This window comes from Electrophorus electricus, chromosome 2 (assembly GCF_041902795.1).
Source record: "Electrophorus electricus isolate QZ-2024a chromosome 2, ASM4190279v1, whole genome shotgun sequence".
Lineage (NCBI taxonomy): Eukaryota > Metazoa > Chordata > Actinopteri > Gymnotiformes > Gymnotidae > Electrophorus > Electrophorus electricus.
Genome location: NC_137498.1, coordinates 8,377,972 through 8,450,060, shown reverse-complemented (window position 1 = coordinate 8,450,060; position 72,089 = coordinate 8,377,972). Strand labels below are relative to the sequence as shown.

Here is a 72,089-nt window from a genome sequence, read left to right as displayed (position 1 = left end):
TGTTGAACACCTTTGGACCATCAGAATTAAGAATTTGTCATTTCCAGTGGCAAGACATTTTAATGCTAATGGAATTTGCAATAATTTAGGTAATTTGATGAAAAACATCCCACTTACACTTTCAGAGATTTAGAAACCCATGAAACAGTGTCATGTCTTATAGCCTAAACTAATTCTACAGTCATACCTATGGAGCAGGTGTACATATAGACTGGTAACTCAGTACACAGTCTAAACTCATTTTAGTGCCTCACCTCTATAAAGGTGTAATGTGTCATTTTGAGCAGGTAAAAATAGAAACCACACTCATCTGGCTTTTGCTCTTTATTTTTAAAACAGAAATAAATTCTCACAGTGAAGTAATGGCTACAGTCAACAATAAAGCACTTGACATAAAATGATATGCACATTTATGTAACGACGGAGGCTAGGCAGGACGCACGAATGAGCCGACAAAAGTTACGTTTATTAACACCAGACAACAGACAATGTAGCACATAGGCTAATACATGGTCAATCAATAACAACATACACTACTAAACATGAGAGTTATACTCACGCACAGAAATGACACAAATTACTCACGCACAGTGATGACACAAAATGAGGAGCAGGTGTGAAACACAGGGCGACACACACAGAAAAAGACGTCTGGGAGGAGGGGCCGTACCGTGAACATTTACACATCATTTTTTATTTCATTAAAGCCAAAAGCACTACTACTAATAAATTACATGCAAAAAAGCTAATAATTCACAGAAGTATTCAAATCATCTTTCAGCAGATTAACCCCTAATGAGGCATTTACAGTGAAGAAACAAATAAAATACTTGCTATTTACTGGCTACCATATATGTTTTTGTATGTTTATTTTTTGTCCATTTGCTTGATTGCATTTGTTTGTGTGTGTTTGTGTGTGTGTGTGTGTGTGTGTGTGTGTGTGAGAGAGAGTGTGTGCTTAATTTGAATTTAATTTGATGCTGGCATATTCTGTTTAATCTGCATTATCCATTGGAGTGGATGCTGGTTTGGTTTTCTGACTGTGTATTACAGTGGAGTAAGTGATATCATCCTGTAGGAATAACACATTAACAATTGTTACATAACACACATGTTTACAAAACACACATTCAGTATGATGCACACCTGTTCTTGTGCTGTTTTGCATTTCGCTTTTCGATTTACAGTTGCGTATAGGACACTCGAATCTTCCTGTAGAAACACAGAAATGGAAAATTAGCAAACTTGTGTGAACACTAAAGCACACTTTCACAAAAATACTGTATATAGGAGTCTATACATGCACACAAATGCACAATTCAAATGCACCAATAACCTTTATGCACCTATGACCATCATGCAAAGGGCAACAACAATATGCTATATGTGGTGTGAAATCACTGGTACATGTCCAGAAGATCCATTTTCATATGAATGCAGTGATAAGAGCTGTGCTCCATAAGGACACAGGTGAAGTGAAACACATGTAGAATTTAATGGTAAATAATCCTTGTCTAAAGAAGGACAATATAACCCGCCTTAATACCTACAGGTCAGAAGCTTTAACATCAGTAGTCAAGAAATGCTTTGAGAAGCTGGTTCTGTTTTACGTCAAGTCCATCACTCCCACCTCCTTGGACTGATATAGTTTTACAGAGCAATCTACACTATGCCCAGTCACAATCAACACTATGTCTGTACTCATCTGGACCTTCTAGGATCCTATGACAGAGTCATGTTTGTAGACTTCAGCTCAGCTTTCAACACAACTGAGAGTGGAACCCTACGTCTGTCAGGGCATTTTCAACTACCTGTGAGATAGAAGGTAGCTTGTGTGCCTGGAACCTTATCTGTCAGAGCCCCTATCCATCAGCACTGGGGTTCCTCAAGGCTGGACACTCTCAGTCCTCCTCTTCTCCTGCTACACCAACAAGTGCATCTCCAGCTATCATCAAGCAAATGACCCTAACAGGACTCGTTAGCAACACTGACTGCTAGTGGAGTCAAGTGGCTCGTCTGGCTTTGTGGTGCACTGAAAACAACTTGGAGGTCAACATGCAAAAAGCAGTAGAGATGAATGATACATTTCTGAAATAAGACATCTGTCCATCTCCCTTTGTAACTCAGTACAGTAAGTGATGTGGAGTCTGAGCTTCCTACACACCACCATCTCCACTGATTTCAAACTGGAGATCACAACAGCCATCATCAAAAACATTCATCAAGAGCTGCTTTGTATCAAAAACTCACCATGGACCCCACACACTATCTGTATAAAACCCTCTGCTCAGGTATTTGTTACTGCTTCAACAAAACCTGAACTTCACAACCTGTTTCCCAAAGATGGTTTTCCTTATAAAAAAAAAAAAAAAAATTTAAAAAGTGCTGTACGTGATGTATGTGATCCGTTATTTGAACGGTATTGTACTAATTGTGTTGTATCATCTGAACCACCCCCCCCCCCCCACTATTCAGATACAAAATAGCACTCACTTGAACAGGTGAACAAAGCACAGCAGAACAATCCTGTAAAAACACACACACACACACACACACACCATGGAAGATTTGACCTTGAAGGACGTGTGCCAGTAATGATGCGGAGGTTGTTTTTCTTATGTTACAGTGGATGGTATGTGAGCATTCACCTGTGTCTCCTGCTCTCTCTTCTCTTCTGTTTGCCCCTTTCTTAGCCTCGTTTGTCCATGTCTCTGGACTACATTAGAAAACCAGACAGTGTGACCCACAACTTGTATGCATGCATGTGAGTGAGTGAGTGTGTGTGTGTGTGTGTGTGTGTGTGTGTGTGTGTGTGTGTGTGTGTGTGTGTGTGTGTGTGTGTGTGTGTGTGTGTACCTTTGTATCTCCAGCACAAGACCCCCACGAGACCCAGCAGCAGGAGGAGGACAGCTCCCACAGCAGTAGTCATGAGAATATATAATAGATCACCAGCAGGGTTTTGGACATCTGAAGGCAAACGTTATGCAAATGTTATGTGTATTTGTGTGCGTATTAGTGTTTGTGTTTTTACACAGCATGCATTTTAATTGCTTTTTAAGATATTAGGAGACCATGTGGATATGCAGTAAATGCATGTTACCGTCAGTCAGAGTCTTTGCACTGTCAGTAGTGGAAGCGTCAGCTGGAGCCTTTGCACTTGTTTTGCCATCAAATCTTGATGTAAATTCTGTTGTTGAGATCCCTGGAGAGGAACATGTGTTTGTTAGCATAAGATGGTGTACTGCTTTAGTACTACTTGTGTTTGCAAGTTTGGCTACAGTACTGACCCATTATAAATGTGTATAGGAACATTCAGGATGGTTTACATTCGTGACACTAGTAGACATGTGATTGTACCTGAGGGGGGGGCAGGTGAACAAGCTCATCAGCGCATGTTTAAAAGTTTATTTAAAAACTAATTTTTATAATGAAGTGTTGACTTTCCAAGTAATGGTGTTATATTATAGAGTTAGCACTAATGCAATGGAATTATCCCTCTTGAGCATTGTGATACGGCCACAAAACAAATCAAATTATGTCAAAATAAAATTCCCAATGAAGTATTAGAAGTATTTAAAATATATATTTTAAATTTGTTTTGTATGTTGACCAAAAAGCTGTCAATGTGGTTGTATAGCCTGTAATTAGACTTCTGTGGTTGGGAAATACAGTTTTGCACTATCACTTTATTGACTGTCATAGTCAGGACACATGAAGAAAAATGCAATTTTCAGGTAAAACATGTCTTTGGACAATTGGAAATACATCTAATATTGGGTGAGATGAGTCAAAAACAGATCACTTCTGTCATTTTGTTATAAAGCCTTTAGTCAAACTAGTGTGACTGAGAAATAGTTTGATGCTGGTACTTCCTTAGGACACATGATTTTGGACTTGAAAGTTAATAAAAAATAACAATTTTGAGGTAAAACATATGTATTTGGACAACTGGGAGCACATCTAGTACAAGATGCTAAGTCAAAAACAGTGGATATCTGTCATTTTGTGAAGTAATACATTTTACATCAAATTTGTATTTTTCATAAATGTTGACATGTGCTGACTATGATATCAAAATGCCAGTGCAAAACAGTGTTTCCCCAACCACAGTAGTTTGAGGTTTCAGTTCACACAGTTCCTACTTACTGTTTGTGGATGGTCATAGTTAGGACGCATAACTCTTTAAGAAAAATGTCATTATGAGGTAAAATAGATAAAAAAGTTATTTGGACAACGGAACACATCTAGTACTAAGCAATGAATCAAAAACATGACATTTCTGTCACTTTGGGTGTATAAGATGTAGTGTGGCTGGGAAACAATTTTACACTGGCAGTTTATTGATACTGTCATAGTCCAACTATACACTTTAGAAATAACATGAAAGACAAAATGAGGGTCAGTGACATTATGGATTGTTTCCAGAAGATTAAGTCATAATATAAATCCCAGTCAAGTATTTTTAAAGTACAAGACCACTTTAACCACAAATACATCCCTATAAAAATGGATGAAATGTATATTTACCCTGGACTTGTTTTAGCTGTCCTTTTCCAAACAAACACCTACCAAGTGTAACGTCGACCGAACTCCAAGCACACTACAACACCCAACATGCCATTCGTCGCAAGGTCAAGGACTCATCCAATCATACACATTAATTCAGATCCTCATCACCAGAATATTGACAGCACCTGTTTTCTACTTCCCACCTCTTTAGACCTCACCAGCATTCTGAGGTATTGCCACTAGTTTCGACTGTGCATACTGAGCGTTATTTCCTTGATTGCTTTCCCGTGTTTCGACTGTGTTTTTTGCTCTCCAGACTACTGATTTTTTCCTACCCCGTTTGTATAGTTTGCTTGGTTTGTTATTGCTCTTTGGTTGTTGGACTCGGACTGTTTACCTGTATGATTTGGATTACCCCTGCCTTGCCTTTCCTTGTTTTGACCCTGGCCTGTTCACCCATCACAAAGTTGGAACAAAATAAATTTCTCTCTACATCCGCGAGCATCTGGCCTTACCTGTCCCATCACACCAAGCCACATCAGTGAGAAAACACTACCCAAGTGACCTGTAGCATTCATACTATGTCCAGTATATCAGCCTTTGATGGTCTAAGAGTGCTCTTTAGGTGTAACAGGTGCTACAGGTATAATGTAACACTAGTTTGCTAAAGTTCAGTTTATTTATGAGATTATCAATGCACTAAGAATATGGACCTAAGTTACTTACCTTTAAAAGTGAGTTTGATGTATAGTTGTTCATATTCCTTATGCATACAATCGTAATCTCCCTCATCTTCATCTGTCAGGTGTGATATGAGTAGAGAGAGATTTCCTGGAGCGTGAGCAGTACCTAGCTGAACTCTGTTTCTGTACTGTTCACTCTCACTGGAGATCACATCCCATGTTTTTCTTTTTGGGTGGTATTTCTTCCAGGTGAAACTCTCAGGTTTGGCAAGCAAATCTATGCAGCTGCAGGGTAGCAGTACTGAGTCTCCTGTGTGTGCAGTGATGTGTTTTGTCTCCCTGTTGTGTTCCAATATGCAACCTGTAGAAACACACCTTACTGTCAGACTCCACCACATTTGCTTGTTAGATTAATAAATATTTACATTAATATGATATGATTTTTAGCATTGTTCTAATGACATTCACTATCCTTATAACAATGATAGTTATAACTGAGTAATTTGGTTGCTCCATTTAGGCAACAATTTGAGCTTTGTTTGTTAATGCAGTTCACTTCATATAGGATACTGTAAGGGTTGGCACCAGGCCAAGGCCCCTCCGGCCACCAGAGGGAGGCCTCAAGTCAACCACACCACTAATCAGGTTTAACACCCAACAGTTGGGTTAGACCTAATAAAAGCCCGATGACCCAGTCATTCAGAGCTGGTTGTTTGAGCCAAGCTCTTAGCTGGTAACTTCAGGTATTGAGATCCGTGAGCCTTCCTGCTACACCTCACTTCTTATCTGTGAGGGTGTTTGTGTTTTTACACCTCCCCTCTCCAGTTTTCCCTCTCGAGTCTGTCTCTCTCCCAAGGCTTCCCTTACCCATTCAAGTTGTTCCCTGTTTTCTGGTCTTGTTTGGGAAATTTTAGTTTGGTTTTCCTCAGTGCATCGGGCTTGCCATATCTTCCCGTTACGTCCTTTGTTCTCCCTTTTTCCATGCTTGGCATGGTGTTTAGTTTTTTTCCTTTTGTTTTACCTGATCCAAGATCTAACTGTTTTGGACAGGGGCCATCTTTGTTAGAGCGTGGCTGCTCACCCAATAGGCTATTGGTGTTATCACTTAGCTGAGCTGGGTTCAAGCCTGCCTTACATATATGTTCTTGAACTGTTTTACAGATCATCTTTCCTACAAAGGGCCATACTGATAGATACTTTGTTTCCCAGCATTCATACGTGACTCTACACTGGATCCTACTTTTCAAAGCCCTATTAATATGATCAGTTAATTATTCATGTTGTGTTTATGACCTGATTATATATAATCTTGCATTCAGAATGTGATTGTGTTTATTTTTGAGGGGGTGTGATGTTTGGTTGTTAGATTGTAGATTGTGTTGTGGTATTTTTTCATGGTGCTTTTATTACCCAGTTTGATTTTTTTTTTTTTTTAAACTACCCTTCAGGAATTTCTACTCAAGCTTACTGTGGCCTGCACAGTGTTGTATTACCAAAGCTTGAAGAGCTGAAGACAGACCTGGTAGCTGTGAAAGAAACACACCACCTAAAGGAGGCAGGTTATGGTGCGACTCATGAAGACATTGAAGACCCATATGAGGATGTCACCACAGATGCTTCAACAGATGATGAATTCTAGACTAGATCCTGTCCACTGCATTTGCCACATTAATTTCAAATCTGTATGCCTATATAATACATGTAATGACGTTTTTATCCTTGTCTCTTTGTAGCTAGGTTGTTTGGTTGGGTGTTCTTTATAGGCTATAAGAAAATTAAAAAATGTATGCTAACCTTATTTCTTTTCAGCAGTAATTAACCTTTGTGAAGATGTGATCAAAACGTTGTGTTATAAAACACATATTGGAATAGCCCCTGTAAAACCATGTGCAGGTTATTTTGGGGCTACAATCCTGCACTTTTTAAAAATATATTTTTAAAAAATAATAAACCATTTGAATCAGTAATGAATGGAGCATTTAATTCTGTTTGTCTAGTTTCTCAATTTCATAATATAAGCATATATTATGCAAGAAAGTGTTTGCATAACTGCATAGCCTTAGTACTGAAACACCAGAGTAAAGATAAGCCGTTTTGTTGAACATTGTATTGTGATTAATAAGCCTAATTTTCAGTTAAAATTGTATAATTTCTTAAGAATTTATTATTATAGTTGTTGTTTAGGTTGCATTTTGATCCTTAATGAGTGTTCAAATGACTTTGGATTATAACGAATACAGAGTGAGTGAATTGTACCTATGTGGAATGATTACTAATTAATTAATATATAGTTTACATGTATAGGTTATATTTACTTTATTTATTTAGATTTTTTAATCTGAGCCTGATAACAAAATGATGGCATAAAGAGGGGGAAATTATTTTAAAATGTGATAGTGTGATTTCTGATATGAGACTATAATGTCATTTCAGCTGCACTTTTTTCATTGTTCTAAACAACCACTGAACAGAATTTAGCGCTCGATTATGTCAGAATTTGTGTCATTCTATTTCTGACCCCAGATCAGTTTACTGAGTGGATTTGCCGATGACGATCATTTTAGACAAAACATCAACGGAGACTACAAACAATTCTTCACGCATAAGAGGTACTGAGGAACGAAAACAAAACGTAAGTAGAATTTAGTTTTATCTACAAAGGCAGATACTAAATATTTGAAAAGGGAATCGTATTATAAACATGTAGCCAATATGCGAATTTAAAATGAGAACACATTTTAATGATAGAGAACTTTTGACTGAACGGAGAAATAATTAGCGAGCTGATAGTGAGCTCCCCGCCCCACTAGTCACGTGGTACGGCCCGCCGCCTGCAGTGGGAGTTCATGGTCTTGTGTGAAACCACGACTATGTAGTCACACACACCTGCAGCGGGTTATTCTCCTAATGTCTGTGTGTGTTTAAACCCCGGTTGGTGTGTGTATCCCTGTCGGTCTGTGTTCTCGCTAATGTTCACGTACGTGGTACACTTTATGTTTGTGTGTTCAACGTTGCTCATGTTCATCTTGCCTGTTTCGTGTGAGCGCCACTGTGTTCGTTATTCGTGTTCGTCTAATAAACGTCTGTCTACGTCAAGGGAGTTTGTGGGACCTGCGGCACTCGGGCCCTCACAGCTGTTTAATTGAACGGACCGCACAAATATTTTAAAATGCGAAATAAGTGAGTAGAGAATGAACTAACAAAAGGAAACCTTGATAAATAAAAGGGGACGTAGCTGAAAATATTCGGGTAACCGAACTCCATTAGATGAAATACGTTGACTGAGACAAGGGAAAGTGACTTATGGGCTTGTTTTAGAAAAACCTCTGTAAGACCACGAGTGTGGCCATTATGCACTGTCGCACAACAGACAACCTTTGTTTCACATTTATTAACATTTGTAGAAGAAATTGAGCTACGGGTGGCCATTTGTTCGGTTACATAATAACTGTATATAAATATATAAAGTCTACAGGCTTTGATTTCTCATTTCCATATAGAGATATGAAACTGGGGTACAAAGGTAATCCTGTGCACAAATGCATGTAAAATAAGCCTTGTTTTGTAGAAAACGGTGTTGTAATCAAAGCCTAATTTTCATTTCAAATTTAATTACTTCTTAGGACTAAATCTTTAATTCTTAAAAATTAAAGGTTTTTTTTAAATATCCAAAAACACATGCAAACTGTTTCAACTTTTTAAAAGAAACTAAACAGCTTTATTATCATTCAGTGCAGTAGAGCTTTCTTCTGCCCTTTCTAGATGCCAAGGGACAACTTCATTATTAATATTATTACCAGAAGCCAGAAGAGTCATAGAGACCCTGCTCCCATTGCTTGGTTTAAGCAACATTACTGTGCCAATCTGGGAGAAAGTGTAAGTGTCTACATCTTTTTTACTGCATCCACGGTTTTATTTATTTTGCCTTCACATTTTCCTGACTTGTACAGATGGCAATCCAAAATATGCTGTCCATTAGTGGAGTTTCCACTGCCCAGGTGGGGTCAATGGATGATTCATTTCCTTTACAATTCATCACTGATTATTTCTCATTTCTCACTCAAGAAACAGGAGGACTGTAAGGAGGTTCGTACCATCCGGAGCATAACTGCTGAACACATTATGATCATAGAGTCAACGGGAGAGATTTGCTCTTTGGACCACAGTGTACATGTAGAAGGTGCAGATGTACTTTCTTGCATAAATCTAGCTTTACATTAAGAACACACAGTAGGACATGATGTTTGCTCACTTTAAATATGTTCCTGTACTTTGTTATGTAATTGCATTTTTATTGATTTTTTGGGGAAAAAAACAACATCTGTAGATGTAAGAGAGGATCTGGATGGAGTAGGGGAATCTATTACAGAGGCAGTCAAAGTGGAGAACACCCCAGCTGGTGAGTAGCATCAAAGCACCACATCAATAATCAGAGTTTACATACATCCACTCCATGGACACCAGTTTAAAAATTCTACTTTTATTTCAAATATAAAGGCTCAGAATGCAAGAAGTTGAAGAGAGTACGCATCTTCTTCAGACGATATAAAAAGCTATAAAAAGCACCTTGTCCTGTGCCAGGCGCTCCAACAAAATTAGCCCTACTCTTTAACTTTTCCCAGCTCTTTTTACCAATTTATTTTGTATTTCTTTTTCCCTTCATTTTCCCTAACCTGTCTTTTCATTTTCTGAAATAACATCTTTTGACTTTTTGATTTATTTTTGGTTAATAAACTTTACTTCATGCAAAGATATAGTCTGTTTGCATTCTGGACCATTTAATCATATTTTTTCATTCTAAGACCAGCCAGGTTATGATTCTAATTTGGCCAAATAAATCTTGAATGATTCAACTCACTTTAATAACATTTTTAGATTATCACATATATGTACAGTTTCATGTCACTCAGCATTAAGAGAAAATTTCACACTCACCTTTAGTGAGAGGAAGTACAGTAAAGAGAAAACACAAACTGAGCATCCTTGTCTCTATGAAAACACCACTGACTTCCCAGCACACACTGACAACTCTACACCAAGATCTCCACTACCACTGTGGACACACACTGAATCCAGAACTCTCACAGCATTACTTCAGTACTCCAGACCCTAATGTCCACCCAGCAGAGAGGAACTGGGAACAAATGAACTTGGCCAGAGCTCTTATGTTTCTTTTCAAGTTCACATCACCAGCTTTACAGAGACATACAAAACCACACACAGTGCCATCATGTCCTTTGACTTGTGAGGACTCTGGTTGTTTCTTCCTTTGTGATGTATCCCACAACCCCACACTGACCATGATGCTGCATCTGTGAAACCATATAGGAGACACACATGCTCATTATAAAGCAAAGGGGGTGGAGTCTAATGTAGAGGAGAGAAACAAACAGATATATTATCCCCTCACTCTTATTCTCAAACTCCTCTTTCTAAGTTTATAGTTTTAAAATGCAGTTTATAGAGTTAATCACCTCAAAGCTTGCGCATATACACATTTTTGCATTACTTTTTCATTGCTTGATATATTTTATGTTTGCACTATCTTATGATGTCCTGTGTACTTAATATTTTATTCATTGCATCAAATTTGTTTTATTGGCAAATATATGTTGAACTATTATGCACTGTCACTACAGAATGCTGTCTGCTTTATGTCTCCAGAGACTATAAGCATGCAAACACACACACACACACACACACACACATACCCACACCCACACACACATATACACACATTCAAGAATTTCTAGATAGTGAGAGGACCTGCTTTTTGTTTGCTTTTTCAGCTTCCACATCACAATAATTTGTTGTGGACCATTGCTTATGCAGAAAATTTCTTTAAGATTTTTTGTGAGTAATATGCATTTCTGGATTTACTGAATGAGTCAAAAACAAACAACAAAAACCTGCATTACTCACAATAAGAAGCTATTTGAACTTTGATAAACTCTATCAATCAGCCTTTGAACATGGACATGGTTTGGGTAGTACATGAGCAGTCCCTTTTCTCAGTGAAGTACTGACATCTCTCCTCACAGTACACAATATTACCCAAATTATCAGTAACCATACCAGTCCTACTCATACTAAACCTGTTTTGTACTAAATTAAATTCAAACTGGACCTGCCATTGAGAACACACTGGAGCCTAGTCCTAGTTTTAGTTTGTGATTAAAACATCATGCTTTATCCCAATTTCACATTAAAATAGACCCAGCAGTCAGAGTTGTGCTGTTTTGATTAATAAACTACACTTTACCGAATAAATGTAGTATTTTGTACTATTTCTAGCTAGAAACCACTGATAAGCCTGTCATGGCATAAGGCAAGAAATAGACTAGAAGGAAACTGAGCTTGTGTGTGACCACAGCTCAGCTGCAGAGGTGTCGAAGCAGCACGGTTGTCACTTCTGGTCTAAAATGGGCTTTAGATTCTGATCTGGTATCCACTGCCCACTGGTTGGAACTGTGAGAAATGAAACCACAGTCAGACATCCTGAGCTCTCAGACCAGAACAGTCTCCTCCTTCTTCTGGGGGGTTCATAAGGTGTTTTGAGAGCAAAATGTTTACTGATTTTAAAAACTGCACATATTCACATTAAGATGCCATACACATATCAAATACTTTTCTACCACAATTTAGTCCACAAACCATATTTTTCTCACACCACTAATAGATTAAGAACACTGCTGTAAAAGTGGAGCCTGTATGTTATATCTGATGTATTCACTGAGCTGAGTTATTTCATGACACAAGTATTTACATGAAAGTAGGGTCATACACTGACCATGACTGCAAACATTAGCATTAGGGTATTTATACAGCAGGAGACAAACAGGGAATATCTGGGAACAATTACTGGGAGGGGTAAGAGACAAAACTCACATGAGACACGTCAGAGCAGAGCAGGGGAGGAGCTACAAACGAAAACATACAAAAGCACATGGAGACAAAGACGTACTAAAGCAATAACATGTAATTGTCTTCTACTCTTTACTACAGTGTAGCCTATAGAAACGTATACCAGAAAATATAGGACAATTATATTTTAACTATATTAAAAAGTACACAGACTTCATAAGATGGAATCATAAGATATGCAGAAATATTTAATAATTATTTGTTAAGCAAAACCTTTTTCCAATTCTACCCAAAAAAAGTCAGCTTGCTTAAATAACATTTTTATATTAACAAATAAATGTACAATTTAATGCAATTCAGCATTAAAAGAGAATTTGACACTTACCTTCAGTGAAGAGAAGACACAAACTCAGCAGCATTGTCACTATGGAAACACCACTGAGCTCCCAGCACACACTGACAACTCTACACCCAGAACTCCACTACCACTGTGGACACACACTGACTCCAGAGATCAGTCCAGAACTCTCTCTGCAGTACTTCACTGAAGTCCACAAGGATGTCACTACAGTAATGTGGGGTCTTGTGAGTCCTGAGTACACCTGAAGTCTGTTTTTTCATTGTGTAGTTTCACAGAGCCCACAGGGCCCCTGGTGCCTCTGTGAACTGGACATGCATGTTGTGGTTTCAGTGTGGGGGTGTCTGTGGGGGAAGAAAGAGGAGGCTTGAGAAACCACCAGAAAGCTAAAAAAGCCTCCTTGTTGACAACTTACCGTTAAAGCAGCCATGTAACACAACCAGTCTACTGATGGACAAAATCTGCATACGCTACTTATAGTGTAGCCATGACACTTTATAAACATAAAATACATAAATACAGCAAACATCACACAGCATAAATACATAAAATCAGCAACAGAGTGTAAATATAAAGTGTAATAAAGTGTAAATATTTGTATTATTCTATTTATTTATGTATTTGAAAGATATTTGACAAGCCAGTTAAACAGAGCCTGGGTGATCAGTTATAATTAGACTGTGCCTTTGCTATGAGCCGTTACACTTAATACTAAAAATTGCTGGTTAAAAGCACAAGGACCAAAACCACAACTAACAGCTCGCTCAGATCACTTGTTTCTTTTTAAAAAACAGCTCAGCTAGCACAAAGGTTCTAAATCCAGTCATTGTGGCTCCCAGAAACATCATTATTTCCCATGTTCCTGTGCCTCTAGCATTTTTTCCTGGAGAACATGATACTACTGACTGTATGTGAATCACCCAAGCATGTAGCATTTCCTTTACAGCCTCATACACCTTCACTTGGGCCCAATCACATTTCACCCCTTGACCCTACCACTTAGCCGTGGCCCTCCATATGCAGTGTTCATGAGTAGGGGTTGGGTCTCTGATAGAGGGCTAGGGTGAGGTCTTAGGGCTAAATGGCCCTCCAAACTGAGGGATTCAGAGTCTCACTCAAAATTGAGTGTTATGAGAAATTTCTCAGAATTCTTTGTGAATCATTGAAAAATGGATGCAGAAGCAAGGGGGAAGATTTCAACCACTACCCTTTGTAACTCAGTCCCAAGGGGCAAGATGACACTTGAAAACAAGGGGTAGGAGGAAAAATGAGAGGGGATTGGGCCTTGGCAAAAATCTAAGCACTAAATCTAAGAATAAAATGGATTAAAACATATTACTTTTAATACGCATGGTTTTACCTTATCCTAGAGATATATAATAAAGTTAAGTTATCTGTTACAGGACAAGGGGATTTTCAGATCCAGTACAGACATTAAGTCATATAAGATCAAATACATTTGAAAAAAGAACTAAAATTCTTACTCTGAAATGCACAAACATTAAAAAACATTAGATCCTCTCTAAAATCCTCAATGTCAGACCTAGCTACCATACATTGTACATTCTTTAAATGGAGTCACAGCACAGTCAGAGAGTTTGGAGGTTAATGTTCATTTGTCACATTGCCATGTCTGTTTTAGAATTACATAGTTCTCATGACTTAAGTAATATGTGAATGAAACAATGACAAATATCACTATAGCATTCTGAAGTCTGATTTCTGATTCAGTCACTGCTCAAACGGTCAAACCAGAACTGTATACGTATTTTTACAATTATGGCTCCTCTAGTTACTGCCTTAGAAGCAGTGTTACTGTAATTCTTATTACTTTATCTGACACCAAACCAGAGGTGATAAATCTGATTTTGAACCCTGACAGACTCAGAGGGGCCTGGATGTTGCACCAACTGCTGTGATCAGATCATCATAGTGAATCAACATACAAGACAACACATCGGGACAAGAACAGGACCTCTAGAAAGTTGGACTAGACATTAATTGCTTATTTTTTCACTTATTAAATTCTTTTTTTTTAAAATTGTTATTATTGTGGTGACCATTGTCAGCCAAAGGAGGATGGGCCCCCCTTTTGAGTCTTGGTTCCTCTCAAAGTTTCTTCCTCTTACTTCTTCCTCTTGGGAGATTTGTCTAGCAACTGTTGCCCTTCGCTTGCTCACTGGTAGCTTGGACTTGGACATTTGTAAAGCTGTTTTGTGACAACATCTGTTGTAAAAAAGCGTTATATAAATAAACTTTGATTTGAAAGAACTCCAAACTGATTTAGAAATGAGTCACAGGTCAGTCAGAGAGTTTGGAGGTTAATGTATATTTGTCACATTGCCACGTCTGTTTTAGAATTACATATTTTCCATGACTTAAGTAATATGTGTATGAAACAATGACAAATATCACCAACACCGCTGATATTATAACTCCCTCGCCCCTGATTGGTGTGTTAGAGACTGCTATGATTGTTTTGTCAAAACAAATGAAGACCCATTCAGGTCTCACTCAAAACCTTTATTTCTATTCAGATGCCTGAGTTTGTGCACAGTAAACACAGCACCACCCAGGGCCCAGGGCATGGTAAACATTGTGCCACCAGGGCAGAGGGGACGGTAAACACAGTGCCATGTAGGCCCAGGGCACAGTAAGTCCTCACAATGACATTGTTTCTTAATGGTGAGGCCAAGGTTTCTGTCAGATAGTTTAGTGGACAACATACATTCTACATAGTGCAGCTTTAGATATGATCTGAAAACGTATTGTAAAAGTTGATAAATTCGATAAAGATTTGGCAGTTCTTTTTATCAGGTGGATTTATATCCCACACGCAGAAGCTGAAAGCAACAGTACATTTGTGGTGTGTGTAGAGTTCACATCTCTAGTGATGGAGTGACATTCTTACAGAGTGAGGACCAGTTTTTTGGCCAACAAACATGTTACTTCTGCAAACAAATTCCACATCAAATTTGAAACTGAACCACACTACTCAAGATGAAAATGTGCAATTAAAATTCACCCTGACTTATGTTTCATGCACTGCATTGTGGGTAAAAATAATGCTCTGAAATTAAATGCTCCTTTAAATATCTGTTCAAACTTTTTGAAAGTCTCAGGTAGCCAGTTCTGTGGCTGCTGTAATTCCACATGCTGTTGTAACAGACACAGTTGTACTGCGCCTTTAAGAGGGAGCTTTATGGTTATGTAGATTGAGTAACAGACAGACAGAGAGAGCGCGCGAGAGAGCGCGCGAGAGAGCGCGCGAGAGAGCGCGCGAGAGAGCGCGCGAGAGAGCGCGCGAGAGAGCGCGCGAGAGAGCGCGCGAGAGAGCGCGCGAGAGAGCGCGCGAGAGAGCGCGCAGAATCGTCGCCTTTCTGCTCGCCCTCTCAACACTCCTTTTTCTTTGGTAACGCTGTACGGTGCTTTTTACTGTTTCTTTTACATATAAATACAGTGATGGTAGCCGTGTGATCTGGCTTGATGTGGTCCAGGAGAGAATAAAAGTCTTTCAGATTGCCCACACCAGTGTGTGTCACTCCATGTTAACTCCACGCATCGCGGTTACCCCGTAGCACCTGTTCCTCACTCCAGGTAGGAAGTGTTACACTATTTTCATTAATAAGCCTCTGAAGTACTTTGGGTGTCGTAGTGAAATGAACTGACCAAACAGCAGTGAGGGAGGTTATGTTGAGTCTCACCCCCTGAGCTTCTACATCGTGTCTCTATGACAAAGGACGGAGCCACTTAACTAAGAATGAGACCGTCCTCACTGACAATGTGAGAATATCTGATAGATCACTCAGGAAGGAAGAAAGAGGACGTACCACATGACAACTTACAAAACCTACCGCATCTCTATATTTGGTGTGTGTGTGTTGTGGTTAGTTTGTCAGAGTTTCATCTGAATACACTTCCTCTCCACTATAAGTGTAGCTGTGAAGTCATTCAGTAGACCGTATTGAAGAGTGTGTACGGTGTGTATCAGCAGTCCTGCTGTAGCTGTGTGTGTAGTGTGTGTGTAACTCAGTAAGAATGCAGGTGTGTGTTTATCTGCTCCTTGTGCTCCACGCTGCTGATGGTGAGTGTTACCTTTTCGTTACAGGTGTTCTCATCCTCATACATTCATTTACACAAAGGTATTTATATCTGAGATCAGCAGAGAGCAGCAGCTCACCACTTACCCCAGATTCTGTCTATCGACCAAGAAATGTTTGAAGTCCAAATTTTGCCTCTTTAGTTTAGAACAAAAGCTGTTAAATGCGAACGTTGCTAGCAAACACTGGAGGTCAACAGCAGCTCAAATATAGCCTTCGTAAATGCATGCCCACAAACTTCTCTCAAGCCAGTCAAACCGCATCCAAGTGTTAATAAATGTCTCCCAGACTAGTCGGTGTGTCGTATAACTCACTGTGAACTAGACAAGTGAAGAAACACGTCACCGGGAAGCGACCTGGATGAGGTTTGAGGACATGTAGCTCGATATCTGACTTATTTACAAATCCTATTAGCTATCGTTGCTGTTGGCTTCCAGTGTTTGTTAGCAATGTTAGCAGCTTTTTTTCTAAAGGAGCAAATTATGGACTCCAAACATGTCTTGGCCACCTGGGTTAAGCAAAAATAAAGTAAATTTGATTCTTCATCGACCTGACCCGTTAAGTGGCACTGAAATCTGCGCTGTGGTTCGGTCCGGTAGAGAGTAACTAATTACTTGCTAATTGCTAATTAGTTACTTAAGACCAGCATAAGGTAGGAATTGTAGGGACATTAGTAGGACTGACAAAATTGAGAAACAAGAAGAGTACAAGAGTATTGTGACTCTTACAAGGATAATTTTGCTCTATAAATCTGTACATTTATAAAAACAACTTGTTTTTTATTATGGTGTGGTATGTGAAATGTGCTCACTTGTATATATGTGGTACAGTCCTTTACATGTGGTGTGTGATGTATGTGTTTGGTGCCTCTGTGTGTTTTCCCGAGTGTGGGTGGGTTTGGGGGAGAGACTACAGAGGATTCTGATCTCGTGAATTTTGACATGCCCATCATATCCCTTATTGAGCTAGCAGTCAAACAAGACAGTACTACTCTATATTACCATGGAAACCAGAGGAGGGGCAGAGCTCACTACCTGCGGGTTCAAGAGCTGGACTGGTAATGAATAAATCCATTTCAATCAGGAGGTCTCAGCTATCAGGACTTCCCAGCGGGTTTCATCCAGACAGCTGTCTCCCACTTTTAGACAGTGTTTGTTTGTTTGTTTGTTTGTTTTAGCCTATTTATATGGTTTACCCCCATGTTGCTCAGCGACACTGACTATAGTACTTCCTGACACTCCGTACAGTGTAGTGACTCAGATTAGGCTGGACCCCTGCTCAGCTTTCCTGAAACACAGCACATGCTTAACCATATGGTCAACCAAAGTGGCCCAAAGCTCATCTGTGATAGTTGCTCTTCCTCGTCCTCATCCTCTCTTTCCAATATTGACCTCCATTGATATCCAACCAAGACATCGAGCCTGTGGCCTCTTTATAGTGCTCAGGCTTTACAAAAAGTATAGTGCTCCATGTACAAATTAGTCATAATTGTCTTCACCTATGAGTACTGGGTTTGGTTAATTGATAAATGGATGTATCATTTGCATTTGAGGGTTTTCTATAAGAAACACACAGATTTCTGTTGAATGATGTGTCCAATATAGAGAATTGTGTTTAGCGTATTGAAAAAAAATGTGTTTTAGAAATACAGAATGAGTGTAAATCAGAGAAGGTGCTTTTGGTTTAGTATAACAGGTCAGGAGATGGGCTACATGAGTTAGTGGTTTCAATTATTGTCACATGTCCCCGTTTTTCTGTCTTGCAAAAAACTGTAATATCACAAAAACAGTACAGTTTCCCAGCAAGCACCTCTTCCTCCTAGCAAACTTGTAGCACTGTTTAACAATTTAACAATACATAACTAACTCTCTCTCTCACGCACATACACACGCGCGCACACACACAAAAACATGCACAGCTGCTGCAGGATGGCCAGACCCACATCTGAAGGACTTGGAGAAAGACAATTTTACACACACAGTAAATGTACATTCAAAGTGATACTTGTAGATGCAAAAACACCCCCTGCCCTGCTCTCTCTCTCTCTCTCTCACACACACACACACACACACTCACTCACACTCTCTCTCTCTTCTTGTTGGGTGTTTGGGCTTCAAGTTCTCCTATGTTGTTCCTCTTATCTTATAGAGGCTTAGAAAAATTGACAAATAAAAAATGAACAAATAAGAAAAAAATAAAACCATAGAGACAGTACAGTTTCCTAGCATGCACTTCTTCCTCCTCACATATGTATTGCTAAACTTGGTGCACTTTAGCAATACATAAATAACACACACACACACACACACACACACACAGACATGCATATGCGAATGCTTCCTTTTTGGGTCCGTGTGCTTAAAATTCTGCTGTGCTGTTCCTCTTAGTGGTGTGTGAATGACATGTTTACTTCTTTCACTCACCCATGAAGACTGTCAAACAGTTTCCAAATCCTCATCAGTGACAGAGATTCAGCTCTGAACTTCATGGTTTAATCAGTCAATCATTAACTGACTCTGGCAGCATAAATTCCAGTGACTCCAGTTTAAAGACTGTTTTCTTATTTATTCCTAAGTTATTCTGATGTCACCATAGTCATGGCTACCAGTTTACAGATGTGAGAATTCCCAGCATGCACCGCTTCCTCCTCACATATGTATTGCTAATCTGGGTGCACTGGGTGCTATGGGTGAAATGTGCTCAATTGTTTATTTCTGTTTGTGTTATTTATTCCTCATTTGTCAATCAATTGAGCACATGCTGCTGCACACACACACACACACACACACACACACACACACACACACACACACACACTGTTTCTGTTAGTGGTATTTTTTCCTCATTTTTTCCTCATTCTGTATATGATGCAGCTCATGTTCACTACCCACTTATGTATCCAGCTGCCTGTGACAGAGGTCACACCTCATTGTGGTTGATTGTATATGTGGTACAGTCCTTTACATGTGGTGTATGATGTATTTGTTTGGTGGCTTTGTGTGTTTTACTAAGTGGGGCGTGGGGGTGGGTTCCAGGAAGAGGCTACAGTGAGTTCTGATCTCATGAATTCTGACATACTCATCATATCCAAGATGATACTACTCTGTCTTACCATGGAGACCTGAGGAGGGGCAGAACTCACTACCTACAGGATATAGAGTTGGACTAGTGTTGGATAAATACATTTGGCAAGACAAGTGAGGTATCCAGGTCCAGCTCTACGGTGGGTGTGAAGACCCATTGTGCAGAAAATGCAAAAATTTAAAAAAAGCAAATTCATTAGAATGGAAACGCGTTTGCTACAGATCCAAAATGCAGTGCAACTTCAGAAATGCTGCAAACTCAGTCACAACACAACGGAACTGTTTTCTGAAGTTGCCTCGCATTTCCAAAATATAGCACACGTCATTTTGAATAAAGTGTTTTCTGAATTTGTATAGCGTTCAGGAATTTGCATCAAGTTTGTAAACTGTAGCACATGTGTTTACCTTCTGTGTTCTTGAAAAGAAACAGTAACTCAAACATAATGTGGAATACAAGTGTAACAACAAGACTGAAGGGGAATAGGTGAGATGCTGATTCAGAGATGGAACTGCACCTTAACAACCACAGCACCACAAAAGGTACCAAATACAAACAGTGCAGACTGACTCTGCTTATTGGTTTTGCCAAAGTCATATCTGGGCCCATGTCCTTAAAGGGCCCCTACCATGGAAAACTGAATGTCACTCACTTTATTGAAATAAATAATTTTTAAGTAATATGTAAATATTGTTACATTTTCAAAACACATTGTTTACTCTCCAATTCCTTACAGTCTATATATAGAATATAATCTGTAAAAATAACCTGTTTTGAAATCACTGTTTCTCTGATGTCATGAGAACCAGCTCATTTACTTATCTCTGCCTCTTTGGCCTACAGCAGTTTAACCCCTAACACCTACATTGCAGTTTTCAGACATATTTCAGCTCTTAGTGCTTTTTAAATGAAGCACAATACAGGGCAGCCAATCAGAACAGAGCTCATTTATCTTACATCTTAAAGGCACAGCAACAGAAACTGCCTGTTTAATTCCAAGGGATAAAGAGAGGTTGGAAAATGGTTGTGTAAAACTGAATTATGACTCTTTTTGGAAGATAACGCCACAAAAACATTGTAAGAGGACACCAAAGAAAATTATAAAATAAAGGAAAAATATAAGACACTGTTTCACTGTTATATTTAGTCTGTATGTGAGGGAGAAAGATGGGGAGGAATAATTTAGTTTGCACTTGAACACACTTCCCCTCTACTGTGGACATTAGTGGGTGGAGAATTTCAGTGGAGTTCTACTGAGAGAGTTGTAGAGTTCCAGGTCATAGTTGTGTGGTGATTCCCACAGGCAGACTGTAGTCTGGGCTGCAGTTTTCAGAGCGTTCAGTACACTGTAGTTTTGTAGAGTGTATAAGATGTGTAGCAGCGTTACTGCTGGAGTTGTGTGTAGTGTGTTGTGGAATGCAGCTGTTTTTTTATCTGCAGATGTGTCTTTACTTCCTTTTTGGTAATGATGTGCAGATGAAGTCCTGTGAAGCCTTTGGGGTTCTTCCTTATTGTACTGCTGAAGGATTCGAAGCTTTGGAGCATTGAAAGCTGGTGACAAAACAGCGACACCTGGTGGTTCTCAGAAATTATAGCAGCCATAGATTCAAAACTGCGCAGAACTATGAACTATACAACACTCCATCATCAAAAAAATGATGATCAGTAATGATGTTTAGTAATTAAATTATGCAGTAATTTGTTTAAAATCATTGTTTCCCTTTTTATGTGAAAACATAGTACAAAACTATACTGGGAGACAACAGGTTGACGTTATGAAACATTTACCCTCCCTTTTGGGTTCTATAATTTGCACATTTCCAATTTTTTAATAAAAAGATAAAGCTTCCACGTTATAGGACAGTGCCAAACTTATGAAACAGTCTCAACTGCATCCTGTGATCTGTGATGTTTGAAGCTTCAAACAAGATTAATCACATGTTATTAGTAACTTTAGTGGTAATGTTAGTGGTAATAACTTTAGTGGGAAGGGAGAGGGAGAGAAGGAAGGAGGGAGAGCGAGAGAGAGAGAGAGAGAGAGGGAGGCAGAGACAATCTATAATCAATATAATCAGACATTTAAATCATATAACTTGATGGTCATGCATACATCATACCAACATCTATTGGGAAATCTCTTAGTGATTTCCAGTACCATCATCATTTGGCTGGTACCATCAGTACCATCAGGTGACTGGACCTGGAGCAATTAAGTATGTCATATATAATAGTTAAGTATGTCATATATAATAATAATGGAGTATGTCATATAATAATAATTAATTATGTCATATGTAATAATAACCATTTTACATGTACATGTGCAGCCATGTTTAATAGTGAAGGCCTTTATCTGGTGTGTTTCTGCAGGTTGCATGTTGGTAGGGAATTTGAGGACAGACGACATCACTGCATACGCAGGAGACTCAGTACTGCTGCCCTGCTCCTGTACTGACCCACACGCCAAACCTGAGAGTTTCACCTGGCAGAAATTCCAAGACTTAAGTCACACTGTGATCTCCACTGAGAGTAAACAGTACAGAAACAGAGTTCAGCTGGGTACTGTTCACTCTCCAGGAAATCTCTCTCTACTCATATCACACCTGACTGAAGAGGATAAGGGAGACTACAGGTGTTATCTTACAAACCAGAAATATAAAGACATCAGACTCACCGTTAAAGGTAAAACACTGTTTTTGATCCAAATCCAACTGCAAATGATAAATCCAGCTTTAAGGTTTTCTTAGGTATCCACACTAGCAAAGTCTTGGTTGTCTGAGTTACTTGTAGACTTTCTGCTGTCATATTTGTTGTTGTGCTGTCATCTGTGCGCATTACCAGTAACGTTTAGTTCAGTGATGGTCAAATACTCCTTTAATTGTACCAAATATCTTGTGCAGTTCAAGTAAGAATTTCTCAGGTTTTTAACACACATGCTTCTTTGTTTTGGTTTTTCTGTTCCGTTCCGACCCCTCGTTTGGTTTTCCTGTCACTGTTTTCATCTTTGTCTAGTTTGCATTCTTTAATCTTTGTATAAATATCCCTTGTTTTATCGTCTTGGCTGTGGGTTTTTGAACGTGCGCGGTCTCGTCCTCCCGTGAGTTTATTGTTGTTTGGTAACGTTATTAGCCTGCTCGTTATTCTAGTGTTTACTGTTTAACTTCCTTCTTGGTAATGATGTGCAGACGAAGTCCTGTGAGGCGTTTGATGTTCTTCCTTATTGTACTGCTGAAGGATTCGAAGCATTGGAGCATTGAAAGCTGGTGACAAAACAGCGACACCTGGTGGTTTTCAGAAATTATAGCAGCCATAGATTCAAAACTGCGCAGCATTATAAACAATACAACACTGCACCGCCTTCATATGTCATAAAAAAAAATGGATGATCAGTAATGATGTTTAGTAATTAAATTCTGAAATAATTTGTGTAAAATCATTGTTTACCTTTTATGTAAAAACAACAGGTTGGCGTTATGAAACATTTACTCTCACTTTTACCTTCTATAATTGGCGCATTTCCAATTTTTTTTAGTAAAAAGATAAAGCTTCCAAGTTATAGGACAGTGCCAAACTTATGAAACAGTCTCACCCTCATCCTGTGCTTCAGTGACGTCTGAAGCTTTGACCATCATTAGTCACGTGTTGTTAGTAACTTTAGTGGTAATATTAATGGTATTATTCACTTTAGTACTAATAGTAACTGATACAGGCTTCGGTACACAGTGTGATACGAGCTTTGATGTCTTAGTATTAAATGTTACATCACAATTTTATTGTTTCTGCACAGTTCCTGTATCGTTTTTCTCCCTTTTTGGTGTTCCATTTAATCAGTGTTTAGTTTGCATCATTTGGTTAATTTTGCCGTTGTGTCCACCTGTTTTGCAAATGAAGAACTTTCGTTTACACATGTGTGTAAAGTCCTGTCTGCCTCTGCGTTACATTATCATTCTGAAAACTGCACAGTGTGCAGATCATTAATGTAGGTGGACCAGCTGGATCAAAATCACTAATGTGTTCTTATTTTAGCTTTTTGATTTGAAACATCTAAAATAAGAAGCAAGGCTTTGCTATGGCAAGTTGCAAATGGGCGTAAACAAAGAGTCATAAAAGTTTATTTAGTCAATGTTGATGTCAGTTTGACATTACAAGTGACATATTTGGAGCTTGTTACTGTAATTATTTACCTCTGTCCCACTTACCTACAACCAAAGGCAGAGGTGCAGGCAAAGGTTTAATGCACATAAAACTACAAAATGTATCTGATTCCAAATTATGCCTGTAATTATAATTTATATTCTGAAGAGTATGCTCTACTGCATTGTCTAGCATGTGTTATGAGAATATGCATAACCACCTTTCTATAATTCCTCAGTCTTAATACATCCTGCTTTGTCAGCGGTTCAGCCAGCCTAACATAGGGTTTGATCTACTAAACTTACAGTGCAGAGATTGGATACTTTACAGGAAACTGGTGTCAGCAGTCTAAATATATAGAAAAATATAGCTGGCTCTTCACTCAGCCTCAATCCACCAGTGCAGAGAATTTTGACTACAGCTTTGGACTTCCTCTCTTAATAAATTATCAAGTGATTAACGTCATCTGCGAGTGTCTGGACTCCATCAGTCTCATTACAAATACTACACGGAGAGCCGAGCTTCATGAGTTCAATGTAGCAAAGAGTTAATTAGCATAACAGAAGAGAAGTAGATACACAATAGAATAGAATAGATATTATAATGAAACCAATTAGAATAAAATGGATATTATAATGAAACCAATTAGAATAAAATAGATATTATAATGAAACTCTGTAAATAAGTTACAGAAATGTGGCACAGAAAATACTTTCTAAATGTTACCTAACTGCTAGATGGATTGAGAGAAAGACAACATGAACATTAAAGAAGGTGAAGTGGGTGACCAGGAACAGTAGAGCATGTCTGCTGGGGCTTCCAGGCAGAAAAAAGAGAGAGAGAAGGAGAGACAGAAAGAGAATGTGACTGAGAGAGAGTATGACAGAGAGAGAGAGAGAGAGCACAAGCCCAAGGGAGAGAGTTCTCCAAATGTACGTCTTCAGTCCACCAACTCTGCTCCAGCTCCACTCTCAGCTCTGCTCCAGCATTAACTCCATATGGTTCAGAATTTCTTTAGTCTTATCTTGATTGATCAACAGCAGAGTTTGTCCAACACTGACCAATCAAAGAGTGACCACATACGAGCAGCATCCCTGTCATAGCACATCCGAGAGGAACCCACAGCTGGTAGAGTGATTTACTGTCCTGAATAACAATTGATGAAGAACAATATCTCTGTAAGAGACCACAGATGACCACAACAGTTGGGGCAAACAAGAACAAGACTTCATAGTCGAGAGTTTGGCCTACACATATGAATATGTTATGATTTTCTTGGTTGAAATGACATAGTATGCCATGACAAATGACGTTGTAGCTCAGTCTCTCTCAGTGTACACATATCTCAGCTACCTGTATGAGGGCATTATGGAATTTGTAGTTCATGAAGCATTTATGTACAAAGTCTTGTAATTTTGCTCTTTTTTTTTATCTTAATTTTGTAGCTGGTTGGGTTGAGGCTTTAAATTAGAATTTTCTGGAATGTCTATGGAAATACTGAGCAATATGCTTCCAGATCACTCCCTATGACATATGCTGCCTGCTAAGGCATCTTATTTAGGTTAAATTTAAAGGCAGCATCAGACACTAAATCTGCAGTATAAATAATCTTTCACACCGAACACGAGAAAAATCTGCCTGGTGAAAAACCTCATTCACTTGAAGGGGCAAGAGCTTTACTTGCTTCTTTCTGAAAGAAAAGCAGCTGCTATTCTTATACTAATTATTAGAACAATGTCACAAGTAGTGTTAGCTGTTTTCTGAAGGACTACGTTCCCCAAAATTACACAATACCAAGACCGCCTATAATCTCCTCATTTTGCTCCACCCATGTGAAAACATGAGCGAGGTGGCAGTTAGATGTGACCGATGCTTAAGTCTTCATACATGATGGGAATAGAAATCTAATTAGAATGGGAATCTAACTGGATCATTTCTGTTACTCAGACCTTTGCCTGTACAGACAACACCAGACCCCTCACTAGACACACAGACAAACTCAGTGAGATCAGGTGGAAAACTGAACAAACATCAGCACTTCAAGAATCTGTAGCATTTGTTGTATGTGCCACTTGATTGCTGTAACAGCTGGAGTGCCGCAGGGCGCAGAGCAGGACGCACAGACTCCCTCGACTATGACAGACATTTATTGATACTTAACGCTTACGACGACGGCACTCACACAACATAAACGGATAACACGAATACACGTAACACTGCAGGAACACTAACGACGGCAACACAAACATATACGTTTAACATGAATACACGTAGGATTAGCAACACAAACAATGACCAACACTAATGCACACACCAACAGGGGTTTAACTACACACACACACACACACACAACATTAAACCAGGAACAGGTGTGTGCCATCATGGGGGCGTGGTTACAAAACAAAAAGTGACTTCAACTGCAGGCGGTGGGCCGTACCACGTGACCAGTGGCGAGGGGAGCGTTCCGTGACGATTGCTGACTTAATATAAAGAATTCTAGTGAAGGCTTCCACACTGATGCTCTATCAGAGTTACATATATTGTCTCTGACCTTTATTTAACTGTTAGTTTTGTGGCATTACTTAAGACATTCACAATCATATAAACATCAAAATGGAACACTTTATTTCAGGACCAGGGCAAACGCATCACTTTCAGTACAAAGTAATTTACAACAGAGTCATATGGGAGTTTCATTTCAGCTTCATCACCCAGTTTCAAGAACAGGAAGGTACTACATGTTTTGAGGTGCTCACATCTGTTCAGATTTACTAGTTGCCTCACTTGGTAAGCGACATCTGATCATTATTATCACATACTGAATGTCATCTATTGGTGTGTTTCTGTAGGCTGTATACTAGAACATCACAGGAACTCCGAAATCACTGCATACACAGGAGACTCAGTACTGCTGCCTTGTTCCTGCACTGACCTACACACCAAACCTGAGAGTTTCACCTGGAGGAAATGCAACACAAACAGAAACTCATGGAATGTGATCTCCAGTAAGAGTGAACAGTATAGAAACAGAGTTCTGCTGGGTACTGTTCATTCTCCAGGAAATCTCTCTCTACTTATATCACAGCTGACTGAAGAGGATGAGGGAGACTACAGGTGTTATATTAAAGACAATGAATACACATACCTAAGACTTTATATTTCAGGTAAAACATTATTAGCAACCACATTCCTAATACCAATGAAAACCTCGTAAGTCGATTTAGCCTGGCTCTCCACCATGAACTTACTTTTTAAACATACAAATAAATGTAATATAAATACGTTCACCACACACTTTATTAGACACACATAACTCACATTTTACTAAAATTCAAAAACAGCACATTTAAAAATAGAGAAACACCATTACATATTTATGTATCTATCATGTGGACCACATTATCCTCAGATATTAGTCACCAGACACCCTCTGTCACCAGTCTAGAAGAGTTAAACACAACTAACATACATTTCACCTGCCCTCACTGAACACTTTCAGTACCTCTAATAAGTGAATGTGTAGGTATAATTACAGACTGTGTCCACCTGGTGTCTTACACAGTTTGTGTGTCACCCGGCACCCAGGACATCACTGGTCAGTTTCTGACCACAGATATCCCAGTATATGTGGATACTGAACCATTCTGCACACGTCAGTCCTCTGCACACGTACAGTGCTGGAGGCTTGGTAGTGGGTGTTGTACTGGTATGACTGGTTCAGGTACAGCAGTGTTACTGGATTCAGTGCTACTGGTAGGTTGAGAGTGTTCTGACAGTGAAAGATATCCAGCCAGCAGTGGTTCAGTGGTCAGACACTGACCATGACTGGAGTTGGAGGATGGTTAACACTAACTGTGTATTACACCAGATGGGCTAGAACCACTGACTCTACAAGATTCTTCTAATCCATTTATATTTTAATGCATGTGACAGAGAGCATAAACTTGCATAAATTCTGTAACAAAAGGATGTTAAACATTTCCCAAATGTATTTGTTTTGTCTTCATATGATGGTTCACAGAAGAATGTCACTGGTTGTACAGGTTACTTCATAAAAGTAGTGTAACATGTCAGTGTTTCTGCTCTCTCTAGTCTGCAAGGATGTTGTGAATCCTCCCATAGTGCTGAGTGGATACGTGGGAGGGTCTGTCCTGCTGCCGTGTTACTGCACTGGACTGCTGGCCAAGCCAAAAACCGTCAGATGGAGTTTTATAGAAGAATCTAATGTCATCTACCCAACTGACCAGACAAACCGTTACACTGATAGAATTAAGATGGTTGCTGCTCCAGGAAATTTCTCTCTATTCATATCTGGTCTGACTAAAGAGGACGGGGGACGGTACAGGTGTCGCATCAGCAGTCATCATCTTATAGAGGTCAAACTCCAAGTAACAGGTAAACCAACCTCTTGTGTATTTAATGTATGAAATGTTGTTGCCTGCATATAGTGACTGATCTGTACCAATAACTACTGTACTACATAAAACAAAAAATCTATCCAGCGGCAGGATCTGCAGTTCTACTTCTGTCTGTTTCTAGTTACATCTTCTGTTTGTATTTGTATTTCATGCCTGTAGTTAATGACTCTTGTCTTCTGTCCTGTTTAGGTTCTAGTCAGTTGTATACCCATATTACACACGACTTGTTTAGTTTCCTTATTTAGTTACTACTGTTCTCATTTGCTCTAGAGAGAGGGGGAGAAAGAGAAAGAGGGAGAGAGAGAGGGGAGGAGAGAAAGAGGGAGGGAGGGAAGGAGGGAGAGAGGAAGAGACTTGACCCAGGAGCCCCTAATTCATTCACTCCCAGAAAGAGAGAGAGAGAGAGAGAGAAAGGGATAAATGGAGAGTGAAGGAGGGATGGAGAGAGAGAAAAGGAGGGAGGGGGAGAGGGAGAGATAGAAAGAAAAAGAAAAAAAGAAAAATAAGAGCAGAGAAGAGTCTCCTCTCACAGCTGGTGCTGTTCATTAACACACACTAACACTAACACATCAGGACCAGTCCGAAGTACAATCAGACCAAACCAAATTATTACACTTCACAAACTAAACTACATCACCCACTGGAACACAAACACAAGCACAAAGCAAAATGCAGCGTTATCTGGCCCTAAAACGTCAGTACACTGTAGCAGACGACCTGTACACAGTGACTGACATTAAACACAGAACCACGTTGACAAAGTCCAGACTCAGAGAACACAGCCTGGCCGTCCAGACCAGCTGATATAAATGTCATGGCTGCCCAGAGAACAGAGACTCTGTCAGCAATGTAAATATGACACTGTAGAGACAGAGCTGCACTTCCTCACTGAATGTGAAAAATTCATCCAAATATGGCAAATTTACTTTACAAAATCTGAGACAATCCACCCCAACTTTAAGTGTCTGTCTAACACTGACAAACTGCCCATCCTACTGGGCGAAAAGAAGGAAAGCAGCGCTTTAGCTGGGTGATACATATCTGCCTGCCATAAGATGAGGGTCAGTGATTAACCCACCCAAACACACACACACACACACACACACACACACACACAGTTTATAAAAGTTACCTAACTATTTATTTTTAATAAGTATTTATTATTTTCCATCCTTATTATTTATTTCTTTCTTTTCACTTCTTCCCTTTTACTTCTTCCAATTATTATTATTTCAGAACAATTACAGTTCTTCAAGTTCTTTATCGTAACAGAATTCTTAATTTCCATAATTGCAAAGGTTGTAATGTTGTGTAATGTTCATGTTATAATACTGCTTTGGCAATACTACAATACTATAGTTGTATATGGTCATGCCAATAAAGCTTACTGAACTGAAATGCACTGAGAGAGAGAGAGAGAGAGACTCGACCCAGGAGCCCCTAATTCGTTCACTCTCAGAAAATGACTGAAGGACACACTGCACCTACAGAGCCCTGCAGCTTCAGACTTAGTCAACGTATCACCATCACTGACACACAGAGAACTGAACACGTCTGCTTGGCCAAACTGTACATACATCAGTTCTGTAGTACAAAATCTAAACATGTTAAATACATAACAGCCCTGAACCCTCATTACTTATAATTGATCACACTTTTCTATTCTTGCAGAGGCTCCATATAAACCTGTAAATCCTCCTCCAGTGGACACTGACACATCAAGTCCAACAGCTTCAACTAAACCTACTACTACAATGACGTCTCCAACAGGTTAGAAGACATTCAGTCCATCCACTTCCAATGGAGGTAACACGCATTGGTTTAACGAGTGTGGGGCAGGATGCAAGCGTGACTTAGCCTGGTTTGATGCGTTTTTGTTTTTAATGAAAATGAAAGCGCACATGAACGTACTGTGCTAATGTTGCATACACAATGTCATACAAGCGATTAAGGCAAAATAACACATTAGGGGTTGTACTGGATTGGGCTTTATAGGGTAAATAATGAGGGTGAGACTAGACCCAGGTGACGGGGGTAAGTGAAAGGGGAAACACAGGACCCCTGTGTGAGGGCATGAACAACACAAAGCATGTGGAGGAACAAAAACAAACAAAGGAGCACATGGGGAGGAGGATGGTGGTGAGGGGTGTTACAGTAGCACCCACACCCCCCTTAACACGGGGCTCCTGTGTGATGGTGGTGAGGGGTGTTACAGTAGCACCCACACCCTCCTTAACACGGGGCTCCTGTGTGATGGTGGTGAGGGGTGTTACAGTAGCACCCACACCCCCCTTAACACGGGGCTCCTGTGTGATGGTGGTGAGAGGTGTTACAGTAGCACCCACACCCCCCTTAACACGGGGCTCCTGTGTGATGGTGGTGAGGGGTGTTACAGTAGCACCCACACCCCCCTTAACACGGGGCTCCTGTGTGATGGTGGTGAGGGGTGTTACAGTAGCACCCACACCCCCCTTAACACGGGGCTCCTGTGTGATGGTGGTGAGGGGTGTTACAGTAGCACCCACACCCCCCTTAACACGGGGCTCCTGTGTGATGGTGGTGAGGGGTGTTACAGTAGCACCCACACCCCCCTTAACACGGGGCTCCTGTGTGATGGTGGTGAGGGGTGTTACAGTAGCACCCACACCCCCCTTAACACGGGGCTCCTGTGTGATGGTGGTGAGGGGTGTTACAGTAGCACCCACACCCCCCTTAACACGGGGCTCCTGTGTGATGGTGGTGAAGGGGTGTTACAGTAGCACCCACACCCCCCTTAACACGGGGCTCCTGTGTGATGGTGGTGAGGGGTGTTACAGTAGCATCCACACCCCCCTTAACACGGGGCTCCTGTGTGATGGTGGTGAGGGGTGTTACAGTAGCACCCACACCCTCCTTAACACGGGGCTCCTGTGTGATGGTGGTGAGGGGTGTTACAGTAGCACCCACACCCTCCTTAACACGGGGTTCCTGACGTGCATAACAGTTGACAAGGGAGCCCGAGCCCGGCATCACACAGCAGGGTCTGGAGAACCTGGACAAGGACAGGTGGGAAAGGAGAAAAAAAAGGGGAAAGTCCATCGGGTGAGGGGTGGAAACAGGACTTTGTACCACAACCAGAGACCTGACAGCAGGCTGGACAGGAGACGAGTGGGTTCCAGCTTGGGCAGCGGGATGGATGGGAGCCCGGCTGAGAGTAGGAGCACGGGATACGGGATAACAGGAACCCAAACCACAGCTGGGATTGGGACAGTTACAAAGACAGGAATGGGGACAGACAAAGGCAGACACTGGGATTGGTAGAATAACAAAGGTTGTCAGTTCCAGTACAACAGAGATGTTACAGGAGGTGAAGTGGGCGGCTAGGCAGAGAGAGAGAGAGAGAGAGAGAGAGAGAGAGAGACACTAACAAATGTCTGGAACTCCAGCGCACACTGACAAAACAAGTCCAACAGCTTCATTCTAAACCTACTACAACAATAACATCTGAAAATGGTTAAAGGTTTTTCATCTGTGATGTTTCCGACAACATAATGTAGTCTTAAGGACATTGACAATGTCAACTTTAATTAATTACTAATATTATCAATAATAATCAATATCAATATTGTCAACTCTCAATGAAGTATAATGCCAAAATTTGTAATTTCAGATTGTAGAGACACAGAGACTCATTCATGCTCTATCCTCTTTGTTTTTGTGCCAAAAAAAACATTTATATTGAATGCTTGTTATGAAATTCATACACTATAATATTAAAAGTGACAAATAATACATCATATTTTAATTCTGCTTCCCACATTCCCACATGCAGGAATTGCAGAGAATTCTTCACTGTACACACGTCATACCATCTTAGCTGGTGTGGGGGGTTTACTGCTGTTGATGGGATTAGGAGGAGTCATCTGCTGGAGATACAGAGGTACACACACACACACACACACACACGCACACACACAAACACACACACGCCTATTCAAGTTCACAGACAATTATAACAGGTCTCAGTGTGAAGTTCTCTGTACAATATTATCCAGTAATACAGACCTCTGCTCACCTGGTAGACAGGTAGTGCACAGTGCTGATAACACACTGTCATGGATTTGCTTCCCAGAGAGCACACATACTGATAAACATGTGAGATGCTCTTGATAATAAAATCTGTATATAAATAAATTCATACATATCTGTTAATTTTGTAGTTCAGAGACGTGAACAGAAAGTAAACAGAGAGGGACAAACAGGACAGAGGAGAGATCAGCAGACACGGGTGAGTGTCACACATCCATGTTATAATATCAGTGAACTCTGATTCAGTGCACAGATCTGTTCTACAGTGTCAGAGCTTGGATTAGTGATTAGTTTCTGCATGTTGAGACCCAGTGAAAGTTATGCAGGTACTCGTGAGAGGTCATGTGTTTCTGAAAGTATGGAAAAACTTTAAGGGCCTTATTCTTGTGTGCACAGAGAACTTCACTACAGTCTTTACTGCAGTGCACACAGTCGATTCTGATTGCTAAATTATGACAGACAGTATGACATCATCTAATATGCTGTAGTTTAGCAGAGCAGTTAATTGTTTAATATTCTGTAGTTTCACAGAGTAGTTTTATTTGCCTAATGTGCTGTAGTTTACCAGTGACTTTTCAGCAGTCATTCACTTATGACTGTTGCAGCTAGAGATGTTAAGCATTGTGTGTGTGTGTGTGTGTGTGTGTGTGTGTGTGTGTGTGTGTGTACGCTATATGCTTGATGATGACTTTATTATGATCACCTGCTCTATAGCAGTACCTTTATGCTACTGGGCCTTTTTAGACACCTCACTGCACTCAGAAGTAACTTATGAATCAACCAAAGTAGTAGAAAAGTGCCAGAAAGGTTAGAGGGATGAGAGGGACAGGAGATAAACATGCTAACAGGTCATATCAGCGTCATGCAAAATGGTTTATCAAAAAGGTGTCATTTTATTAGAATCCATGAACAACATGCACAGAAGAAACAGCCATGCAGATACACGTCTCCGTGACATGCCATATAAAAAGGTGTGAACAAACAGTCTGGAAAATGAATCTGATGACTGATAAACGGCATATGTCACGTTTCGTACTTTCTGCAAGTAGGATTGTGTATCATTTGGGTTTTTTTCTGATGTCATTACTAAAACAATACTTTTAAAATTGAGCAAGTACCTAAATTGTGCCTGAATCAGTGCTAAAAAACTAAAGTCGACTAAAGTTTTTTAATTGTATTTCTTTTTTATTTGACTATTCACTACCTACTAGCTAACAGTAGTTGTCTGCTGGCCTTTAACTAGTGATGACCACGTGACATGCAGTAACGCTTCTGTTACCTGTAGTGTCTGTTTCAGAGCACCAGAGGGGAAATATTTTAATAGACAGCTCAGGCATTTAAAGGAGTATTTAGGTGAAAAGTCTAATTTACATTATTTTTCCCCTTAGACAAAATTATTTTGAGTGCAATTCTGTTTGTTTGCTAACAAACATTGGAGGTCATCAGCAACCCAAATCTAACCTTCATAAATACATGCCCACAGATGACTCTCAACCAGCTCAAACTGCATCCAGGTCTTAATAAAGGTCTCACAAACTAGTCATTGTGCAGTATGACTCACTGTGAACTAGAAAAGAGAATAAACTCGTCACTACAATCTGGATGAGGTTTGAGCAGGTTAAGAAAGCTTTGTGGACATGTAGTGATCTAACTTATGTATGAAGACCATTATGTACTAAGGTTAGACTTGGGTTGCTGTTGACCTCCAGTGTCCAACTTAATTACAACGACTGTTACCTGCTGTTGCTGTTGGCTTCCAGAGTTTGTTAGTAACATTAGCAGCTTTTGTTTTAAACTAAAGGAGCAAAACATGTCTCGGCCATCCGGGGAAAAGGAAAATAATGTAATTGCTGGCCAATCCCTTCATGTAACACCGACATGAGGCAAGAAACCTTTGGGCTATATACAAAATAGCTTACTACATACTGTATGCTGCATACTGGACTCATTATATACTGTATACTGTTTACTGTTCCCTTTAGTAGTATGATGCATAATATCCAGTGTGTAAAAAACACAAACCATACTAAGAGGTCATGCGAACGTATGAAGTTCTACCCACTTGTGATTTACCACCACCGTTGCATGATGAGATACAGTACACCACGGAGACAGGCCTGGTCACGTACTGGATTATTTGGCCATAGCAGTACGTCATCTGGGTATATTTTGCGTACTGGAAAAATTCATTTTGGTCTGACTAGTTTTCAAGATCTCTTCAGTAAACACTCATTAACTAAAGAAAAATTGATCAACACACATTTATCATTTGTATTAAAAAGGGCAGGTGATGTATGTATGTGGTTACTCTCCTCAGCCACTTTATTAGGATCACCTTTACACTACATCGTTATCTGCTAGCTGCATTATATACCTGTGTGCAGTTCCACAGGCTTGTGTATAAACTTCAGACACACTGCTTTTCTTGTTACACACTCATACGTGCCCTAAAGACACTACCACTGCAGAGACACTTGTTTGTTGAGAGTGGTCTACCATCCAGGTAGAATCCATTCAGCAGTGCTCCTGTGGTCACACACTAAACAGTGGTGCACACCTGTAAGACATGTGCACATATTAAATTACAGACTGCAGGTCTTTAATAAAGTGGCTGGTGAGTGTTTAAATGTTTGTGAAATGTATAAAACAGATTACACACATGCTTGCATAAATTATATTTACATGTGCATTTATGGATTAAATGTATTACAGTTAACACCTCTGCAATACAATACATTTATTATATTAACACTTGTATTAATCCACTCAACAGGGTGTGCATTATTCTATATGTATGTGTGCTAATATTTTGTAATTGTGATATTTTCTGCAGGATGATGTGATGTATTCTACTGTAGCCCATATAAACACCACCAGACCAGCACCCAGAGCAATGGATAATGGAGATAATACAGAATATGTCAATATCAAACTAAATTAACAAACCTGAACACACACACACAGACTTTTGTATTGTATCGTATCTAGCCAGTGAAGTGTAGTTATGTTCTTCTGTCTTGGTTTCAGTGCTGTCTTTGTATAATTTTCTGTATCTATTGGTAATTACTAATTAACTGCTAATTAGTTACTTCAGGTGTGGTTTCAGACTGGCATAAGTTAGGAATTGTAGGGGGAGGACTAACAGTGACAGGGGCAGGACTAAGACTGATAACATTACAGTGTAGCCACTCCAAGAACCAGAGTACTTGGGTTTTATTCCTCTTGATTTCATCATCTGCTTGGGAAAGAAGGCTAACTGCTAAATCTAAATGTTAAACGTTGTAAACGTCAATTAAAATTTTCTCAGTCTGCAACTATAATTGTGACTCCTACAAGTATCATTTCCTACAAGTATCATATGTCTGTACAATAATAAAAACAATTTATTATGTTTTATTACATTATGGATTTTTTCAGCAGAATGGTTTTTCTTCATTTTATTTGTGAATCTCTGTTGAAGCATTTTTGGATATTTAATCTTTAAATTGTAGCACATTTTTATGTTAAGCAGGTCATTTTATAGTCAAATGCCGTCCCTTGTCTGTACGCATCACTTCCACTGTGAGAGTCTATTGCTGTTTCATAAATAAAGAGCCAAAGCAGGACAGAGAGTTGTGGTTTCTGTTTATACCCACTGATAACCACATACATCATGAAGGTGTGTGTGGTGCAGTTCACTGACAGCAGTTGGATGTCACTGTCTGTTACTTTCTCTTTAGGACTGAGGTTGAACTCCAAAGTAGAGCAGATGGTTCTGCAGAATTGTACACAGTGTGAAACCAGATCAGTGACATGGAAACAGTCTCACTCAGACTCGAGCAAAAACACCAAATGTGAAAATCACCTTTTTTTCCCAAACAGGCGACTCTGGTCCAATTCTTGGTGTGAAAGGGTTCATATATAGGCTGGTCATAGGAGGTGGTTGCTTAGGGCAGTAGAGCTGCGTTGAAAAGGTTCTGCAAAGTGAATTTATTTTGCTGTTGTAGCTGAGGCAGTTGGCTTGCTACAGCTTTATATGACATTATTACCTATATAGTTATACTAAAATATAAATATTAGGAGTGTAATGGTATGTGTTTTCATCCCAAATCACTCCATACACATTACACTTCACTGTATGCAGTCATACGGAGAGTACACGGTAGCCTAAGTGTGAAGGCTGATGAACATAATGTGGAATCAAACTTCACATCTGCGATTTCCACTCCAAACCTTAAGCTGTAATCTATTAGCAAGTTAGCAACATGCGAGGGTAAATGTAGCTCAAACTCGTTAGCGACATTTACTGAATTGTTAACACTATGACCTGTTTCTTTCAAATCACCTGTGTGGGAAAGTTTCCCAGCGACCTGAGTGGTGGACGAGGACAGTGTGTTGGTGTTGTAGGGTGTGTGTGCTAAAACACATGAACATGCACATTCAACAGCATCACCCAGATGTGCCAGTTGTGTTTGTTGCTTTTGTCCTGTTGTACCAACAGTGATGCCTAAATGGAGTGTGAAGAAGATCTCTTACAAGTAAGGTGCTTTTCAGGATGTGGAATTTGGAATCTTCTTCGTATATGTATATATAATATCTGAAGAAGTTATATTTATTTCCCAGGTGGTTATTAGTAATGAGTGGAAATGTGCTCACTTGTTTATTTCTGTTTATTTATTCCTCACTTGGTTATTCTGTGTATGATTCAGCTCTTGGTCACTACACACTTGATCAGGAAGGCTGGACAGCCCACACACACACACACACACACACACACACACACACACACACACACACACACACACACGACCATGCTACTTGTTGAGATTCATGGGCTTTAAGTTCTGCTGTGATCCAGCTCTGAACTTCATGGTTTAATCAATCACTGATTGACTCAGCAGGGATTCTGAGGAACAATGTCACATTCACTCCAGTGACACTGATGTTTCAGAGAAAGCCAGATGCTCAAGGATAAAATGAAATGTGATTTTAATCAGAAAAGGATAATCCAACACAGTCAAACTCAGGCAAGGATCAGAACCAGTACTATAGGATAAACAGAGCCAGGGAGCATCACAGAGAGGAACTAAAGTCCAGGTTGAAATCCAGAGAGACAAAATATCCAGGCAGACAAATCCAGGAGGGGCACAAAACAGAAGTAAGCAATCAGAAATAGTTCAGAAATACAGAAAGCCAATATATAACATTTACAACATTTAACTCACACTTTTATCCAAAGCAACTTACAGTTATAATTGAATACAATTTAAGCGATTGAGGATTAAGGGCCTTGCACAGAGGCCCAACAGTGGCAACTGACAGCTTTCTAATTACTAGCTGAGTACCTTAACCACTGAGCTAACACTGCAAAACACTCCATATGCACAGACATTACTTCCACTCTAATGACCTCAGCAGCTTTCTTCATTTAACCAAACATTTGGGTTTCCGCAGGATTATCAAGAAATGAGATACTCCGATGCAATCTGTAATGGCACTGGGAACTCAGCACACACTCAGGTGTGTCATACTCTGAACAGACTGATATTAAATGTTCAATTCATTTATTTATTCTTTTGTTGACATATTAATGACTTACTAGCTGCATTAAAGCCATATAACTGTAACTTCCTAAACAGAGTGTCACATGAATATGACATTTTTGAATGGTGTATCATAATAAATCAAATCAAATTTATTTGTGTAGCGCTTTTTAAAACAGAAATTGTCACAAAGCAGTGTTACAAATGTCCGAGTCCAAGCCCCCAGTGGCAAGGAAAAACTCCCTAGAGCATGAAGAAGAAACCTTGAGAGGAACCAAGACTCAAAGGTGGGGCCCATCCTCCTCTGACCGACAACAGTCACCACAATAATAACAATTTTAAGACAAAAGTAAAAAACTAATAATACAATTTAAAAAATAAGCAATTAATGTCTAGTCCAGTTTTCTAGATGTCCTAGTCTTGTCCCGATGGAGTGCATGTGTCCGAAACCCATCCCGCAAGAGAACGTCCATCAACGTCCATCAAGTAGTTGGCTGGGGTGGAGGTGTGGTGGGCTACAGCAAGGGACATCAGTGGGTGGAGGGAGTAGCCATGGCAGCTGAGATGGGTGTAGGCTCAATAACATCATGACATCAGGGGTAGGTGAGCCTCGGCAGAAAGAGAGACTAAATTATTAGGCATGTCCAGGTACGAGAGTGTGTAAATTAGGGACTGTTTCTTAGTGAGAATGCTTGTGAGATTTAATTTTCTCTCCACTTTGTTTTATTCACAAAAGGTGACTTTGCAAAAAATGTTTTTGGTCACACACTTAGAAACACACACACACACACACCCACACACCCACACACATGTTCATATATAATTAATGAGGTTCTGACTGGGTCATCACCTCTTGTTTAATCTAATTTAATGAGCAATGAGAGACTGGTGGAGAGCAAACCAACACACATAAAAGCTGTGGTTGAAAAATCAGGGTTATTCCACTAAATATTGATTTTGGAATTATTATTTTTATTATTGTTGTTTAAAAATTAATGTAAACTTGTTTTATTTGCATTTTTGAGGTCTGTAAACATTGCATCCTTTTTGTATTTTGACAATATTGACAATATTTGTATTTGGAAATTTGGGGAAAATGTGTGAACCCATAGCAAATCATGTTTATGAACTACCAGCGAAAGCCTGTGTGTGCTTTCTAGTCTGTCAGTCTAAACAGAGAAAACACAGTGTGAGTAGGAAACAGGTTTGTGCAGGAAACAGCTCCACCCTGTGGCCACACCATGCATGTGCATTTCACAGGGACAGCAGCTGGGTCAGAGTGGGTGTGTGCGCTGTGAAGTGAAGTTATAACCGAGTAACAGCAAGTCTTCTCAGGACCCACGTAGCAAGTTCAAGAGGTTTTATTGTCATTTCAGCTATATACAAGTACACAACAAAAATGAGACAATGTTCCTCCAGGACCATAGTGCAACATAAAAACAACAGTGCAACAGACAACATGCTACACAAGTGCAAACAGTCCAATATAGTGCAAAATGTCATTAAATAAACATTAAATAAACAATAATGTGTTTGGTTTTGTGAAATTGCTGATGAGAACATTAAAGAACAGAAGAGGTCTGGCCAAGCTCATTTGATCCCAGTTCCTCTCTGCTGGGTGGACATTAGGGTCTGTTGGACTGAAGTACTGCTGAGAGAGTTCTGGAGTCAGTGTGTGTCCACAGTGGTGGTGGAGTTCTGGGTGTAGAGTTGTCAGTGTGTGCTGGGAGGTCAGTGGTGTTTTCAGTTTGTGTTTTCTCTTCACTGTGCTTCATCTCACTGAAGGTGAGTGTGAAATTCTCTCTTAATGCTGAGTGATATGAAACTACATTTTATATGAAACTGTACATTTATGTGTGAGTCGGTGAGTCTTTCTCATCTTTCCTCTCATCAAAATTTGATTCAATGTTTGCTTCACAAATAATCATTGATCACTCCTGCATTTTGTGACTTAATTCTAAATACACAATAAAGCTTCAAAAGGATTATCCTGATTACCTTAATTTACTGTTTAATTTATATGTTTCTGCAGGCTGCCCTCTGGTAAAGAGTAGAAGAACATTACATATCCGAGCACATGTAGGAGACTCAGTACAGCTGCCCTTTTCCTGCATTGAACCACACAGCAGACCTGAGAGTTTTACCTGATATAAACACCAAAACTCCAGTTATACATCCACAGCTGGACAGAATCTACAAGGTCATGTGGGAGGGTCTGTTCTACTGCCCTGCTCCTGGACTGGACTACACACCAAACCACACACTCTTAAATGGACCTTCAGAGACAAAGAAATCTACCCCACTGACCAGACTCAGCGTTACACAGGCAGAGTTCAGCAGCTCAGTTATTCTCCAGGAAATGTCTTTCTACTCATATCACAGCTGACTGAGGAGGATAAAGGAGTGTATGTGTGTTCCCTGAACAGTAAGGTTGTCAAAAGAGTGCTACTTGATATTACAGGTAAATGAACCTGCTGCTGTTTTCATTTAGTCCATATGCAATGTTCTATCTCTCTCTCTCTCTCTCTCTCTCTCTCTCCCTCTCCCCCCACTTTCACTACAAACTCTACTCCAATGACCAAAGTCCAGACTAGACCAATACCTTCAACTACAACATCATATCAAAGACCTACTGGAACACACAATACAGAGACCCCAGATAAAGGTAAGAGGTCATAGTTCTGATGCGTTTTGATAAGATGTGAAGATACAATGTGAAACCTCGGCTGTGTCTTTAGTGAAATAGTAACATTTATTCCCATTTTATTTGTTACATTGCACACATTCTCTCTCTCTCTCTCTCTCTCTCTCTCTCTCTCTCTCTCTCTCTTTCTCTCTCTCACACACACACACACACACACACACACTTTCCATCCTTATTTATATTTTCCCACTTACAGATTCAGATTCTGCCAGCATGTATCACTTCATCCTTTATCCTGTTCTGCTGCTGCTGTTAGGAATTGGAGTTATCTACTGGAGATACAGAGGTACACACACACACACACACACACACACACACACACACACACACACACACACATGTTGTGCTTACTGTGCCTCATTCTGTCTGGTTTCATTCTGTAGTTCAGAGATGTGGGCAGAGGGAGAGCAGAGACGTGAGGACACAGGTGAGTACACACTCCCCCTTAAGACTGACAGCACGCTGCGTTCGCTCTATTCTACCTGAACCCATATGGTTCATTAACATGCTTGCACACAAAAGCCACCTCAAAATGCAGGACACAGGCAGGGTAGCATGCTTTTCTCAGCTGTTACATCACTGAACACTGCCCCATTTTAAAGGGTCTTTTCAGCTTTCTTCCTTCATTCTGAAGGCACAAATGGTCTATTCTGTCAGACATTCAATTTATCACACCCACAGTCCATGTTTACATGTACAGTATAAGGCAGATGTTGTTATCAATATCATCTCACATGTTTATCAGTATGACAGTATGTGTGTTCTCAATCAAACCCGTGACTCTCGTGTTACCAGCACCGTGCACTACCTGTCTACCAGGTGAGCAGATAAGCAGGAGATGGATTACTGGATATCGTACAGAGAACTTCACACTGAGACCTGTTCTAATTGTGAACTTGTATAGAAATATATGTGTGTGTGTGTGTGTGTGGGTGTAGAGTTGTCAGTGTGTGCTGGGAGGTCAGTGGTGTTTTCAGTTTGTGTTTTCTCTTAACTGTGCTTCATCTCACTGAAGGTGAGTGTGAAATTCTCTCTTAATGCTGAGTGATACGAAACTACATTTTATATGAAACTGTACATTTATGTGTGAGTCGGTGAGTCTTTCTCATCTTTCCTCTCATCAGAATTTGATTCAATGTTTGCTTCACAAATAATCATTGGTCACTCCTGCATTTTGTGACTTAATTTTAAATACACAATAAAGCTTCAAAAGGATTATCCTGATTACCTTAATTTACTGTTTAATTTATATGTTTCTGCAGGCTGCACTCTGGTAAAGAGTAGAAGAACATTACATATCCGAGCACATGTAGGAGACTCAGTACAGCTGCCCTTTTCCTGCACTGAACCACACAGCAGACCTGAGAGTTGTTTTGTGAAATTCATAGAATGGTGAATGATTAGTTTTCTTTGAGCTGTTAGTCACAGTTTCAGTTCACACTGCTTCAACAAGTGATGGCTGCAGAGCTCCATTTTTTAAGGCCTGCTTTTGTGATGCGAGGAGGTAAAGCAGGATGTGAGGAAGAGTCACGTTACACACAACAAACATTTATTGTGATACACAAAAGACATCTAAGTGGTTAGCAGGCTAAGCGGGTTTAAACATCGACAACACTTATACTCAGACACAAGACTTATATACATGCATACTAATGACACACAATAAGGAGCAGGTGTGAAACACAGGGAGGGCATAGCCATACGGATAAACACACACACACACACACACACACACACACACACACACACACACACACACACACACACACACACACACACACACACGCGCGCGCGCGCGTTTGGGGGGAGGGGCCGAACAAAGGTTCACCAACCCCAGGAAGGAGGCAGGACGCAGGAAGTGTTTATCTGGGCAAACCAAGAATTAGAGTTATAACATTAGTGTAGTTCAAATCACTTGCAGATTTACAATGAACCCACTTACACAAATATGGTAGTCAGAAAATGTAAACTGTGCACAAAAACTGTAAACTGTAAACTTGTACAGCACTTTCTTAAACCCAGTTTATAAAGAGCTTTACAGGGTATAGAATGAATAATAAAGCTTATTACATCCTGAGATCTCTCATCTTATTTGCAAAAATTAAAAAGAAAAATAAATGAACGTTGAACAATTTAAATAATACAATGCAAAATTAAAAGAAACATTAAAGGAATTAATAATTTAAAGTAAAAGGCAATTTACATGATTAAGTGATTATAAATAGACATAGCACATTATAAATAAGAAAAGGGAAGACCTTTCATACAAAGCACTTAACGCATTATGAATGTTCAGAACATTTTGCATCCATCAAGTCTTTATGGGCACTTGTAATACCTTATAGCATTATTTTAAAAAGATTTTGTAGTCTACTTTGAGTACATGATTTAAAGGATTAAAGGGTTAAAGGTTCTGATTTGAAGCTTCAGTGTCTCACAATGTCTGGGTCAGAGCTGCTCTTTAAGGATAAATCCTGCATGAGTTCACATGCCAGCGTTTCTCCAGGATCGCTCTGATGTGCTGCACTCGTCTGTAATATTAAAACAAAGTGAGAGAGCAGTGCAAGAACAGGTGACTCGAGCACTAGATAATGCTTCATATCAAAAAGTCAAAGATGAATGCTCATTGGTAGTGTGATTTTGTGCAGTAATACATTTAATGTTTTTTGAAAATAAGATAAGGCATTAAAAAACAAAAGTAATAAATCAGCGAAGGTTTAACAAGGATACACATTGTCACTGATGCAAAATGCCTCCGTCACAGTATCCCTACTGTATTTCTTTCTCAGTAGCACCACCTAGTGGAGGATTTAGTGCTGGGTAACCTTGAATGAGTATGTGCAAATACAAATACAAGATTTTTATAATCCATTCATATTTTAATAAAACTGATGAAGATCTTAAACTGAACTGCTGGCCGAGCCAAAGACTGTCAAATGGAGTTTTTTTATTTATTTTTTTTATAAAGAATCTAAAGTCATCTAGTCAACTGACCAGACAAACCGTTACACTGATAGAATTCAGCTGGTTACTGCTCCAGGAAATTTCTCTCTATTCATATCTGGTCTGACTAAAGAGGATGGGGGACAGTACAGGTGTTGCATCAGCAGTCATCATCTTATAGACGTCAAACTCCAAGTAACAGGTAAACCAACCTCTTGTGTATTTATAGTATGCATGAAATGTTGACTACCCTTAGTGACTGGTCTGTACCAATAACTATTGTACTATGAATAAAAATACAATCAACTAGACAAATATGGAATGCTATTCTCATCTAAAATATGAATCTGAACCCACTGATGCAACACTAATAGATCACAGACCTGAAACACTCAGAAATAAAATATGACGTTCTGTTTGTGCTTTATTTTAATCTCCCCATATTTAGTCCAAGGTGCCTGGGTCATGTGGTCAGAAACTGACCAGTGATAAAATAGTGGATCTCTAACACAAAATATTCATGGCAACAGATAGGCTGTACTTTCTAACTGTACTAGGTGTTTCTATTAGAGTATAAACACCCTGGAATTGTGGCTGACATGAGGCATATAAAGACATTTAGATTTCAGCTCTGGTTGTTTGAGCACCAAGTTTCAAGAATCATTGAGAAAATACACTGCCTGACCAAAAAAAGGTCACACACTCTAATATTTCATTGGGCCGCCTTTAGCTTTGATTACGGCATGCGTTCGCTGTGACATCATTTCCACAAGCAAGTCACAACATTTATTTGTGTCCAGAGTTGCATCAATTTTTTCCCAAGATCTTATATTGATGATGGGAGATTTGGACCACTGTACAGAGTCTTCTCCAGCACATCCCAAAAATTCTCAATGGGGTTCAGGTCTGGACTCTGTGGTGGCCAATCCATGTGTGAAACTGATGTCTCATGCTGTTGAACCACTCTTTCACAATTTGAGCCTGATGAATCCTGGCATTGTCATCTTAGAATATGCCCATGCCATCAGGGAAGAAAAAAAATCCATTGATGGAATAACCTGGTCATTCAGTATATTCAGATAGTCAACTGACCTCATTCTTTGGGCACATAACGTTGTTGAACCTAGACCTGACCAACTGCAGCAACCCCAGATCATAGCACTGCCCCCACAGGCTTATACGGTAGGCACTAGGCACGATGGATGCATCATTTCAGCCACCTCTCTTCTTATCCTGATGCACCCATCACTCTGGAACAGGATAAATCTGGACTCATCAGACCAAATGACCTTCTTCCATTGCTCCAGAGTCCAATATTTATGCTCCCTAGCAAACTGAAGCCATTTTTGCCGGTTAGCCTCACTGACAAGTGGTTTTCTTAAGGCTACACAGCTGTTTAGTCCCAATCCCTTGAGTTCACTTCGCATTGTGCGTGTGTAAATGCTCCTACTTTCACTATTAAACATATCCATGAGTTCTACTGTTGTTTTTCTATGATTTGATTTCACTACACGTTTAAGTGATCGCCGAGCACGATCATTCAAGATTTCTTTCCGACCACATTCCTTCTTCGAAGATGATGTTTCCCCGCTGTCCTTCCACTTTTTAATAAGGCATTGGCCAGTTCTTAACCTGATTCTAGTAGTTTCAGCATCTCCTTAGATGTTTTCTCTGCTTGATGTATGCCAATAATTTGACACTTCTGAAACAGATTAACATCTTTTCCACGACCACAGGATGTGTCTTTCGATATGGTTGTTTAACAACTGAGAAGGTACTCACTGCATCAATTAGGGCTAAATAACTTGTTTCCAGCTGAAACATAATCACCTATGCAGTAATTATCCAATGGGAGGCTCTTACCTATTTGCTTAGTTAAATCCAGGTGGTGACCTTTTTTTTTTGGACATGTAGTGTATGATTCACAGTACTAAGTCCCACCTCTTTGATATCTGCAATTATTTGATTCTCTCACAGAAAATGATTGATTTGTATTTAAAAGAAAAGGCAATTTGCTTGCTTCAGAAAGGAAACACTGCACCTACAGAGCCCTGTAGCCTCAGACTAAGCTGTTGTATTACCACCACTGACACACAGCAAACTGACACACAGGAAACTGAACATTTCTGCTTGTACAAATTGTAAATCCATCAGTTCTGTAGTATAAAATCTAAAGCTAAATGTACAAAATACATAACAGCCCTGAACCCTCATTACTTATAACTGATCACACTTTACAATTCTTGCACAGCCTCCATATAAACCTAGAAAGCCTAAGAGAGAGTAATGGAATTTACAAACTGTCAAAAAAATGATTTATTGCTTGATTTGTTTTGACCCTCCATATATATATATATATATATATATATATATATATATATATATATATATATATATATATATATATATATAATTATTATTATTATATGATTTATGATGTGACAATATTATATGAAAATAAAATAAAACACACTGAGGGATCCTCAAAATAGTTTTATTGACTTAAAAAAATGTAATTGTGAAATATTCAAGTGATTAAAGTAAATAAAACTTCCGAGTCTTAAACGAATACGTACCACCCAGTCTTTAATGTCCGCTCCGCTCTGCTGCCAGTCATGTAGTCATACTCAAACTTGCGTATGGGTCTCGGGTGTGTGTGTGTGTGTGTGTGTGTGTGTGTGTGTGTGTGTGTGTGTGTGTGTGTGTGTCTCTCTCTCTCTCTCTCTCTCTCACTCACCCACTCATTCACCCCTCCCACTCCCTCCCATTGGTTGATTCTCTAGAGGTTACACCTCCTCACCACCCACCCCCCCCCCCCGCCCCCCAACATGCAGGAAAAACTTTCTGACAAAATATGATATAAGGTGAAAAAAAAAAAACTCCTCCCAGGGTCAGAAATACACTCCTCATTTGACTCCTCAATTTTGCCGCCTTTTCTTTCTACCCAACCACCCGGTCTGACCAATCCCGTGCAGCGTGCAACTCCTCCCACAAAACCAGACCCTCGTACCCGCTCATTTAAATTTAGTTGTACCCCAGATGTTTGAGTAGGAATCATTGAAATAATTCTTTAATAGTGAAATAATGTGATTAAAGAAAATAACATTTTTTAGTCTCATACTACACCAGTTTGTCTCCACTTTCTCTATCTGTTCAGTGTCCTCTCTGACACACACTCTGCAGTCAGAGGTCATTGACTCACTCACTCACTCTCTCTCTCACACACACACACACACACACACACACACACACACACACACACACACACACACACACACACAACTCTCCCACGACACCTCTTCACATCTTATTTGCCAGATGTACTCAAACAAGGCAATAAGCAAACTTTTCAGAAAACATCACAAAGTTTTAATTTATTTATTTTTTGTCTGATCTCTAACCATTGTGGTTACTCTATAAGTTTTATCACACAAGGTTTTTGTCCGTTATCACAAGTTGTACTCTTACCACTTTCAGTGCATTCCACAACTGAGAGCGGTGTTGGGGGAGGGACGTAATTTACAACTTCTATCCGAAAACCATTTCTATCCCCACCGACTTTTTCTTAAAGCCGTGTTTTCGGTATTTCACTCCTTTAGTTCACAACAGGTAAGCAATTCAGTAATGCTTAACTAATTCATGCTATACCTTATATTCGTATAAGTTACTAAAAAGGCTGACGTGTATTTAGCTATTTATTTAGCTAATGGATGAAATACTTGATCGTGCGTTGTATGATTTAACTCAGTGGGGCTTAGCGTCGTAATTAATTTCAGGTCTAGACAAAACATACATTTTAACAATCAATGCGTATTATCTACAAGCTATCGTAAGTATTCTTTTGCGAGCTATCTAGGAAAGGATATTGTCAATGTTTTTATTCTGATGATTAATGGTCAATATGTAATATGACCGCTATGCCATAGAGTACGTGAAACATTTTGATCGACTAAAACTCTTTTGATCGACGGCTATTCTTATTCTCAGGGCTAGCTAAATAGAAAAAACTTTAGCTTCGAAGTGGGTGAATCTATTTACTTAAATTAACCAGTACATGACCTGACATAAATGCGGTTTTGGTATAAAGGATATCATTATGGTGATCTTTTCTACTCATGGTGTATAATTCTGTTCTATGTATTTCCATAGTTTCCGACGTTCACGACTTCCTTGACTCTGTGGAGAGAAATGCCGCCCAAGGTAATTTCTTATTTGTGAACTTTTATAAATGTTAATTTTATGTATTTGTTTTGTTTACATTTTTGTTACTTTTATTTGCAGATATAAGGACACAAGCTGATGAAACAGTTCATATATTGAAAGAGTTGTTACAAGGTAATCTTTTCTAGAGTGCGTCTACCATATGTTAAAAGATCGCTTTATGTCTAAAAGTTTATGCAGTGCGTTAATTTGTCACACAGGCAGAGGGGGTGAATCCCTCTACTGTCATTCACTATTCATCGAGCCTTCTGGCGGAGCTCACAAATATTTCACCTCTTACAACCGGCAACGTCTACAGAAACGTATACAGAGGTCACTGTGGCTTATAACATACGTCTAAATAATTCTAGGCCTATTCACGCTGTTCAACCACACTAACCTGTAGGCCACAATCTCCACGTAAGTATATTTTTAAAAGCATGTTTATTAATCACATTTATACTAGAATAATTGGATCAACTTTCTTTTCTAAGATGATTCGGACGACGAGGATGATTGACAGCTGTCAAATCAACCAATCAAATCAAGCAATAAATCATTTTGACGGTTAGTAAATACCATTACTCTCTCTGTTCACAAATAGCTGCCATTTTATGCAAATTTCGTGGGTATGTTGGATGGCCTAAAATGCGTTTTACGAGCAGATGTACTTAAAATTTAAATGGTTTACAATTCTAATTTTTCAGAAATATCTGATTCAAAGTTGCAGAAAAAAATGCTGCTTTCCAGCATTTGCTCATTTTTGGGGCTTGAAAATCATAGTTTTAAATCTGGCTAAGCAGTATGACTTCTCAAGCATTAGGATGCAAAATTCAGACAACCCCACCAAAGTTCTCTTGTTTCTTACCCTTCGAGAAACAGACTGTTGCTAACTGGGCATAATATGAAGAGTTTTACTTTATCTCTGTAGTTCTCTCATTGGCATTTAGAGCATAACCTATTGCACAAATTCTGTATGCTTGACATTGCCTTGCAAGGATTTTTTCTTTGCCATAGATTTGATGAAAGTAACTTTTAAAATTGAGCTAATTAGCATAAACCTTTTTAGGAAACAAAATAAGGACACACTCACTAAAGTTTATACTTCCTGTACTAATGTTTGAAAGACTTGAATTAGCATAGACATTATGCTACGAGTTTTAATTCATCAGTTTGGCGATTAGTTAAGGAGCCTGACTTTGCTCTGTGAAGAACAGCCCTCCATTCAACTGTAAGGACAGCAGTTACACATTTACCAAGAAAAGAGTTTCAGCCTGGTATTGAACCAGGTACTTTCTGCCTGTAAAGCAAACATGATAACCACTACACTACAGAAACCATACAGCAAGGGGACTTCTGGATCCATCCAGCATTTCCTCCCTTTTGGTGCCTGAAAGGCATAGTTTAAAAACTGGCTTGAATTGTCTTCTCCCCATTAGGATGCAAAATTCAATCCCACCAACCAACGTTTTCTTGTTTCATTGCCTTTGAGGGACAGAATGTTACTCTCTAGGAATAATATGATGAGCTTTACGTGATCACTGTAGGCTGTTCCCTGCAGTGTTTACTCTGCTCAGTAAAGCCATACATTTCTAGCTGCATGCGACTCCCATCTTGCCTGCTTCTCAAAACTCACATTATGGTTTAATATATATTTGAAGTACAGTTGTTTTCTATTGATTTTGATTTCATTTCAAGAAACGTCAGTTGTACTGCGTTTATTTCACCATCATCTCAACAACATATCAGCAAGAATGTGTTCTGATTGTCATTAAGAACATAATATGATTAGATTTATAGATCAAAACAACAATTAATCAAATTATATTTATCAAATGGAGCAAAATGAAGCTTGTGAAGAAAATACTAATATTTTCTTAATACACTTTCAAGAAGTAGTGGGGACAATGTAACGCAGTTCAGAAATTGATGGGGACAGGGTAAATTGCATCTGGCAGTTGTCTCGGGTATTTCCAATGCTGTGCCTCATGAGCTGAAAACTAACTTTGTGGTGTACCATGTTACGCAGGTTTTAAACTAACATGGATTTTCGCTGAAACAGAATCCATCCTTATAACCAACGACATAGACATCGGCACCATTCCCCCACATCACAGTGTCACCCCTTTCCACATGGACACCACAAGGCGGCAGATGAGGAGATGATGGGAGAGAGGCTGAGGAAGATGAGGGAGGAGCAGCAGACACTGAAGGAGGAGAGAGACATGGCAGGTTCTCCTGCAGATGTGAGTAAATGTATCTATTTTCATCCAGCATTCATTTTATGCATCATCTATAGGTTTTCTGTTTATCTGTCTGGAGTTGGTATTCTCAAAGCATTCCATTCTTAATATCATGGTAACCAGAATGAAGTCATTTTAATGACTTAACACATCAGAATAATCTTGGCTCTGCAATGGGAAGCACAAATTTTTGTGTTAGATATGCAGGTAGCAGTCTATAGCAGACTATAAACTTAAGAGAACTCGAATGAATAGTGAATCTGAGAAGATATGGTAGTAGGAATAACACACTTTAATAGCAAAAGCAAATCCATTCACAGCCACTTATAAAAACATCTGTTTTCCTCAACACACAATCAGCTTTTTCATTCATGAAGCAAAGTGATGGGAATCAGGAACCAGTTCCAAATTGCCCGATCCATCAGAATTATACGACTCCGAGATGAAGACTTCTTTTTGTGCATTTTTCTGAATTTGGCATTGTGCAAAACTAACATTGAGTGTCATGATTTCAATCTCTTACAAACATGCAAGAAGGTGTCATGGAGGAGAGGCGTGGCTTCTTTTCATGAAAAAAAGATAACAGAGGTGCATGGATTGTCTGGAATATGACCATTTCAAGTAAGAGTGGAATCACAAGACGTATGTCGAAACATCTTTCGATGCAACTTGGTCCAACATTCCAGAAATACCATGTGCTGCTGCTTCCCAGTCGAGCAGGATGTCCCATCCCCCAGATAAATATGCTGCATTAGAATAAAGTTAACACTATGCTGCCAGGCTTAGCAGGTTATTTCTTTGATTAAATGAAAATGAACACTGTACAAACCTCCTCTACTTTCATGCATATTAGATGAGGATGGACACACTGTTGCTCCAGCCAGCTGGAAGACTCAACATCAGCCCCCAGCTGAAAGCTCCATCTCATGCTTGCTGCACAGTGATGGAGAGTGAGCATAGCAGGGGTGAATGCATCACTGTGCCAGACAGGCAGGCAGGGAGGCAGACAGGCAAGTAAACTGGGCAGGCAGGTGGGCAGGTGGCAGGGTAAGCAGAGAGGCTGGGGAGGCGGGGAGGCAGGGAGGGAGGGTGCACAGGCAGGCAGGCAGGGAGGGTGGTAGGCTAGGGAGGCAGGCAGGGAGGGTGGTAGGCTGGGGAGGCAGGGAGGGAGGGAGGGAGTCTGGGGAGACAAACAGGCTGGCAGACAAGCAGGGAGAGATGGAGGGAGGGAGGGGGCTGAGGAGTGAGGGAGACAGGCAAACAGGGAGGGAGGCAGACTGGCACATAAGCTGGGCAGGCAGGCAAGTGGGTGGGCAGGAGGGTAAGCAGAGAGGCTGGGGAGGCAGGGAGGGAGAGAGAGGCACTGGGGAGGCAGGGAGGGTGGGGAGGCAAGCAGGCAGGGAGAGAGCAAGAACACTGGGTACACTGGGGAGGAAAGGAGGGAGGCAGGAAGGGAGGGAGGGAGTCTGGGGTTACATGTGGCCAGATGAACAGAATGTATTCCAAACCTCCCCCAGGAGTCTGCGTCTCCATTCAGATCTACCGGCCATGGGTAGCCCCAGCCTCCCCTCGGTGTCTGGGTCTCGATTCTAATCATGTGGCCACATGTATTCCCAGCCTCCCCTGGAGTATGGGTCACATGCTGCTTGTCTGGCCTCATGTATCCCCAGCCTCCCTCCCTCCCACCCTGGCTGCCTACCTGCCTCACTGCCTCCTGAGCCTCCTTCACTCCCTCCCTCCCTGTCAGCCTCCCTGCCTCCTTCTCTCCCCAGCCTCCCTCCCTCCGTGCCTGCCTGCCTCCCCAGCCTTTTTCTCTCTGGCCTGCCTGCCTACGCTCCTCCCAGTGCCGTGCCTGCAAACCTCCCACGCCTTCCATCGCTGAGTGCAGCCGCACCTCCAGACCTCCTGAGCCTGCCATCGCTGAACGCAACCATGACTCGGCACCCACATCGGACATGCAGGTGGACGCTCAGGACACGTCAGACGTGCTCGTGAACGCTCAGCTCATGCTCCACTGGTGCCCACGCCCTACGACACTTCTGTAACTGCATCTACATAATGTATCTATACCTGTTTGTGTGAACTTGGTAAAAACCTGTTACCCTGCCTTGTGGCATCGGTGTTCCTTTACCTGTTCCAGTAGCTGCACTCATGCCTGTTGTTTATTTTGTTGCTGTGCCTGTCTCAGTTTTGTTTAACATAATTACGTCTGCCTTTGCTTCTGTGCCTGTCCCTGTTCCCGCAGCTATCCCAGTATTTCTCCTCTCCTGTCTCTGTGCTCGCCTCCTGTTCTAGCCATGTTGCCAGTCCCACTCCTTTTCCCTCAGTCTGTCCCAATTCCTGTGCCTGTCCATGGTTTACAGTCTCGTCTAGCATAAGTAACCTGGTTCTGTGCTTCATCGTTGTTCTCCTGTTAGCCATTCCTTAGTGTTAAGTTTCCTTAGTTGCCTTGTTATCAGCCTCGCCCTGTTAGCCTGCTTAGTCTTCTGATTCTTTCCCTCATTCTATTCTGTGTTGTTTTTCTTGTTCATTTTTTTATATTAAACTTGTTATTTATTTGTTAATCCTGTCTGTTCGTTTACTCATTCTCATTAGGGTTTGCCTAGTCATTGTTCCAGTTCACTCTCACATCCGAGGCATTGTTACTTTGTATATGTGTTCACCCTCAGCCTCCCAACCATTACACTCATGTGGTTCCTTATTTCCCAAAATCCAGATGTATTATTAAGTACATTTTAAATAGAAAAATAAAGATGCAGACTTGAGAATTAATTGAAGAGAATAGCAGGCCCTGTGTTTTTGCTGTTCGATATAACATACAAACAAGGCATATGGTAAATATGCTGCGTTAGAGTAATGTGAACGCCACACAGGCAGGTTTGGCAGGTTATTTCTTTGACTAAATTAAAATGAACGCTGTGCAAACATTCTCTGCTTTCATCCATTTTAGATGAGGATGGACAGACGGTTGTTCCAGCCAGCTGCAAGACTCACCGTCCCCCCCCAGCTGAAAGCTCCATCTCATGCTTGCTGTGAGTGTGGCAACGGTGAACACGTCACTGCGCCCATCACTGCATCACGGAAGAGACACTGAGACACTGTGATGAAGAGGAGGAAGAGGACTACACTCAGATAATTATTATGATCATGTGGCATGGTTTAAAACATGAAGCTTCAATAAAGCCATTAAACTAAACCATTTGGTGGTACTAATATAATAATAATAATAATAGTAAACTTTAGTTGTATACAACTTTTTAAAATTATAGCACAAAATAAGAGTACACACAATCAAGATAAAAAAAAACAGTTCAAACAACAATAAAACACTGGATAATAAAATCATAGAACATAAAATCTGTTCAATATAAACAGTGTATAATATAAACAGTGAAATAAATTTGGTAAGAGAGATAAAACTAGAGATTTACAATATAATTTTTTTTTTACGTTCCATGTAATTTTCATACGCCAAAACTGTGATGGAGTTTGCAGATCTGTGCCCTTCAAAACTAAATACATGCTCTTGAGAGAGCTCCCTGCTTTTACCCATCAGGAGATGTTTCTTGTGTGGCACCTTGCTAATGAGACACCTTTTTATAGGCCATCAGTTGAACTATCTAATTTAATTTGCACTAATTGGCAGGATTGCTTTCTAATTACTGATAGATTTCAGCTGGTGTCATGACTTTCCATGGCTTTTTGCACCTCTATTTCTTCATGTGTTCCATACTTTTTCCCTGTGTCACTTCTCATTATTACACATAATCTATGGACATCTATGGTTTGATTTCTTTGCATGTGTGGATTGGATGTGTTGTTACCAACATCTGGTGAGAATTTCATGTCAATAGCACCTTTAGAAATATATTTACTTAGAAAATTGGTGACGTGTTCAATACTTATTTCACCCGCTGTATGTCATATAATGCCGTAGCAAGCCAACTGCCTCAGCTACAACAGCAAAATAAATTAACTTTGCAGAACCTTTTCAACACAGCTCTACTGCCCTAAGCAACCACCTGCTATGTTCTACGTATGAACCCTTTCACACCAAGCACTGGACCAGAGTCACCTGTTTGGGATAAAAGATGATTTTCACATTTGGTGTTTTTTCTTGAGTCTGAGTGAGACTGTTTCTATGTCACTGATCTGGTTTCACATTGTGTACAATTCTGCAGAACCATCTGCTCTACTTTGGTGTTCAACCCTCCTGATCAAGCTTGTCTGTCCAATGCATTGGTGAATTTGTACACCAATAATGTGTACATGTGAACCATACCACAGCTCAGTTAGAATGGTTTCCAGTTTAAGGTCCTAAAGACAAAGAAACAGACAGTGGCATCCAACTGCTGTCAGTGAACTGCACTCTACACACATTCTGCTGTCAAACTGCACCACACACACACGATGTACTTGATGAACAGTAGGTGTAAACAGAAACCACAACTCTTTCCTGCTTTGGCTCTTTATTTCTGAAACAACAATAGACTCTCACAGTGCAAGTGACGCATACAGAAAACGGTTAGCATTTGACTCTAAAATGACTTGCTTAATAACAGAAAAATGTGCTACTATTTAAAGATTAAATATACAAAAATGCTTCGAGATACAGAAAATGCAGAAAAGACAATCTGCTGACAAAAATCCATAATGTAACAATAAAACAAATAGTTTTTGCAAATGTACAGAACAAAAACGGTACTTGCTTGTAGGAGTCACAATTTTAGTTGTAGATTTAGCGGTTAGCCTCCTTTCCCAAGCAGAAGATGAACCCAAAAGGAATAAAACCCACGTACTCTGGTTCTTGGAGTGGCTACACTGTAATGTTATCAGTCTTAGTCCTGCCCCTGTTACTGTTAGTCCTCCACCTACAATTCCTAACTTATGCCAGTCAGAAACCACACCTGAAGTAACTAATTAGCAGTTAATTAGTAAAATACAGCAAATTATACAAAGTCAGCACTGAAACCAAGACAGAAGAACATAACAGTTAATTGGCTAGATACCATACAATAAAAGTCCCTGTGTGTGTGTGTGTGTGTGTGTGTGTGTGTGTGTTCAGGTTTGTTAATTTAGTTTGATCCTGGCATATTCTGTATTATCTCCATTATCCATTGCTCTGGGTGCTGGTCTGGTGGTGTTAATTTGGGCTACAGTAGAATACATTACATCATCCTGCAGAAAATATCACAATTACAAAATATTAACACACATACAGACTAATGCACACCCTGTTGAGTGGATTAATACAAGTGTTAATATAATAAATGTATTGTATTGCAGAGGTGTTAATGGGTGTTAATTGTAATATACATTTAATCCATAACTGCGCATGTAAATCTAATTCATGGCAGCACGTGTGTAATCTGTTTATACATTCACAAACATTTAAACACTCACCGGCCACTTTTATAAAGACACAGAAATCACCTGCAGTCTGTAATTTAATATGTGCACATATCTTGCAGGTGTGCACCACTGTTTACTGGGTGACCACTGGAGCACTGCTGAATGGATCCTACCTGAATGGTGGACCACTCTAAACAAAGAAGTGTCTCTGCAGTGGTAGTGTCTTTAGAGCATGTATGAGTGTGTAACAAGAAAAGCAGTGTGTCTGAAGTTTATACACAAGCCTGTGGAACTGTACACAGGTATATAACGCAGCTAGAAGATAACTGGATGTAGTGTAAAGGTGATCCTATTAAAGTAGCTGAGCAGAGTAACCATATACATACATCATCTGCCCTTTTTAATACAAATGATAAATGTGTGTTGATCAATTTTTCTTTAGTTAATGAGTGCTTACTGAAGAGAGCTTGAAAACTAGTCTGACCAAAATGAATTTTTCCAGTACACAAAAGATGCCCAGATGACATACTGCTATGGCCAAATAATCCAGTACGTGACCAGGCATGTCTCCATGGTGTACAGCATCTCATCATGCAACGGTGGCCGTAAATCACAAGTGGGTAGAACTTCATACGTTCAAGTGACCCCTTAGTATGGTTTGCGTTTTAGTACACACTGGATATTATGCATCATATTACTACAGGGAACAGTAAACATTATACGGTATATAATGAGTCCAGTACGCAGCATAAGTATGTAGTAAACTATTTTGTATATGGCCCAAATGTTTCTTGCCTCATGTCGGTGTTACATGAAGGGATTGGCTGGCAATTACATTATTTCGATCTTAACGTTGTAGTCATGTACAGAATGTCAGAACAATCATGCAGAAACAGTCACATTCACTGATCCAAGCTTTGACACTGTAGAACAGATCTGTGCACTGAATCAGAGTTCACTGATATTATAACATGGATGTGTGACACTCACCTGTGTCTGCTGATCTCTCCTCTGTCCTGTTTGTCCCTCTCTGCTCACCGTCTGTTCACGTCTCTGAACTACAAAATTAACTCAGTGTGAGATGGATGTGGATATGTATGTATTTATGTGTGTGTGTGTGTGTGTGTGTGTGTGTATGTGTACCTCTGTATCTCCAGCAGATGACTCCTCCTAATCCCATCAACAGCAGTAAAACCCCCACACCAGCTAATATGACATGACGTGTGTACAGTGGAGAAGTGTGAGCACCTGCATGTGGGAATGTGGGAAGCATTTATATTACATTTAAATGTATTAATTGTCATTTTAATATTATATTGTATGAATGTTTAACAAGCATTCAAAGCATATTCTTATTGCCACACAAGCAAATAGAAAAGAACATGAATGGGTCTGTAATACGTCTCTACAGGCTCAGTTTGAAGTTACAGAGTCAGGCATTATACTTCATTGAGAGTTTACATTAAATGACGCATTAAATAACTTTTATTCTCAGAAACATCACAGATTTAAAGAAACCATTTAACAATTTGGAGACGTCATTGTTGTAGTAGGTTTAGTTGAAGCTGTTGGACTTGATGTGTCAGTGTCCAATGGAGGAGGATTTACAGGTTTATATGGAGCCTCTGCAAGAATAGAAAAGTGTGATCAGTTATAAGTAATGAGGGTTCAGGGCTGTTATGTATTTAACAAGTTTAGATTTTGTACTACAGAACTGATGTATGTACAGTTTGGCCAAGCAGACGTGTTCAGTTCTCTGTGTGTCAGTGGTGGTGATACGTTGGCTACGTCTGAAGCTGCAGGGCTCTGTAGGTGCAGTGTGTCCTTTAGTCGTTTTCTGAGAGTGAATGAATTAGGGGCTCCTGGGTCGGGTCTCTCTCTCTCTCTCTCTCTCTCTCTCTCTCTCTCTCTCTCTCTCTCTCTCTCTCTCTCGCTCTCTCTCTCTCTCTCAGTTCAGTAAGCTTTATTGGCATGACCATATACAACTATAGTATTGCCAAAGCGGTATTACAACATGAACATTACACAACATTACAACCTTTGCAATTATGGAAATTAAGAATTCTGTTATAAAAGAACTTGAAGAGAAACTGTAATTGGTCTGAAATAATAATAATTAGAAGAAGTAAAAGTGAAAAGAAAGGAAAATAAATAAATAATAAGGATGGAAAATAATAAATACTTAATAATAACAAATAGTTAATAATAATAAATAGTTAATAATGATAAATAGCTAGGTAACTTTTATAAACTGGGTAATATAGTCTCTGTGTGTGTGTGTGTGTGTATGTTTGGGTGGGTTAATCACTGTCCCTCATCTTATGGCAGGCAGATATGTATCACCCAGCTAAAGTGCTGCTTTCCTTCTTTTTGCCCAGTAGGATGGGCAGTTTGTCAGTGTTAGACAGACACTTAAAGTTGGGGTGGACCGTCTCAGATTTTTTTTGCTGACAGAGTCTCTGTTCTCTGGGCAGCCATAACATTTATATCGGCTGGTCTGGACGGCCAGGCTGTGTTCTCTGCTTTGTGCTTGTGTTTGTGTTCCAGTGGGTGATGTAGTTTAGTTTGTGAAGTGTAATAATTTGGTTTGGTCTGATTGTTTGTACTTCAGACTGGTCCTGATGTGTTAGTGTTAGTGTGTGTTAATTAACTCAGTGTCAGCACCAGCTGTGAGAGGAGACTCTTCTCTCTGCTCTTTTTTTTCTCTCTCTCTCTCTCTCTCTCTCTCTCTCTCTCTCTCTCTCTCACACACACACACACACACACACACACATATTTATTACAACTCAAGGAGATGCGTTGACGTTCACCGCCTTGTTGTATTGTGAAAAGGAAGCGCAACGCTATTTTGTTTCATAAAGTCAAACGTTGTTTTTACCCCCATTCTTTGTCTTTTTAAAATTTTCTTTCTATCTCTCCCTCTCTCCGTCCCTCCTTCCTTCTCTCTCTCCATCTCTCGCTCCCTCCCTCCCTCTATCTATATACACTATGTATATATAACAGGATAGCGGACAAGAGTCATTAACTACATGCATGAAATACAAATACAAACAGAAGATGTAACTAGAAACAGACAGAAGTAGAACTGCAGATCCTGCCGCTGGATAGATTTTTTGTTTTATGTAGTACAGTAGTTATTGGTACAGATCAGTCACTATATGCAGTCAACAACATTTCATACATTAAATATACAAGAGGTTGGTTTACCTGTTACTTGGAGTTTGACGTCTATAAGATGATGACTGCTGATGCTACACCTGTACTGTCCCCAGTCCTCTTTAGTCAGACCAGATATGAATAGAGAGAAATTTCCTGGAGCAGTAACCAGCTTAATTCTATCAGTGTAACGGTTTGTCTGGTCAGTTGGGTAGATGAAATTAGATTCTTCTATAAAACTCCATCTGACGGTTTTTGGCTCGGCCAGCAGTTCAGTGCAGTAACAGGGCAGCAGGACAGACCCTCCCACGTATCCACTCAGCACTGTGGGAGGATTCACAACATCCTTACAGACTAGAGAGAGCAGAAACACTGACATGTTACACTACTGTTATGAAGTAACCTGTACAACCAGTGACATTCTTCTGTGAACCATCATATGAAGACAAAACAAATCCATTTGTGAAATGTTTAACATCCTTTTGTTACAGAATTGATGCAAGTTTATGCTCTCTGTCACATGCATTAAAATATAAATGGATTTGAAACATCGTGTAGAGTCAGTGGTTGTAGCCCATCTGGTGTAACACACAGTTAGTGTTAACCATCCTCCAACTCCAGTCATGGTCATTGTCTGACCACTGAACCACTGCTGGCTGGATATCTTTCACTGTCAGAACACTCTCAACCTACCAGTAGCACTGAATCCAGTAACACTGCTGTACCTGAACCACTCATACCAGTACAACACCCACTACCAAGCCTCCAGCACTGTAGTGGGATTGACGTGTGGAGAATGGTTCAGTATCCACATATACTGGGACATCTGTGGTCAGAAACTGACCAGTGATATCCTGCGTGCAGGGTGACACACAAACTGTGTAAGACACCAGGTGGACACAGTCTGTAATTATACCTACACATTCACTTATTAGAGGTACTGAAAGTGTTCAGTGAGGACAGGTGAAATGTATGTTAGTTGTGTTTAACTCTTCTAGACTGGTGACAGAGGGTGTCTGGTGACTAATATCTGAGGATAATGTGGTCCACATGTTAGATACATAAATATGTAATGGTGTTTCTCTATTTTTAAATGTCCTGTTTTTGAATTTTAGTAAAATGTGATGTATGTGTGTCTAATAAAGTTTGTGGTGAATGTATTTATATTACATTTATATTTATGTTTGAAAAGCGAAGTTCATGATGGAGATCCACCAGGCGAAATCTACTTAGGAGATTTTAATTTGTCCGTGTTTCTGAATAATATTTTACCTGAAACATAAAGTTTGATGTCTTTGTATTTATTCCCTTTAGTTAGACATCTGTAGTCTCCCTCATCCTCCTCAGTCAGGTGTGATATGAGTAGAGAGAGATTTCCTGGAGAGTGAGCAGTACCCAGCTGAAGTCTGTTTCTGTACTGTTCACTCTCACTGGAGATCTCTGTATAACTGGAGTTTTGGTGTTTCTGCCAGGTGAAACTCTCAGGTCTGGTTTGTGGGTCAGTGCAGGAACAGGGCAGTAGTACTGAGTCTCCTGCATATGCAGTGATGTCTGTGATCTTCTGATGTTCCAGTATACAGCCTGCAGAAACACACCAGTAGAAGACCTTCACTATCAATCCCCTCATGTGCATGTCCCAACATTTGAGTTTCATCTCTTTACTCTTTTCATCTCTTTTCTCTTTAACATGGCTTAACTATCTCAAGCACACAGTGATTTGTGATTGTTCAGAGTAACATTTACTATACAACCATGTACTGACTACTTACTTTACTCTGATTATTATGCTCTAGTCTGAGCACTGAATCCGATATGCATGGGTTATATGTAATTAGATATAACTGCACCACAATGACACATTGAGTTCAAGGTTTGGTTTACAACTGAAAGCAGCCTACTAACCAAATCTTAAATTCTACCTTACATGTTCAGGTAATATACAACACACACACGCACACACACAATTTTATTCTCACCACCTACTTTATTAGAAACAGTAACATCACCCATTGGCACTAGTGTCCACATGTGCCTTTAAAGTGCCTTTTATAGGTGGTCAGAGATGTCGTCTCTAACTGAACTCTTATAGATGTTTTCAGTGTTTCTTATAAAGTAGCTACTGAGTAGATATTTGATGATCTACAGAAGTAGAGAGAAGGTTACACTCACCATCAGCAGCATGGAGCACAAGGAGCAGATAAACACACACCTGCATTCTTACTGAGTTACACACAAAATACACACAGCTACAGCAGGACTGCTGATACACACCATACACACACGCTTCAGAACTACACTCTACTGAATAATATGACAACTACAGTTATAGTGCAGAGGAAGTGCATTCAGATGAAGTTCTGACCAACGTCTATCCCCAACACAGACACACATAAGTAAGAATGACAACATTCTCACTCACATATATAGTGATCCTGTAGGGTTTAATACATTGTCATTTGGTATGTCTTCTTTCTTCTTTATCAGTCAGTAATCTAGCAGATAGTTTCACATCATCAGTGAGAACGTCGACATTGTAACTTGAACGTTTCAGTCCGTTGTCATAGAGACAAAATGTGGTTGCCAGTGGGAGTGACCTAAAATGACCTCCCTCAGTGCCGTTTGGTCAGTTCATTTCTCTATGACATAGTCCAAAGCTTCGAATCAGTACAATAAAGAAGAACCTCAAATGCTTCACAGGACTTTATATGCACATCATTTCCAAAAAGGAAGTAAAAACACATCTGCAGTTAAAAACAAACCTGCATTCCACAACACACTACATACAGCTACAGCAGTAATGCTGCTACACATCTTATACACTCTACAAAACTACAGTGTACTGAACACTGAAAACTGCAGCCCAGACTACAGTCTGTCTAGTGGAACCACCATACAACTATAACCTGGAACTCTACAACTCTCTCAGTAGAACTCCACTGAAATTCTCCACCCACTAATATCCACAGTAGAGGGGAAGTGTGTTCAAGTGCAAAATAAATTATTCCTCCACTTCTTTCTCTCTCACATACAGAAACGCACACACATACAGACTAAATCTAACAGTGAAACAGTGTCTTTCTAGTGTCATAACTTCCTCCTGAGCTTCCCAGTGTTCAGTCCCCATCCTCAGTAAAGTGATCCTGCAGTAAGAAGTAGTGCTACACAGTGATCTCCCTCAGCACTGTTTGGTCACATCATTTCACACCTGCACTTAGTGATCAGAGGACCAAACTGAATGTGTAGCTTAGCAAATATTAGACAGATCAGACAGGAAGAGCTCTAGATTACATGCTGATCAAAATAAACATTGATCATTTAATCAGGTAAACATGAGCATTGTCTGATAACATTCATATTATTCATAAAGTACAGGTAGAATGCAGCAGTCTATGATCATGTTGTAGTTTTCATACTATTAAGAAAAAAACTACTTAAGAGAAGCTGTGAAATCCACCCACTGACACAGAACCACTAAAGGAGTCACCAAAGTAAAGACGACTTTGGATGTAGACAGTACAATGTCATCACAACCCAACAGTTATCACAGGAAATAGAAACATTTTCTCACCTTTTCTCTGTTACTTTGTTCTTTTTGTTGTTAAAGCTGTCAAAAGCTGTTTAACAACTGTTTGCTAAATGCTGAATATCTGTAAAGTAACTAATTGAGGCTGTAGGCTAGTGTGCACTGCAGTGTCACAACAACAACAACAACAACAAATAAAAACTGTAAAAAGACAACCTCCCCACCCCCCAAAAAAAGTACAAATACTAATAAATAAATGTATAAATATAAGAACTGAGAACAGCAATAGAGAGTGGGTTTCCTTGCCTAGTACCTCTATGCACATTTTGTGATGGTACTACATTAGTACTGACTGTGGCCTTAGGTGTGGTTTTAAAGATTTTATGCAATGTGAGGAGAAAAACTTCCAGTTTTCTTTATTGAAGGCCTTCTCTGCATAGCAGTTTCTAATATGTGGAGTGAGGTGTAACATATTTGTCACGGTTGGCCGGGCAGCCAGAGGGAGGGACACACCCACTCCTGCTAGGGATCACACTAAACACCTGCCTCATTCCCAGTCTCCTGCCTACTAATCACCTTCACCTGTTCCTTGTTCATTCTCTCTATTTAAACTCACAGGTCAAGAGAGAGTGCAGCACATTAGTGGCCTGTCGGACTGCTCACTCCCAACGTGTACATCGCTACAAGGACTATTGGAACAGAGTAGTGTTTGTCGTTAGTAGCGGTATCGTCACATATTGACAATGGAAAATAAAGAGCACTTTGACGCAACCTTGCCTCTCGCTCCCTCTGAACTGCCACCGTCACAGTATTAGGTTAAGTAGTCTACCCTGTTAATGGCTGAGTGTCTCCTTTGATGAAACCAGTTTGATCAGAGTGTAACAGTGATGGACTAATATGTTCTAATCTAATGGCTAATGCTTTGCAAATTTTTTTATCCATTGTTTGTTTCCAAGAGATGATATAGTTTTACTTAGAGATCGGGTTTGTACTTAGAGATGTAGATTTAATTAAAAGGACCAAATAAGGACGGACTTTAGTAAAACGTGTTCAGAGTTGTAGACCAGTACCACAGACCAAACATCTTTCACCTCCAAGGCAGCCTGACTGCTGTCCAAGGTGCTGAAACTGTACCCTTCAGCCAGGTTCAGAACCTGTGCTGTACACAGCTGCCCTGTATATGGCTGCCCAGTGGGACCCAGACAGGAGCCCCTGGTGCTTCCTCAGCTGTAGCTGTAGCCACTCACCTTCCCATCAAACCAAATACACCAAAAGGTCTTTGGAGGGCGTATATCCTACATTTTTCCTTTATTTTATAATTTTCTTTGGTGTCCTCTTACAATGTTTTTGTGGCGTTATCTTCCAAAAAGAGTCATAATTCAGTTTTACACAACCATTTTCCAACCTCTCTTTATCCCTTGGAACAGGCAGTTTCTGTTGCTGTGCCTTTAAGATGTAAGATAAATGAGCTCTGTTCTGATTGGCTGCCCTGTATTGTGCTTCATTTAAAAAGCACTAAGAGCTGAAATATGTCTGAAAACTGCAATGTAGGTGTTAGGGGTTAAACTGCTGTAGGCCAAAGAGGCAGAGATAAGTAAATGAGCTGGTTCTCATGACATCAGAGAAACAGTGATTTCAAAACAGGTTATTTTTACAGATTATATTCTATATATAGAATGTAAGGAATTGGAGAGTAAACAATGTGTTTTGAAAATGTAACAATATTTACATATTACTTAAAAATTATTTATTTCAATAAAGTGAGTGACATTCAGTTTTCCATGGTAGGGGCCCTTTAAGGACATGGGCCCAGATATGACTTTGGCAAAACCAATAAGCAGAGTCAGTCTGCACTGTTTGTATTTGGTACCTTTTGTGGTGCTGTGGTTGTTAAGGTGCAGTTCCATCTCTGAATCAGCATCTCACCTATTCCCCTTCAGTCTTGTTGTTACACTTGTATTCCACATTATGTTTGAGTTACTGTTTCTTTTCAAGAACACAGAAGGTAAACACATGTGCTACAGTTTACAAACTTGATGCAAATTCCTGAACGCTATACAAATTCAGAAAACACTTTATTCAAAATGACGTGTGCTATATTTTGGAAATGCGAGGCAACTTCAGAAAACAGTTCCGTTGTGTTGTGACTGAGTTTGCAGCATTTCTGAAGTTGCACTGCATTTTGGATCTGTAGCAAACGCGTTTCCATTCTAATGAATTTGCTTTTTTTAAATTTTTGCATTTTCTGCACAATGGGTCTTCACACCCACCGTAGAGCTGGACCTGGATACCTCACTTGTCTTGCCAAATGTATTTATCCAACACTAGTCCAACTCTATATCCTGTAGGTAGTGAGTTCTGCCCCTCCTCAGGTCTCCATGGTAAGACAGAGTAGTATCATCTTGGATATGATGAGTATGTCAGAATTCATGAGATCAGAACTCACTGTAGCCTCTTCCTGGAACCCACCCCCACGCCCCACTTAGTAAAACACACAAAGCCACCAAACAAATACATCATACACCACATGTAAAGGACTGTACCACATATACAATCAACCACAATGAGGTGTGACCTCTGTCACAGGCAGCTGGATACATAAGTGGGTAGTGAACATGAGCTGCATCATATACAGAATGAGGAAAAAATGAGGAAAAAATACCACTAACAGAAACAGTGTGTGTGTGTGTGTGTGTGTGTGTGTGTGTGTGTGTGTGTGTGTGCAGCAGCATGTGCTCAATTGATTGACAAATGAGGAATAAATAACACAAACAGAAATAAACAATTGAGCACATTTCACCCATAGCACCCAGTGCACCCAGATTAGCAATACATATGTGAGGAGGAAGCGGTGCATGCTGGGAATTCTCACATCTGTAAACTGGTAGCCATGACTATGGTGACATCAGAATAACTTAGGAATAAATAAGAAAACAGTCTTTAAACTGGAGTCACTGGAATTTATGCTGCCAGAGTCAGTTAATGATTGACTGATTAAACCATGAAGTTCAGAGCTGAATCTCTGTCACTGATGAGGATTTGGAAACTGTTTGACAGTCTTCATGGGTGAGTGAAAGAAGTAAACATGTCATTCACACACCACTAAGAGGAACAGCACAGCAGAATTTTAAGCACACGGACCCAAAAAGGAAGCATTCGCATATGCATGTCTGTGTGTGTGTGTGTGTGTGTGTGTGTGTGTGTGTTATTTATGTATTGCTAAAGTGCACCAAGTTTAGCAATACATATGTGAGGAGGAAGAAGTGCATGCTAGGAAACTGTACTGTCTCTATGGTTTTATTTTTTTCTTATTTGTTCATTTTTTATTTGTCAATTTTTCTAAGCCTCTATAAGATAAGAGGAACAACATAGGAGAACTTGAAGCCCAAACACCCAACAAGAAGAGAGAGAGAGTGTGAGTGAGTGTGTGTGTGTGTGTGTGAGAGAGAGAGAGAGAGCAGGGCAGGGGGTGTTTTTGCATCTACAAGTATCACTTTGAATGTACATTTACTGTGTGTGTAAAATTGTCTTTCTCCAAGTCCTTCAGATGTGGGTCTGGCCATCCTGCAGCAGCTGTGCATGTTTTTGTGTGTGTGTGCGCGTGTGTATGTGCGTGAGAGAGAGAGTTAGTTATGTATTGTTAAATTGTTAAACAGTGCTACAAGTTTGCTAGGAGGAAGAGGTGCTTGCTGGGAAACTGTACTGTTTTTGTGATATTACAGTTTTTTGCAAGACAGAAAAACGGGGACATGTGACAATAATTGAAACCACTAACTCATGTAGCCCATCTCCTGACCTGTTATACTAAACCAAAAGCACCTTCTCTGATTTACACTCATTCTGTATTTCTAAAACACATTTTTTTTCAATACGCTAAACACAATTCTCTATATTGGACACATCATTCAACAGAAATCTGTGTGTTTCTTATAGAAAACCCTCAAATGCAAATGATACATCCATTTATCAATTAACCAAACCCAGTACTCATAGGTGAAGACAATTATGACTAATTTGTACATGGAGCACTATACTTTTTGTAAAGCCTGAGCACTATAAAGAGGCCACAGGCTCGATGTCTTGGTTGGATATCAATGGAGGTCAATATTGGAAAGAGAGGATGAGGACGAGGAAGAGCAACTATCACAGATGAGCTTTGGGCCACTTTGGTTGACCATATGGTTAAGCATGTGCTGTGTTTCAGGAAAGCTGAGCAGGGGTCCAGCCTAATCTGAGTCACTACACTGTACGGAGTGTCAGGAAGTACTATAGTCAGTGTCGCTGAGCAACATGGGGGTAAACCATATAAATAGGCTAAAACAAACAAACAAACAAACAAACACTGTCTAAAAGTGGGAGACAGCTGTCTGGATGAAACCCGCTGGGAAGTCCTGATAGCTGAGACCTCCTGATTGAAATGGATTTATTCATTACCAGTCCAGCTCTTGAACCCGCAGGTAGTGAGCTCTGCCCCTCCTCTGGTTTCCATGGTAATATAGAGTAGTACTGTCTTGTTTGACTGCTAGCTCAATAAGGGATATGATGGGCATGTCAAAATTCACGAGATCAGAATCCTCTGTAGTCTCTCCCCCAAACCCACCCACACTCGGGAAAACACACAGAGGCACCAAACACATACATCACACACCACATGTAAAGGACTGTACCACATATATACAAGTGAGCACATTTCACATACCACACCATAATAAAAAACAAGTTGTTTTTATAAATGTACAGATTTATAGAGCAAAATTATCCTTGTAAGAGTCACAATACTCTTGTACTCTTCTTGTTTCTCAATTTTGTCAGTCCTACTAATGTCCCTACAATTCCTACCTTATGCTGGTCTTAAGTAACTAATTAGCAATTAGCAAGTAATTAGTTACTCTCTACCGGACCGAACCACAGCGCAGATTTCAGTGCCACTTAACGGGTCAGGTCGATGAAGAATCAAATTTACTTTATTTTTGCTTAACCCAGGTGGCCAAGACATGTTTGGAGTCCATAATTTGCTCCTTTAGAAAAAAAGCTGCTAACATTGCTAACAAACACTGGAAGCCAACAGCAACGATAGCTAATAGGATTTGTAAATAAGTCAGATATCGAGCTACATGTCCTCAAACCTCATCCAGGTCGCTTCCCGGTGACGTGTTTCTTCACTTGTCTAGTTCACAGTGAGTTATACGACACACCGACTAGTCTGGGAGACATTTATTAACACTTGGATGCGGTTTGACTGGCTTGAGAGAAGTTTGTGGGCATGCATTTACGAAGGCTATATTTGAGCTGCTGTTGACCTCCAGTGTTTGCTAGCAACGTTCGCATTTAACAGCTTTTGTTCTAAACTAAAGAGGCAAAATTTGGACTTCAAACATTTCTTGGTCGATAGACAGAATCTGGGGTAAGTGGTGAGCTGCTGCTCTCTGCTGATCTCAGATATAAATACCTTTGTGTAAATGAATGTATGAGGATGAGAACACCTGTAACGAAAAGGTAACACTCACCATCAGCAGCGTGGAGCACAAGGAGCAGATAAACACACACCTGCATTCTTACTGAGTTACACACACACTACACACAGCTACAGCAGGACTGCTGATACACACCGTACACACTCTTCAATACAGTCTACTGAATGACTTCACAGCTACACTTATAGTGGAGAGGAAGTGTATTCAGATGAAACTCTGACAAACTAACCACAACACACACACACCAAATATAGAGATGCGGTAGGTTTTGTAAGTTGTCATGTGGTACGTCCTCTTTCTTCCTTCCTGAGTGATCTATCAGATATTCTCACATTGTCAGTGAGGACGGTCTCATTCTTAGTTAAGTGGCTCCGTCCTTTGTCATAGAGACACGATGTAGAAGCTCAGGGGGTGAGACTCAACATAACCTCCCTCACTGCTGTTTGGTCAGTTCATTTCACTACGACACCCAAAGTACTTCAGAGGCTTATTAATGAAAATAGTGTAACACTTCCTACCTGGAGTGAGGAACAGGTGCTACGGGGTAACCGCGATGCGTGGAGTTAACATGGAGTGACACACACTGGTGTGGGCAATCTGAAAGACTTTTATTCTCTCCTGGACCACATCAAGCCAGATCACACGGCTACCATCACTGTATTTATATGTAAAAGAAACAGTAAAAAGCACCGTACAGCGTTACCAAAGAAAAAGGAGTGTTGAGAGGGCGAGCAGAAAGGTGACGATTCTGCGCTCTGTCTCGCGCTCTGTCTCGCGCTCTGTCTCGCGCTCTGTCTCGCGCTCTGTCTCGCGCTCTGTCTCGCGCTCTGTCTCGCGCTCTGTCTCGCGCTCTGTCTCGCGCTCTGTCTCGCGCTCTCTCTGTCTGTTACTCAATCTACATAACCATAAAGCTCCCTCTTAAAGGCGCAGTACAACTGTGTCTGTTACAACAGCATGTGGAATTACAGCAGCCACAGAACTGGCTACCTGAGACTTTCAAAAAGTTTGAACAGATATTTAAAGGAGCATTTAATTTCAGAGCATTATTTTTACCCACAATGCAGTGCATGAAACATAAGTCAGGGTGAATTTTAATTGCACATTTTCATCTTGAGTAGTGTGGTTCAGTTTCAAATTTGATGTGGAATTTGTTTGCAGAAGTAACATGTTTGTTGGCCAAAAAACTGGTCCTCACTCTGTAAGAATGTCACTCCATCACTAGAGATGTGAACTCTACACACACCACAAATGTACTGTTGCTTTCAGCTTCTGCGTGTGGGATATAAATCCACCTGATAAAAAGAACTGCCAAATCTTTATCGAATTTATCAACTTTTACAATACGTTTTCAGATCATATCTAAAGCTGCACTATGTAGAATGTATGTTGTCCACTAAACTATCTGACAGAAACCTTGGCCTCACCATTAAGAAACAATGTCATTGTGAGGACTTACTGTGCCCTGGGCCTACATGGCACTGTGTTTACCGTCCCCTCTGCCCTGGTGGCACAATGTTTACCATGCCCTGGGCCCTGGGTGGTGCTGTGTTTACTGTGCACAAACTCAGGCATCTGAATAGAAATAAAGGTTTTGAGTGAGACCTGAATGGGTCTTCATTTGTTTTGACAAAACAATCATAGCAGTCTCTAACACACCAATCAGGGGCGAGGGAGTTATAATATCAGCGGTGTTGGTGATATTTGTCATTGTTTCATACACATATTACTTAAGTCATGGAAAATATGTAATTCTAAAACAGACGTGGCAATGTGACAAATATACATTAACCTCCAAACTCTCTGACTGACCTGTGACTCATTTCTAAATCAGTTTGGAGTTCTTTCAAATCAAAGTTTATTTATATAACGCTTTTTTACAACAGATGTTGTCACAAAACAGCTTTACAAATGTCCAAGTCCAAGCTACCAGTGAGCAAGCGAAGGGCAACAGTTGCTAGACAAATCTCCCAAGAGGAAGAAGTAAGAGGAAGAAACTTTGAGAGGAACCAAGACTCAAAAGGGGGGCCCATCCTCCTTTGGCTGACAATGGTCACCACAATAATAACAATTTTAAAAAAAAAGAATTTAATAAGTGAAAAAATAAGCAATTAATGTCTAGTCCAACTTTCTAGAGGTCCTGTTCTTGTCCCGATGTGTTGTCTTGTATGTTGATTCACTATGATGATCTGATCACAGCAGTTGGTGCAACATCCAGGCCCCTCTGAGTCTGTCAGGGTTCAAAATCAGATTTATCACCTCTGGTTTGGTGTCAGATAAAGTAATAAGAATTACAGTAACACTGCTTCTAAGGCAGTAACTAGAGGAGCCATAATTGTAAAAATACGTATACAGTTCTGGTTTGACCGTTTGAGCAGTGACTGAATCAGAAATCAGACTTCAGAATGCTATAGTGATATTTGTCATTGTTTCATTCACATATTACTTAAGTCATGAGAACTATGTAATTCTAAAACAGACATGGCAATGTGACAAATGAACATTAACCTCCAAACTCTCTGACTGTGCTGTGACTCCATTTAAAGAATGTACAATGTATGGTAGCTAGGTCTGACATTGAGGATTTTAGAGAGGATCTAATGTTTTTTAATGTTTGTGCATTTCAGAGTAAGAATTTTAGTTCTTTTTTCAAATGTATTTGATCTTATATGACTTAATGTCTGTACTGGATCTGAAAATCCCCTTGTCCTGTAACAGATAACTTAACTTTATTATATATCTCTAGGATAAGGTAAAACCATGCGTATTAAAAGTAATATGTTTTAATCCATTTTATTCTTAGATTTAGTGCTTAGATTTTTGCCAAGGCCCAATCCCCTCTCATTTTTCCTCCTACCCCTTGTTTTCAAGTGTCATCTTGCCCCTTGGGACTGAGTTACAAAGGGTAGTGGTTGAAATCTTCCCCCTTGCTTCTGCATCCATTTTTCAATGATTCACAAAGAATTCTGAGAAATTTCTCATAACACTCAATTTTGAGTGAGACTCTGAATCCCTCAGTTTGGAGGGCCATTTAGCCCTAAGACCTCACCCTAGCCCTCTATCAGAGACCCAACCCCTACTCATGAACACTGCATATGGAGGGCCACGGCTAAGTGGTAGGGTCAAGGGGTGAAATGTGATTGGGCCCAAGTGAAGGTGTATGAGGCTGTAAAGGAAATGCTACATGCTTGGGTGATTCACATACAGTCAGTAGTATCATGTTCTCCAGGAAAAAATGCTAGAGGCACAGGAACATGGGAAATAATGATGTTTCTGGGAGCCACAATGACTGGATTTAGAACCTTTGTGCTAGCTGAGCTGTTTTTTAAAAAGAAACAAGTGATCTGAGCGAGCTGTTAGTTGTGGTTTTGGTCCTTGTGCTTTTAACCAGCAATTTTTAGTATTAAGTGTAACGGCTCATAGCAAAGGCACAGTCTAATTATAACTGATCACCCAGGCTCTGTTTAACTGGCTTGTCAAATATCTTTCAAATACATAAATAAATAGAATAATACAAATATTTACACTTTATTACACTTTATATTTACACTCTGTTGCTGATTTTATGTATTTATGCTGTGTGATGTTTGCTGTATTTATGTATTTTATGTTTATAAAGTGTCATGGCTACACTATAAGTAGCGTATGCAGATTTTGTCCATCAGTAGACTGGTTGTGTTACATGGCTGCTTTAACGGTAAGTTGTCAACAAGGAGGCTTTTTTAGCTTTCTGGTGGTTTCTCAAGCCTCCTCTTTCTTCCTCCACAGACACCCCCACACTGAAACCACAACATGCATGTCCAGTTCACAGAGGCACCAGGGGCCCTGTGGGCTCTGTGAAACTACACAATGAAAAAACAGACCTCAGGTGTACTCAGGACTCACAAGACCCCACATTACTGTAGTGACATCCTTGTGGACTTCAGTGAAGTACTGCAGAGAGAGTTCTGGACTGATCTCTGGAGTCAGTGTGTGTCCACAGTGGTAGTGGAGTTCTGGGTGTAGAGTTGTCAGTGTGTGCTGGGAGCTCAGTGGTGTTTCCATAGTGACAATGCTGCTGAGTTTGTGTCTTCTCTTCACTGAAGGTAAGTGTCAAATTCTCTTTTAATGCTGAATTGCATTAAATTGTACATTTATTTGTTAATATAAAAATGTTATTTAAGCAAGCTGACTTTTTTTGGGTAGAATTGGAAAAAGGTTTTGCTTAACAAATAATTATTAAATATTTCTGCATATCTTATGATTCCATCTTATGAAGTCTGTGTACTTTTTAATATAGTTAAAATATAATTGTCCTATATTTTCTGGTATACGTTTCTATAGGCTACACTGTAGTAAAGAGTAGAAGACAATTACATGTTATTGCTTTAGTACGTCTTTGTCTCCATGTGCTTTTGTATGTTTTCGTTTGTAGCTCCTCCCCTGCTCTGCTCTGACGTGTCTCATGTGAGTTTTGTCTCTTACCCCTCCCAGTAATTGTTCCCAGATATTCCCTGTTTGTCTCCTGCTGTATAAATACCCTAATGCTAATGTTTGCAGTCATGGTCAGTGTATGACCCTACTTTCATGTAAATACTTGTGTCATGAAATAACTCAGCTCAGTGAATACATCAGATATAACATACAGGCTCCACTTTTACAGCAGTGTTCTTAATCTATTAGTGGTGTGAGAAAAATATGGTTTGTGGACTAAATTGTGGTAGAAAAGTATTTGATATGTGTATGGCATCTTAATGTGAATATGTGCAGTTTTTAAAATC

At 39.9% G+C, this 72,089-nt stretch overlaps 1 protein-coding gene and 4 long non-coding RNA genes across 7 annotated transcripts; 3 read left to right on the top strand and 2 right to left on the bottom strand.

Moving 5' to 3' along the window:
- Nucleotides 1-2,492: 2,492 nt before the first annotated feature.
- Nucleotides 2,493-2,967, bottom strand: LOC145647202 (uncharacterized). The gene is made up of 3 exons (XR_014116296.1): nt 2,857-2,967; nt 2,649-2,716; nt 2,493-2,526 (listed from the first exon to the last, which is right to left on the bottom strand). It is a non-coding gene; the product is annotated as an uncharacterized LOC145647202 (long non-coding RNA).
- A 17,024-nt stretch (nt 2,968-19,991) lies between these two features.
- Nucleotides 19,992-32,359, top strand: LOC145643422 (netrin receptor DCC-like). The gene is made up of 7 exons (XM_081694618.1): nt 19,992-20,137; nt 21,966-22,277; nt 26,579-26,893; nt 27,822-28,124; nt 29,819-29,917; nt 31,959-32,066; nt 32,352-32,359. Exons 1-7 carry the CDS (start codon nt 20,101-20,103, stop codon nt 32,357-32,359), a joined length of 1,182 nt encoding a protein of 393 aa, XP_081550744.1. The 5' UTR covers nt 19,992-20,100.
- Nucleotides 32,360-32,370: 11 nt separating this feature from the next.
- Nucleotides 32,371-35,820, top strand: LOC145660130 (uncharacterized). Its single transcript, XR_014126299.1, has 2 exons — nt 32,371-32,414; nt 35,049-35,820. It is a non-coding gene; the product is annotated as an uncharacterized LOC145660130 (long non-coding RNA).
- An 11,082-nt stretch (nt 35,821-46,902) lies between these two features.
- LOC145647577 (uncharacterized) lies at nt 46,903-47,775 on the top strand. The gene is made up of 3 exons (XR_014116360.1): nt 46,903-46,993; nt 47,534-47,584; nt 47,666-47,775. It is a non-coding gene; the product is annotated as an uncharacterized LOC145647577 (long non-coding RNA).
- A 6,511-nt stretch (nt 47,776-54,286) lies between these two features.
- LOC145647556 (uncharacterized) lies at nt 54,287-68,061 on the bottom strand. Of its 3 annotated transcripts, XR_014116357.1 has the most exons (6): nt 67,851-68,061; nt 59,608-59,916; nt 58,387-59,189; nt 56,323-56,804; nt 56,170-56,237; nt 54,287-55,005 (listed from the first exon to the last, which is right to left on the bottom strand). It is a non-coding gene; the product is annotated as an uncharacterized LOC145647556 (long non-coding RNA). The 3 variants fall into 3 exon arrangements; XR_014116354.1 differs by having other exon boundaries at nt 54,287-56,237; XR_014116356.1 differs by having other exon boundaries at nt 54,287-56,237; nt 58,387-58,689.
- Between the last annotated feature and the right edge of the window lie 4,028 nt (nt 68,062-72,089).

Coding starts and splice junctions, on each gene's coding strand:
- LOC145643422 (XM_081694618.1), top strand. CDS start 20,101: ATGGAACTGCACCTTAACAACCACAGCACCACAAAAG. Junction 20,138..21,965: donor CAACCACAGCACCACAAAAG/GTACCAAATACA, acceptor GTGTTTCTGCAG/GTTGCATGTTGGTAGGGAAT. Junction 29,918..31,958: donor TACAATGACGTCTCCAACAG/GTTAGAAGACAT, acceptor TCCCACATGCAG/GAATTGCAGAGAATTCTTCA.